This window comes from Trifolium pratense, linkage group LG5 (genome assembly GCF_020283565.1).
Source record: "Trifolium pratense cultivar HEN17-A07 linkage group LG5, ARS_RC_1.1, whole genome shotgun sequence".
Taxonomy (NCBI): domain Eukaryota; kingdom Viridiplantae; phylum Streptophyta; class Magnoliopsida; order Fabales; family Fabaceae; genus Trifolium; species Trifolium pratense.
In genome coordinates, this window is record NC_060063.1 from 57138076 (window position 1) to 57210164 (window position 72089).

Consider the following 72089-nt stretch of genomic DNA (forward strand, 5'->3'; position numbering starts at 1 on the left):
CATGTTTGGGAGAGTTAATAGTAATTCTCGATTAAAATTGGTTCTAACTTAAAATTAAGATTGTAACGAAGCTTCCATGTTATGAATGATAATACTAAACATATCAAAAGTGTTGACAACTTTTCACACAACATGGAAGGTTAGTTACAATCTAGTATTAAGTTAGAATCATATTATTGTCATCTAAATCTCATCTCCTAAACCAGTACGTATGAATGAAAAATATGCTTACTTATGTACTAGTTTGAGATAAGTCTATTTTTGCAACGTAAATTGTTTTGGTTAGTGAATATTAAACTCATTCTATAAAGATCTAAGTTCTTATATTACTGCCGATATGAGAATTTTGTTCATTGATAATATTCTCTGAGTCTTAAAAAAAAATCGACTTAAGAAATTAGCTGGAATTCAACTCATCTAAACTTTAATTTATCAACAAGAAAAGTTAATTCTCACGGTAACAACTAATTGACTCCACAATTTGTCGTTTTCTTTCCAAGATTCTTATTTATTTGGGTTTTTTTAAGTACTAATTAACCATATAGTCTTATATATAACATATCATATATGTATAATAATTTTCATATATGAAAAGTTGAAATTATAATCATTGTAGTTTGAATCCCAAAATCAGTTGTTACAATAATAAAATACATTAGCCAATGGCACTACAAGTCGTGTTCAATTATATATATATATATATATATATATATATATATATATATATATATATATATATATATATATATATATATATATATATATATATATATATACATATTCTAGTATTAATATGGAGTCTCAAGACAAGATATGTTACTTCATTGTGATGTCTCTACTTCTCTTTTTCTCATAGTGATTGTGATGTCATTTTGCACTTACTATTTAGTTGCTTGAATAATTATAAATAATTGAAAAACAATTTCTTTAGGGTCAGCTAATTTATACACTATCTTTATACACTTTTTCTTTGGTTATATGATTTTGTCGCCTTCTTTGGGTACCTACATGTGTGTCTATACAGAATGAGAATAACCAATTTTTCTTATGATTAATCATGATGCAAAAAGTGTTGCTTAATTAATTAGAAGCAAATCAAAATTATTCGAGCTGATCCTTCTGAGTATTAATATTCCCACAACATATATTTGATAGATTGATTTTTATTTTTATTTGAATCATGATGCATTTAATCTTACATGTATAACTTTCAAACCAGAACCATTTTTTTTAGAAAAAAAAAGAAAAGAAAAGAAAAAGAGGATGTACTTCTCTTGCGTAGCTTTATTGGAAAAGAAAATGTCAAATCTCAAATGTATATTCCTTTAGCAAAGGGGATCATATTTTAAATTTTAAATATAAGATAATTACCTTAAATGAAAGGCATACATGCAACTAAAACCAAAATAAATAAATAAATAAATAAATAAAAAAGGCATACTACCTAAATTAATTATTGACACATTTTAATTTTTTTATTATATTTTTTTGGTGAGCCAATAAAAATCGAATTTAAGACCTCGTGCATACTACATAAAGCTAGCTAGCTACTTGTGTGACACGTTTAGCCTGTAATTGGTAGTTGTTACATTAGTATATCAAGAGTATATAATTAGGTATAATTAACATTTGAGAAAAGTCAATTTAAATAGGAAGATTTTTAACTTGATTCAAAATTTATTAGCAATTAGCAATAATATACTTTTTTTTTAAAAATAATTAGCAATAATATACTATTAAACATACATCACACATTTTTTTATATAATACACATCGGCTCTGTTTGGTAACACAAATAAGCTAGCTTATAGCTTATTATATGAGCTTATAAGCTTGTTTCTGAAAATTAGAGGTGTTTGGTAACAAGCTTTTTGTACTAGCTTATAGCTTTTTTTCAGATGCTATTTCAAGTAGCATTTGAGCTTATAGCTTATAGCTTTTTACACTTTATTCCATTTTTACCCTTTAATTTTTTTTTTTTTTTTTTTGGTAGAATATGTTGAATGATTCTTTAATTATGTAATTTTATATTTAATAACCACTTTAAAAGCTAATTTTACCAAACACTTTAATTTCAATAAGCTAGCTTTTCAGCTATCAGCTATAAGCTAGCTTTTCAGCTATCAGCTAGCTTATCAGCTATCAGCTAGCTTATAGCTTATTTTTACCAAACAGACCCATCATCACACATGTTAAACATACATGTATAGGTAAGTTAACATTTCTTTATATAGTTACCACATTACTAGTCAATCATTAGAGTAAGGGTGTGTTTGGTAACACAAATAAGCTAGCTTATAGCTTATTATATGAGCTTATAAGCTTGTTTCAAAAAATTAGAGGTGTTTGGTAACAAACTTTTTGTACTATCTTATAGCTTTTTTTCAAATGTTATTTCAAGTAGCATTTGAGCTTATAGCTTATAGCTTTTTACACTTTATTCCATTTTTACCCTTTAATTTAATAACTACCCACTCTAAAAAGTAAACTACCCACTATCAATTATGTAATTTTATATTTAATAATCACTTTAAAAGCTAATTTTACCAAACACTTTAATTTCAATAAGCTAGCTTTTCAGCTATCAGCTATAAGCTAGTTTTTCAGCTATCAGCTAGCTTATAGCTTATTTTTACCAAACAGACCCTAAATTTATGTGTGAAGCATAGTATCATGATGAGAGGATTCATACATCTACCGATATATAACTGAGTCAACATTTTGTATACGTGGAATGATAGAGTCATGCTTACGCAATAAGTGCTTTCATATTTCAATTATAACATTCATAAAAAAGTAATCTCCGTAGTGTAGCTCAAATGATAGCTACCAGAAATATTATTGAGAGTCTAGCCACCTTGCGTAAGTAATAAGGCCTTATCCTTGCATAATCCACGACCTTGAATACTCATCTCTGTAAAAGACTTTTTACTTGTAATAATAGAATATTCAAATATCTATTAACATCTTTACCTTCAAAACATGTCGCAAATAACATTTGGATTTAAATTATCATCATTAACAATGACATTTGAATATGTCATATAACTCTAAGATGAGAGATCTCGAATATATCATCCCTTCAAGAATGAATAAAACACATTTCAGCAAAGAAACTGTATGCAGAAAATTATATATCCCAAAAAGGTAATTTCAAAGTTACTACAGAGATTGTGGCAGGTGAAAAATAATATGACTCAACCATAATCCCTAGTCCTCATCCTCAAATTAATAATATGACTCAATCATAGGTGATGTTGTTAAGTATTAATTCTGCTTCAACATTTTCTGTTTACTCGGTACAGCATGTATATATGTTTTAGTATATAACACAAATTTGGTTGAGAAACAAAGAAAGGAACATGTTACTAAATTTTAATATGTGTATATTTGATATTATGATAATAACGTCAGAATTTCAGTTATCTATAGTAACTTTGCAGAAGCTATAAAATGTAACTTTTAAAATTTTAAGGTGGATCAGCGTGTGATTCTGACATACGGACCGTGATATTAAACATCGAGTATGTAATATCTTTATCCTATTCCCATTTTTCCACTAGTAGTCTAGTACCTACCACATTCTTACTCTGTCTCACTATATATCCTTTTTTTTTTTTCATCCGTTTTATTCGCTTCTCACACCTCAACTTGATGTAATAGGACAATTTTTACCCAAAAGTAGAAAAGAAATGGTTATTCTTCAATATAATATAATCCACTTTTAATGATGGTGTTTAAGTCAACTCCATCACAATGTCAATGCATATGAGTAACAAAATCAAACAAAAGAATTATCTTCCAATTCTCTGTTTCCTCTAAAATTTGTGATAAATTTTCAATCTATCTAAACTAAAAGTAAGATGTGCTATAATGGGCCCAAATCCAGTAAATAACCTTAATTTTACCATAATCATTACCTGACCATGGATTAGAGACTCTTTACTCACTTTAATCACATCATTATTCACCACAAAAGTAAAACAAAAATGTTATCTTTGGGAGTTTCTATGTAATATGTTTCAATCAAATCACAGCAGAATAGTTAAATGGGACAACAGTTTTAATTACATACAAAAATGTATTCTTTGTGTAGATTCTGCAAATGCTGTGACTAAAAAACAAAACAAACTCTGAAAATGTTACATTTTTTTTACCATAATCACTAGTATTTCTCCCAAAAAGATGGTTCCTCAAGCCTAAATCCACTATCAACAGAACATAAATACCAAGAAGAATTTTTTGAAGAATAAGAACAAAGTCCATTGTTTCCATCATCAGGAAAAAGATCTGGCAAATCAAACAATGTAGCATCATCATTAGTAAATGTTGAACTTGAAGAGGAGTCATGTTGATTTTCTTGTCTTGCTTCAACTTGAGCTTCAAATGAAGTGTTATTAGCTGCTTTTGCAGCTGCAGCTTGAATGTCTTTTGGAGAAGTGCTTATTGGCTTTGGAAGTGCTTTTGCTAATTCAGGGAAATTAAGGTATGCTGAATGACCTTTTATAGCTAAAGCAGCTACATCATGTGCTCTAGCTGCCATTTCAGCTGTAGGGTATGTTCCAAGCCATATTCTTGATTTTTTCTTCGGCTCACGAATCTCACAAACAAATTTTCCCCAATTTCTCATCCTAACTCCTCTATAAGTTGGATGTTTGCTATTATTTTCATCACTTTCACTATTTCTCTTCCTCTTCTTGCAATCCTTTGGAGAGGCTTTTGTGTCGTGTCTGGTGCTTGTATCTGAATTTGATGAAGTCGATGATGTTGTTGAGGATGTAGCAAAATTTTCATTAGCATCACTTTCTTCTATATTGATATGTTTTTCCATGGTAGAGAGAGAAGAGGGAGAGAGAGAGAGAGAGATTGATTAGGACTTAGGAGTATACAATGAGTGAAGGGTGCTTAAAAATAAATAGACTTAGGCTTATGGTTTCTTTAAGAAGAAAAGAAATGTGATTTATGTAAAGAGAAAAAAGAAAAAGAAAAGATAAAAAAGAATATTAAAAAAATAAGAAAAGGCATGGGTTGCACAAGGCACATATAATTGGTAATTTTGTTTTCCATGTGGGAATTGAGTAACATGATAATTTTTAATTCTATATAGATCATAATTACTTACCACTAGTCTTTTTCTAGTGTTTATATTCTATATATGTACATAATTTTCATTCTCTTCTATTTTTACATGTGTCTCCACAGTAATATGTTCTCTTTTCAATAACAACAACTACTCTTTCCATTTTTGTGTTATGTAAGTGGTAGGACCTTCAAATTTAGTTTTTCAAGGATGATTTCTAGAGAATGCTTCATACAATGATAAGACATGGGTCACAATCTCGTAAATAGCTAGTAAATCTTTTTAACATCGTTTTATTAAAACTAGACGGTTTAAATTTTAAGTTAATATTTCAAATTTTAAAAAATTAAAAATTTGTATTGAAATATGAATTTCTGACATTAAACAAACAGTTTAGATGTGTCTGACTCAGTCACACAATATAAATTTATTCTGATATTTTTGATTTATCTATGGTATACTTTAGATTATTAATTTATATTTTTATGGACTTTTGTCTTTTCCATCTCTCTTATTTTAGATATTAATTTTTGCATAGACAGCTAGGCCGTTTGCATAAAAGAAAACAAGACCTTGTAAATTCTTTAACACTACCTCAAACTTCTACATAACTTGGTCTTTATTTTCTCTTGGTGACGTATAGAAACTTGTATATAAATTAATAGTTAACTTAGCAAATAGTATCAATGCCTCTAAAAATGAAATTTTTATATAATCAACTAGTTAGTATGTCCCCTTCAACTTGACTTATATGTCTTACTTATAAGCTGATCTGTCCCTCTGCTATAGAGATTGTTCCAATTCATAATTGCTAATACTTCAAAAATATATATAAACAAATTTGTTCCAGTTGTAATCACTTGTTACATAACCAATTGCATTAGGACTATTGTCTCAAAATTGCTGGTACAAATTCTATAACCAAACAGGACTTTAGATAAACCAATCTTTGTGCAACTCAACACCAGTTGAGGATACCCACGTGGGTTTTGGTCACAAAGAAAAAGACAAATGACGCATCACATAGAAACAAACATAGGCCTTGTATATAAAAATCATATTGTTCTAATCAAAGAACATGTATTTCTGAATACTGCTAACAATCAATTGTTGAAATCTGCATTTGGGATTTTCTGCGTTCACACATTTAAGATATTAGCGGAGTTGTTCAATCTAAATAAATGACCCGAAGTTAAATACAATATTCACGGGGTTGCATCTATTTTGATAGTCTGGTCTTAATTGAACGATTACTGACATACGAATTCATCAATGCGGAGAATCTTTATTATCAGGGAATTCAAATTCTCACTTGTTATGTTATATATGCACATATAGTATTTAACTATTCATAATATAACGGGAATTCATTCCATTGCGGTCAATCATGCGGTCAGCAACTCCTAGCTGTAAGATCAAAATTGGATGGCACAAATCTTAATGCAGTTTTAATTTTTTCAAAAAAGTAAAAAAATGGACTTTAAAATCTAAACTGTCCAATTTCAATTGAACGTTTCAAATTTCGCTGACCGTATGCAGGTATGATTTATGACTGCACTCAATGTGAATCTAATACATTGACATAGCAAATTAAAGGTTGGAAATTGAGTCGAAGATTTAACTTAAACACATGGTGCACATGCTTGTGGGCCATTGTTGAGTTCAACTAATGCCTTTATTCAACTATGCAAAATCAACAACCAACCCATTGTGAGCATTTGTGTCATGTTCATCCAAGAATTGTAGGGAGATTAAGTTCAAAAGAAACAAATGCTATAGGCAAAAAATTTAACCCCAAATAAAAAATGAAAAAATTAATATGCTAGGTACAGAAAAGAAAATTGTGGGAATGTACATCAAAAGAAGTTGGAGAATTTTATGAAGCACCAGAAGTTAAGTAACTAGGAAACGGCTTTAACCATTTTATTTATTGAGGGTAGGTTCAACAATTACCCATTCCATAAATAGTTTATTAAATGAGTGTAATAAACTATGGTACTATGTTTCTAGACGTTACTAAAATAAGAACAATAATATATCACTATTTTATGTATAGAATGTGATTTTAGAACATGGAGAGGAAGATGGTTTCAAAAGAAAAAAACATACATGGAGGAAGATTGAACATAAAAACCTTATGTACTAGTACCGATTCATTTTTCATCCATTGATAAAATTATTCTGGTCACGTGATCGAATATAATTTTTTTGTCATACTCACAAAATTTAAATTTTTTATTTTATTTTTTAAATTATTTCGTAAATAATTGCTCCCATTGATAATGTACTTTTATGATAGTAGGTATGCAATATTACTTTTGACAAAGACCTACTCCCTCCGTTCCAAATTATGAAAGAAAGTCATTTTCAAAAATGTTTTTCCTTTATTCTCATAAAATTAAATGCAAATTGCATTTAATTTTATCTCTCTCCCATTTTCTCAATAAACAACGACCAATAAAAATTGCTTTTACAGCTTTCTTTGCAACTTATTCGAGAAAAGCCCACAAAAACATATTTCAAATTATCATGTTTTACTTTTTCGTAATAAGTATGATTTTTTTATTTTCCCTTACAACTTGGGACGGAGGAAGTATGTATAGTCAACAACAAAGATTGCATAGTCTTTTTCTTAACTTTAAGGCATAACAATCTATGAAAGACCCTTTTGGCCTTTAAAAAAAATCTATGAAAGATTGGACTAGCTAGAGGAAATCTCAGATAAAGATGTGGCTTGTTTAATTTCATATTAAAGCATGATGGCAAAAGGATTAGGTGTACAAAAAACTTGGTGATGCAAGCTTGTGGTTAATCTCTAAGCTTACCAACGATGAATTGGTCACGCCAAAATTCATTTTAGAATAATATTTTGTGTGAACTGTGAAGCACATTTTGAGAAATTATATGTCAAAAAAATAAGTCTTATGAAAACATGATATTGGCATCAAAGCCAAGCATTAGCATTTTTTTGGCATCAAGCTCGCCATAATTATTTCCATAAACTCACACTTGCTATATTCTCAACATAGATACTATAGAGTCTGGAACTTTGTTGACTATGTACCCTTCATTTAATCAAAGATGTCATATTTTTATATTAATTTATTTTAAAATAATTTCAAATTTTAAATAAATATTGTCTATAGATTTCAGTACCCACGAAACTTCGAGTTACCTAAAAATTTCCTTTTCTTAATTAGTTACAACTTACAACTTACAAGTACACCAAAAATTAAAGATTTTATTTTACTTCATTGTCCCATAAACTCCCGCAACAAGTAATTTCAAAGCACTGTTTTGGTTTGGTAGAGAAGCAAAAGTGCGATTTTGATGTAAATGTTATAGTTCGGTCAGAACCGAATATAAGTATAATTATATGAGAAATTTACACTTGAGTGATATCGTTGATATTTAAATGTGAATGGTAGTTCTATATCTGTCTAAAATGGGCTGAATATTAGTTAGATTTATAAAAAAGATTACTCATATTTCCAATTTCTTAAGATTTTATGCGTACCCTTTAAATCTTACTAATTTGGTTAAAAAATGATTAAGCTTTTATTAGCAAAAACATGAGTTGGTAAGAAGTGGTTGGTTGGAGTCCTAACCTTAACTTGAGTGCTTACTCTCGTGGCTCAAAGGATATCTTTGTTCAATATTCTATTATGTTGTCTTGCCACAATGTTAACCTTGTTTTTGGAGCACTAGTTAAAAAATTTAAAATGGTAAAATAATATTGGAATTTATGTAATTAACCTTTTAAAAAAATATATATAAAAAACATTATTTTAATACAAAATTTATTTGTTTCGATTTTCTTTTTTTTTTGGTACAAATTTGTTTCGATTTTCTTAACTAGTGCTTGAGAGAAGAAATGTATTAGTACGACCCATCTTTTTATGCCTCAAACGCCGTTTTGAGTTGAGGTGGAAGGTAGTAAAGCATTAAAAAAAAAAAAAAAAAAAAGACTTTCCATACACTAAACTCTTGTTTAGGTAGATTCCTTTAACTATATTCATTTATTTTAATGCTATTTTCAATAAGTAAAATATACTCTATTATAAATGCAACTAATAAAAAACTTGATTCTTTTTGGTTGAAAAAAAAACTTGATATTCTAAACATAAAAAAAAAAAAAAAATCTCATTATTATTGTTCTGGATTAGACTACATGCTAGCAATTGAGTGATGCAGGGACTCTTGTTGAATACCCTTTTCTACCAACCAACTACTAATACTAATAAGACCATATACAATGGTCATGTTGAAACTAATTTCAACTCAAAAAAACCTTACAATGGTGTGTTGAGAGACATGTTGAACATGACATGGAGGGGAGAGGTGATGAAAATGTTCAACATAGTTGAAGCATGCAAGGGGGACCACATGGCTGGTTGTGATTGGTTGATTGGATTTTTATTCATTTAATACTTTGAACTCAATTATTTCGTTGCAAATTAATTTTTTATTTTTTTATTTTTTCACCAAAATTCATGATTTTTTTTGTCTATAAATAGAGGTTTGGTTCATTTGATTTGGACACAGGAAAAAAAATCGATTTTTTCACTATATTAATCTTATTATTATCTTTCTATTAGCGTTAATCTTGAAGTATTTTATTTTTTTTGAAAACTTGGTCTCCGGCCTTAGGACCAACTAATCCAAGGGGACCAATCCCACTGCCTACTTGCGGGGGCCCCATTTAAAGCCAGAGTTTTTTTGCTCTGTATGGACTTAGCCCACCGAAATTGGCACCAGTGAGAATCGAACCTGAGACCTTGATAGGAGCATACTCCAAGAGCCCAAGCCAACACCACTCGGCCAAGCCCAAGTGGGTTTTAATCTTGAAGTATTAGTTTTTTTTTTCTTTAAATGGATTCCAATAATCATTTCGTATAAATTATTTAAATAAATTTTGTTTTTATTAAAAAACTAAAAAATAAATCGTTAAGTGTTAATTATTTTAATTTAATTTTAATCGATAATTGTAATTTTATGTAATCATAAAAACAAAAATATAAATTTAAATAAGAATATGAAATAAAAAAGTGGTGGGGTAGAGTGTTGAATGAAAAAACTATTGGAGAGGATAAAAGTTGAATGTGTGTTGAATGATTAGGTGGAAGAAAGAGAAAATGATGTGGAGTGTTGGGAGTTGAAAAAGTGTGTGTTGAATGTTTAAACCATTGTAGATGGTCTAAGAGAGTTTGACAAGTACATCCCACAGCACTACACTTTTTTAATGTATGATTATTACATTATTGATTTATTGTACACTCAATTGCTTAGGATAGGTGTGTGTATTTGTGTTTATAACTACTATCGTTACAGTTTTACTTTTTCTGCTGAGTAAACACACCAATAAATTCTCACCCTCCAATAAATTCTTACTTTGAGTTTAAGTAGTGTACAAACTTTTTTCTTTGGTGAAACTTTTTTATTCTCTTTAGATCATGACAGGTTCAATTAAAAGATTCATGCATAGCAATTTTATATCTCTTAGGTTTCTAGGATGTAATTTTTAAGGAGATTGGTTTTGTAATCAAAGAGTTAACAGCACAACTTGTTATTCATTTGTCTTTCATTCAAATGTAATTAATTATCCGGAATATATATACAGCTTGCTATTCATTTGTTATTCTCATAATAACCTTTTATGATAAAACAAATTTTCGTAGAAAACTATATGAAACAAAAACTAAATGAAACGAAATCGTGGACCGGCCCTAAACATGTCGGACCGGCCCTGGTTACCTCGAAGCTAAGAACCAAATAGCATAATTGCCATGCAAACTAGGATCAGCAATAATCATTGCACACCTTGTACCAAGAAGCATTTAATTTTCATATACTAATACTAATAAATATAAATAGGAGTATACAGCAAATTTCAAACCAAACAACAATAACTGTTAATAAAGTAACATTACCAAATGAAACCTAAGGTAAACTAAGATGCAGTTATAACTGCATTATGCAAACAGAAGATAATCATAGAGAACATTTTAGTTGAATACTTTCATCATAAATTGCCTTACTGTTGAGCACATTGTACCCGAGGCATTGAATGCTCATCTTCATCATCATCGTCATCATAAGCCTCACGGTATTGTTGCTTCTTTCGACTCATCTCCTCTGCAAAATTGACATCATGTAAGGTGGCCTCCTCACAATCATCTAGCTCCTTTTGTGACAACTTCTTGCTTGTCTTTTGAGGTAATATCTTTTCTAATTCTAGGCTTTGGCTAGGAGAAAGAAATCCCGAATCTGGGAATTCAACATTAAACTTGATGTAAAGGCGTCCCCTCATGAAGGGCCTATTGTGTTGTGGCATTCCCTCATCATTTATAGCTTTATGTTGACCTACACAGCAACATTAAAATTCATAAATCAGAAAATGAAATCATGAATGAGTTGAATTCTATTGAAATGTATGTAGTCCAAAAGAAAAATATAGTACCTGGCTTGACGACTTCCCCAGGGTTTGATTTGACCAATAGTTGCCTTCCATCAAGATGTGTGACATTAAACTGGAATCCACAGAGCGCTTCAGTTAAGCTGAGTGTGTGTTCAATATGGAGGTCATCATGCTCCCTCCTGAACTTCGGATGCCCCTTCACTTGCAAGACAAACACTATGTCTCCCGTGATTGTGTCAGGCTGCAAAATGTACAATTAAATATCGATATTAAGAAGACTAAAATAATCAAATTCTGCCCATCTTTATACCAAGTATTAACGTAGTAATAGTACACAATAAATTATAGTAAACCACAATGCCTAACACAAAAAAGTAATAATTACTACTTACGGCTTCATCAGCTTGTCCTTCGAATACAATCTTTTGACCCTGCTGCATCCCCTTTTCCACGTGCACTTCCAGCACCTTCTTTTCTTGAGAAATCTTGTTTCCCTTGCATTGAGGGCATCTATCTCTCTCACTGATGACCTCACCTGCATCAACGATGCATGAGCCAGACGACAACACAGAAGCAATCTAACAAATATGAAAAATGATATTTCCATTACCAGTTCCTTTGCATTCAGGACAAACATGTTGCATTTGCTGAATCATGCCCAGACCAATCTGCCTTCTGGTAATCTTCATACCTGTGCCCTGGCATCCAAAACACCTTCCAGCTGTTCCACTTTTTGAACCTTTCCTGATACATCAAAAATTGCAAGCAAACTATTCTTATTACCAATAAGTTGTAAAATTTTGACAATTAGTCCCTATAAAGTTACGGCTTTATAAAATTCAAGTAACAAGTTATTCAAAACATGAAGTAACTAAGCAATTCAAATAAGAATTTGACATGCTTCACCACAAAAAGGATTTGGCTCATCTACGGTGAGCAACTAGATTTAGAGTGTAAATTGAGTATTGTTATATGACTCAACTTTTGGTTCACTCAAACACCTTTGATTTGAGTCCAACATAAGACTTGTTTGACAAACAATAGAAGCTCAAGCCTTATCATGAACTGAACATAATCATCATCCTATTCGGAGAATCTACATTAATAAGGGCAGGAAAAATGATGCACAAGTTAAACAAGAAATCAAGTTTAATTTAAAAAATATGGTGACGGACAAATTTTCTGATTAATTCTGAAGTGTAATAAACAGTATTTCTTAGCTCCTCCTATTACAATATGAGGTCTTGCACAGTATTTCTTAGCTCCTCCTATTACAACATTAGGTCTTGCACATATACTTGTCACGTGAGCGTGTTCACATTTCTTTTTTGTGAAACCACACCCTTAATGTCAATCAAGTCTCCAATTGGTATTCCACACACCATTACAGCAAAATGAATATTGAATGTGGTGAATTATAGTTAAAACCCATCAAATTGATTCAGAGCTGTCTTAGAGAAGTAGCATAAGCCGCAATGCATTCTAAAGAAGTATAGAAGTGATAGTTTCTTTAAAAAGAAATTTAAAGTACAGACGATATAAACATGGATAAGTTCATACCCTTTACATTTTGCGCATAGCACATTTCTAGAAAGAGATAGTTTCTTTGTAGTGCCATTAAACACGTCCTCCAAGGAAACCTTTAAGGAATGCACCACATCTTCTCCTTGCTTCTGTCTTCTTCCCCGTGAAGGACCACCACCTAAGAGAAAAGAGGAATAGTGCAATGATCAATATTGCCTAAATGAAAGATGAAAGATGAAAGATGATTTACAAGTGTAAACAAAATAACATGAATTATAGAAGTGAGAGTCTCACCACCAAAACCTCCTCCACCAAAAAATGATTCGAAAATATCGAATGGATTATGAAATGAGCTTCCTCCGCCTCCTCCCATTCCTTCTTTAAGGGCATCTTCACCATATTGATCATACAGTTCTTTCTTTTCAGGATCACTTAACACTTCATATGCTTGACCCAACTCCTTGAACTGATATAGAAATAAGATATTTGGAGTGAAACAAGAAAACCAAGGTCAGCAACAAAAGCTACATTATGCAATTTTTCAACCACAAAAGTTTGCATAAGAACATCAAAACTGAAAAACATGTTGCATATAAATGAAAAGTCACAAACAAAAACGTAGCAGGCTCAAGTCATCTGCATGCCACAGTAATATAATAAAACTATCCCTATGTAGCTAGCCAGTGGCAGATTGCAACATGTTGCTATTGCCAACCTGCAAAACACTATTACAGAGAAGAAGGTGGTTGTATGACCACTTAACCAAAGCTTAGGGAAACAAAACAAGCAATTTATTTAAACAATACACATATGGGAGGGATGCAGTATTAGGATTTTGTTTTGAGTCACCTTAGTCTTTTATCAATACCCAAAATGTCCAAGAAAATTATGGCTATAAGTGGACGGCATTTTCAGTTTTTCAACACTTCCTTCAAATTGTGGTTGGAACGGAAACAAATTTCCATAATTTGGCCAAAATTGCGGGTGCTACGAATGCAACATCAATACAGAACGGCGCAATTGCGGCCGCAATTGTACATAGAATGTTTTATATTTACAACTATATTCTAACGTTGTTGACTTTGACAGAGTTAACGGAAAACGATGACCATAATGTGTATAATTAAAAAATATAATTCTAGATTACAACCAAACAAGGAGCAAAATAGCAGGGTATTCGCAGTGCATGCATGGTATAATGAAAATGCAAAAAAGTTGTGGAAACCAGGAGGCTTACTTTCTCAGGATCCCCACCCTTATCCGGATGGTTCTTCATCGCTGCTTTTCTATAGGCTTTCTTGATTTCATCTTCACTGGCACTTTTTGAAACACCAAGAATATCATAATATTTCGTGTTATCACTCTTCCTTGCTGGTCCACGCCCAAACATGATTGATGCACCTTAAAACACGCTACACAGAAAAACAAATATAAACTTTCAAATAAAATACAAAAAATTAATAGGGATTTATAAATTTCAAATAAAAGAAATCCACAACGACAATCTTTATAATGGGAATCTGACCGCATAAAACAATGCTGATACAAAGAAAGCATGGACCATAAATCCCTTAATCCTTAGCATGAATCGCAACTACCGGTTAGAGTCTTACCAGCTCAAATCATGTAAAATATACCACATGGTCAACAATTTTCATAGAACAAAATGTACCCAATTTAAATACAACAAGACAATCATCATAGCCTCTAACTATCATAGGTGTGAATAAGACTGCATTCTCAAATACTTATTATTTGCAATTGTATACATAAATTGAATCTATAAAAAACCTTCAACCCACAATTAAGTGATAATTACTATTCCTTCACCAGATACAAAGATTACAACTTTTGCATCAAAATACTATTTTTATCATCTAAAATTCCATACAAAAACTTAAACAGCTGAAAATCGAGCTATACCAGAAACCAAAATAAAAACAACAATAAAATTAAACATAACATCTAACATGAACTAAAAACAGTGTCACAACTCACAAACCCCAACAAAATTAACACTATGAGTAAAAAAATTACAAGCAAAATTAAAAAATTGATCGAAACCCTAACTTAGCAACTGAATTGAAAACAAAAATCATAAATTTTGGAAAAGGGGGAAAATTGGATGATAAAATTTGCGATCTAAGGAAGTTTATGGAGATTGAAAAGATCTGAACCCTAGAAATCAAATTGAAAAGATGAGAGGGAGAGAAAAAGCATACATATAAATACCTAAGTGGCGATTGTTGTTGTTTCTTCTTCTTCTTCTTCTTCTTCAAGGGGGAAAAACGAAACCCTCGAAGAGAGAGAGAAAAAGAAAGAAAGAGAAGAAAGTAATAGTGAGTGTGAATTGGTTTTGTATGTAGCCAAATTGCTATTTGCACTCCCCTTTTAAACAGCAATATTAGTAGTAGTATTATTATGTTATGTGTGTGTGTGAGTAAGAGTAACAAAGATTCCTTAACTGAGAGGGACTTAGATTGGTTGTTGTTTGGGTTTATTTGCGGCCTGCTGGATTGGATGACGTATACTTATATGTTTGGCGGCTTTCCTAACAAATCATCCTATCATTGTTTTTTTTTTAAAAGAAAAATTATTTTTTTAATAATAATCAGAATCTAAAACAAATAAAAAAACTGATAAAATTGAGAAGCTGATATTACTAAATTTTAAAAAATAATTTTTTTTTTAAAGAAAAGAGAAAATAAGTGTCAAATGACTAAAATTCAGAAGCTGTATTTTGTTATTCGACTTTTATTATTCAATAAAACAGCAATATTATAATTGTTTCCCTAAGTCCGGACATTCTTTCTCTAATTGTCTCACGGTTGAATGTTATAACTACATAAAAAGAGGTTATATTGCTTCAAATTGTTGTCAATATTGCAAGATAGTCGGAGACTTGATTCATAATTGTTTCATTTGTCATCCAAGATCTGATTAAAATAGGAATAAATCTCTTCCCGACTCTTCTAACTTTGTACTTACAATAATTGTTGGTGTCAATGAATCTCAAAATCCTCTCAACATGTCTTCTCGGTCAAAAATATTCAATCTCTTCTTATACAACTTATTCTTTCTAGTAATACTTCTGCTTCTCTTCCTACCACACCAGGTAATTCTAGATAGTATTTTGAAAAGTAGATTTAGTCAAATGTAACTCAAAGTATTATTCTTGTTCCATGTGTTTATGCTTAAAATGTATCTGGGCGGGAGATACTAATGTCAAGAAAGTGGTTGTCGTTAATTAAAGCATTGTTGAGATACAAGTGTTGAGATATATTACTGAGTTAAGTCTCATATTAGTTGAAAGAGTTGAAATTGAACAACATATAAATAAGAGGATCTATCAACCAAATAACAATATGATAAAATGGTATCGGTACTTCAATTACCTTCTAACTTGATAAGTAATTGAATAATCAATTTTTCAAGTTTGCAATGATAATTGGCGTACTCGAGTTCAAGTTGTTGTTTTAACAACAATTATCAATATTCTCTGGTTAATTTAATTTGGACCCGTCGATTATCAACCTTCTAGTTTTCAACAAAAAAAAAATTCTGATAATAGTTCGACCGTAAAGTAAGTGAAACCTAATTAAAAATTATTTTCACCAGGAATGGATCCAGCAAAATTTTGTTAGTATAACAAATATTTCTTTTCGATTAGATTTGCAATTGATATGATCTCTACTTCTACTTTTTTGAGTGGCAATCTAACAAAAAAAACAAATCTTTCCTACTATTCACGAACTCTCAGTTTTAAAATATTTTTCAATATCTTGTCATCCTTGTAAATTAAGCTTCATCCTTGCAGGTGGCTCAAAATCAACACTGATGGTGCAGTCGCAAGTTGGTTTAATTTTTATCCGTGTATTTTTTATAATTTTTTTGGGTTACCATGATATTAATATCAAGTTTCCACTATCATTAACGATTATTAATTTTCGTCGAGGAATCTATGGAACATATGAGGTGATTCTTCCCTTCCAATTCATTGGTGGTTTGTTAAGCTTTTTAATCAAAGTTAGAGGCAATCGTCTACGTAGCTCTAGTTTTTTTTTTTTTTTTACGCATCGTGTAGCTCTAGTTAACAACCCATAATTTGGTTTCATTCCTAATTCGATACAAAATTTAGTATCCAAAACAACTCTTCCAATTTTATTTTATTTTTGTTTAAAACAACCCTTTCAATTTGTATTTAACGAACAAATTACGATAACAACCATTCATGTTGTAGCCTTTCATTTTATATTTCAATGACCTTGATTTGACTCCAATCTAGTCTAATATAATATTTATAACTAGATACATTTTTTAAAAAGAAACATTACTCAAAATGATGACCTTATACATAGCTGAAACTTCAATCGAATATTACACATCATTAGATATGTTCTGGACTAGACTAATGCTAGTCCACCTAGACCCTCACAAAGTCCACATGGCTTGCCCAATCACCTCCATGTCAGCATGGCACAACCTCTCCACCAAGATAGGGTAAAATTACTACTCTACCCACTATCTAAGGGTGATATCTTGGCAGTCCCTCTTAATGGGCCTTGGCTAGTCCAGCCCACTAAGAGGACCTTTGGCCCAGAGCTGGGGGCTATAAATACTCTCCCTCTTGGGAGAGCAAGGTAGACACTATTCATTATCACAATTACTCTCTCTCTCTAACTTCTCTCTAGTATCTCTTTTGCTCTCTATTCCTTGTCTGACTTTGGCATCGGAGCACCTGCAGGTACAACCCCCCCCTCCGTGGATCATCTGCTCGGATTACTGCCTACCACCTGCTCAACGGACTTCCAGCTGGTCTTCTACCTGTTCTGATCAACAGTTAAGATCAGTGGCGCCGACTGTGGGGATCTGAGTTCTCCCCTTCTTTGTTTCGAGCAAGTAAACCAAAGAACAAAACCAATCAATCACTTTTTCATCATGGCCAGTTCATCTCATTTCAACAATGACGTTGAGGACGCTGCTCCTCCATCTTCTCCCCGTCTGTCTCCTGCTCTCATCACTGACCTCCAGGCCCTCCCCGAGTCTGACCCTAGAGACGGGCAGGAAACTTCCTGGACTTCTGAGGACGGCGACTTGGTCGTCTTGACTGAGAAGCAGGCAGGGAAGCGCCCTCAGTCCGAGCAGGGCAAATCAGCAGAAACCGACTTGTCCACTGCTTCAGTTACCAATGCTGAACTAGCAGCACTCATAGCTGCCCTAAAGCAAACCACCGAAGCTCTCCAAGGCCAGAATCGCCGAATGGACGAGCAGAATATGAGACTAGATCGCTTGGAAAGGAATCAGCGACTCTCAAGGAACAACTCTCCCCCGAGGAGAACTCCTACTTCTCAATCCCCTCCTCGTCAGGAAACTGTCAGACAACGACGACCTGCCCTTGAGAGGATCGAGCAACCTGGCAGGAAAAGAGACCATGTCTCCCCTCCCCGCGAGGGTATATCCTCTCCGAATGTGAAGAAAGGAAAAATTGTGGACCGAACACCTCCTCGTCGTCATTCTCCCCAGGGACTCAGCTTGATGACCAAACAAGGGCAGCCAGTAAGCCGCAGCCATCACACTGACCAATTCTCCAGGAGCCCAACTCCTGATCGTGAGGCCTCACCTCCCCTAAACTCACATGAGAGTGACGAGGATGATCCCCGCTGCCCTTTATCTCACGACATACTTCAAGCACCCGTTCCAAAGGGATGTGAGCGACCACCTCCTCTCCCAGCTTACGATGGACTTTCTGACCCAGATGAACACATTGCATCAGTCAATGCTACCCTGAACTTCTTAAGGGTCAGTGGAGCCATTAGATGCAGAATATTTCCAACTACTCTGAGAAAGGGAGCTATGGCTTGGTACCACAGCCTAGCTCCTCGCTCCATAACCTCATGGATGGATCTGTCCGACCAATTCCGCAGGCACTTCACTGCTTCCCGCAAGCAACCAAAAACCGAGGCAGTCCTGGATGCCATCTTCCAAGCTGATAACGAATCTCTCCGCAGTTTCATAGAGAGGTTCAACAAAGAAGCCGTCCAGGTAGAAACAACTGACGATATGAAGAAATACTTGCTCCAAAGGGGCCTTAGGCCAAACTCTGACTTTGCAAAAGCCGTTGGAATCGAAAAACCGCGCACCTTTGGCGACCTCCTCCTCAAATCTCAACCCTATATCCAATATGAAGAGCAACAAGCTGCAGATGCTGCCCGTTATGGGCGAGCAGGAAACAGTCAACCTGCTCCTCGTTCAAATGTTGAACAGTTCAGCCGAGGAGGAGGAAGACGAAGAGGCGAAAGGCCTAGGGAACCCCGTGGACCTCCTAGCACGTTCAGCAATTATACTCCCCTTAGCAAAACCCAAGCCATGGTTATCTCTGTTGGAGGTTTTGACAAACAGACTGTGGGATCCATCAAGAGAAAATTTGAAGAATTGATAGATGGCTCCTCCAACCTGAGTGCAACTTTGGATAAACCGAAAGGGCAATCAAAGCCCTTAGCCTTCTATATGGAAGAGCTGCCCGGTGGAACTGCAAACTCCCAGATACCCCTGCTCATCAGAGTGGACATGGCAAATATGGACGTCCGCAGGGTACTGGTCGACCAAGGAAGCTCCTGTGATATCATGTATTCCCAACTTTTCAAGACTCTGCAACTAGATGAAACCTACCTCACTCCTTATTTTGGATCTGATCTCTCCGGATTTAATGGAGCAACAACCAAGCCATGGGGCTATGTAGACCTGCTAGTCACCGTTGGCTCTGAAGAAACTGCAAAAACTATCAAAGTGAAATTCCTGGTAGTAGACTGCCCTTCTCTCTACCAGTGCATCCTGGGCCGAACAGCTATTGCTGACTTAATGGCTGTCCCTTCAACCGCCCACCTCAAAATGAAATATTATACTCATAAAGGCCAAGTTGCGACACTGCATGGAGACATTGAAGCTGCAAGGAGAGTCTTCAATGCGTCCTCCAAAGGAAATGAGTATATCGGGCAGCTCCCCGAGTCCAAGAAGTCCAAGGCAACAACTTCCCTGCCCTTGCCAGAAATCAGCTCCATTGACCTCGACAGCCGCTTTTCCAAACAAGAAAACAAAGATGAGAAGAAGCTCCGCAAGGAGAAGAAGGAAGACGACGAGGCAAGCCAAGAGCACCGTCGTCCAGTTCCAGACGGCGAGTTCGAGCTGATGCCCTTCGGAGAAGACCCGAACAGGGCAGTGAAGATTGGGACTGGGCTCCCCGAACTTGCTAGGAAGCAACTTGAAGCCTGCTTGAAGGAAAATGCTGATCTGTTCGCCTGGCACGCTTCCGAGATGCCCGGCTTGGACCCCAACATAGCATGTCACCAGCTGACTATTGATCCCACTGCACTTCCCGTTGTACAACGTAGGCGTAGGCAGTCTCCTGAGAAATCGGAGGCTGCAGAAAAATGTGTAAAAGACCTCCTAGAGGCAAATTTTATTTCGGAGGCCAGGTATACAACCTGGCTGTCCAACGTTGTACTCGTCAAAAAATCTAATGGAAAGTGGAGGATGTGTTGCGACTATACCGATCTTAACAGGGCTTGCCCTAAAGACTCTTATCCCTTACCTTGCATTGATAGACTTGTTGATAATTCTTCTGGCTTTAAATTATTGTCTTTTATGGATGCTTATTCAGGTTATAACCAAATTCCAATGGCAGTAGCAGATAGAGAAAAAACAGCTTTCATGACCGAGTCGGGCAACTATTACTACAAGGTAATGCCCTTCGGTCTCAAAAATGCAGGAGCTACATACCAGCGAATGATGAACAAAGTCTTCCGAGGACAAATAGGAGACATGCTCGAGGTATACATGGACGACATGATCGTAAAATCCCCCGAGGAACTCGACCATGTCGTGCACCTTCGTAAGGTGTTCGAGCAGGCCAGGAAACACAACATGAGATTCAACCCAGAGAAGTGCACCTTCGGGGTCCGAGCAGGTAAATTCCTGGGATTTTACCTAACCGAGCGAGGAATTGAAGCCAACCCTGACAAGTGCAGAGCTTTTGCCGAGCTCCCCACTCCGAGCGATAAGAAGTCCATACAAACTCTTAATGGAATGCTAACATCGCTTTCCAGATTTGTATCCAAATCAGCACAACATGCACTCCCCTTTTTCAAACTACTAAAGAAAGAAGCAGTCTTCGAATGGACAGATGAATGCGAGCAAGCTCTCCAACACCTGAAAAAGGCCTTATCAGAGCCACCTGTCCTCTCACGACCAAGTGACGAGGAGGTATTATACCTGTACCTTTCCGTCGCCTCAGAGGCTGTAAGTGCAGCTCTTATTCGCGAGACAAACGAAGGGCAGAAACCAGTATACTTTACGAGTAAAGCCTTGCAGGGTCCTGAACTAAGATACCAACAAATTGAAAAAATAGCCCTGGCACTAGTTTATGCTGCGAGGAGACTAAGACATTATTTCTTGGCCCATACAATTGTGGTCCGAACAGACCAACCAGTCAAGTCTTTGCTTGGCCGACCAGATATGGCGGGCAGGATGCTCAAATGGTCCCTCGAACTCTCAGAATTCGACATTCGTTACGAGAGCAGAAAAGCTCTAAAAGCCCAAGTCCTAGCTGACTTCGTTGCAGAGATGACGAGCTCCTCCCCTACAGTGGACGGAGCAGATAAATGGACAATCTTTGTAGACGGAGCATCAAGCGCTACAGGAGCAGGTGCAGGCATCATTCTTGAAAATGAGAATGGCTTACTAATCGAGGTCTCCCTAGCATTATCCTTCCCGACTTCAAACAACCAAGCAGAGTATGAAGCATTCCTCGCTGGACTACGTTTGGCCGAGGACTTGCAAGCCAAGGAGATAAAAATATACACAGATTCGCAACTGGTCGCCTCACAGGTGCTAGGAGAGTATCAGACCAAGAATGATAACCTCTCTGAATACCTGGTGCTAGTAAAGGAAAAGATCACAAAGTTCAACTCTGTTGAAATATTACATGTTCCCCGCGAACACAACAAAAGGGCAGATATCCTGTCCAAGCTGGCAAGCACAAAAAGGAAGGGCGGAAACAAATCTGTCATCCAAGAGATACTCCCTCGTCCAAGCATAGAAAAATCAAGCAAGGTTGTGGACATAAACGTCATTGGCGACAAAGACTGCTGGATGACTCCAGTATACAACTTCCTCGAGCACGGAACTCTCCCTGACGACCAGAAACAAGCAGCTATAGTCAGACGAAGAGCCTGCTCCTATGTCATCCTTGATGGAAAATTATACAGGAGAGGATTTTCCATTCCTCTCCTAAAATGTGTGGACGAGGACACAGCAGATTACATCCTGCGCGAAGTCCATGAGGGCATTAACGCCCAACACCTGGGAGGAAGGTCACTTGCCAGGAAAGCTCTACGAGCAGGGTACTATTGGCCTACTATGCAACAGGACGCCAAAGACCACGTAAAAAAATGTGACAAATGCCAAAGGCATGGGGACATGCACTTAGCTCCCCCTCGAGAACTAAAATCTTTGTCTTCCCCCTGGCCCTTCGCCTGGTGGGGCATGGACTTACTTGGTCCTTTTACCAAAGGACTTTATCAAAATCGCTACCTAATAGTAGCAGTGGACTACTTCACAAAGTGGGTGGAAGCCGAACCCCTCTCCGACATCACATCACTCAGAGTCCTGCGCTTCTTCAAAAGAAACGTGCTAGCTAGATTCGGAATACCACAGGTGGTAGTCACAGACAACGGAACACAGTTTACAGACAAAGATTTTCAAGCATTCCTTGTTGCCCTGGGCACCAAGCAGCACTTCACATCGGTCGAGCACCCCCAAACCAACGGGCAAGCTGAAGCAGCCAACAGAGTAATCCTGAGAGGGTTACGAAGAAGACTCGACCAAAACAAAAAGAAATGGGTCGAAGAGCTTGACAATGTACTCTGGGCCTATCGAACAACCCCACACTCCACAACCGGAGAGACCCCCTTCCGAATGGTATACGGAACGGAGGCAGTTATCCCCGTAGAGATTGGGGAACCATCTCGTCGGACTGAGCAACCTCTAGACGAGGAGCAAAATGACGAGGCACTTCGAGAGGAGCTTGACCTCGTCGAAGAAATCCGAACGGGAGCTTCCTTAAAAGAGGCCACCCTGAAGCAGAAAATAGCTGCCCGTCATGACACCAAAGTCATCAAAAGAGAATTCGAGGTGGGCAGCCTCGTCCTAAGACGCAATGCAGACTCCCAGGATGGCAAACTTGCACCCAATTGGGAAGGACCATACCGCGTCATTGACAAAACAGAAAATGGTGCATACTATCTCGAGGACCTTCAAGGAAAGAAACTTCCTCGACCTTGGAATGCCCAGAAATTGAAACAATATTACAGCTAAGTTATTGCCACACTAAAAGGCTGCTCGCACTTCAGAACACAACGAATCGAGCACCTTAGACAACGGAGGGCACCATGGCACACGTGCTCATCTAAAACCATAGCAGGGGAACTAATTCACCATAAGGGAAATGGAACTCCTGCTAGACGAGGATAACTCTTGAAACGAGCCCATCGTCCCCGTGCCACGACCTAGCACCCAGCTCGCGATGGGAGGTTCAGGTTGCGAAGAAGGGTACACTAGCGTGCTTGTATTCGCGTAACTTAGAAACAACTCTAAGTGCTTATACAGTTCCCTAAACTGTTTAAGTCAAAACAGAGGAGACTACCCTCAATAAAACATGCTCAGTATCAAGCAGGGGAGACCTCCCCGGCAAAATAACAACGAGCGCAGCATTCATACATGCAAAAATATGATAAGTATACAAAACAGGCATAAAAATAAACAGGCAAAACTTAGCACACCAACTTGCTCGAATGAGCATACCAGCATGCCCAGACGAGCACCTTAATAACGGGGAGATAACCTCCCCGGCACGAAATTTAAACAACAAATTTCGTTAAGTTAAAATGGGGACAAGCTCCCCGGCTCAGATTTTGAGCAATAAATTAGCATAAAATTAGTTTAAGTTAAAAGTAGGGACCAGACCTCCCCGGTTGAAATTTTTAACAACAAATTTCATGAAAAATTTTCTAAGTTATGAGACGGGGAGGCTCCCCGGTTGAAATTTTTAACAACAAATTTCATGAAAAATTTTCTAAGTTATGAGACGGGGAGGCTCCCCGGTTGAAATTTTTAACAACAAATTTCATGAAAAATTTTCTAAGTTATGAGACGGGGAGGCTCCCCGAATGAAATTTTAAACAACAAAATTTTGTAAAATTTTCTAAGTTAAAAAAGGAGGAAACATACACGCGAGCAGAAAATGTAAACATACATGCGAGCAGGTATAGACGAGCAGTTATAAACAAGCATAGATAAATAAAACGGGCACCTGCCCGGAATTGTCATAAAAATCATACGGGGACAAAAGCCCACTTGTTCCAAAATTACAAACCATGGCTCAAAGGCCCCAAAAATTCAAAAAGACAAAATAAATTACAATAAGAAGGTCGGGGACATCTACTCCTCGCACCTATCTTCCTGCTCATGCACGTCATCTTGCTCATCTTCACGACCCTCCTCAAACACCCCCTCAGCGTCTTCCTCCTCTTCATCAGAGTCGGCCAGGCCAGCCGGGATAACAATTTGGCCATCCTTGACCTGCCCGTTCACATGCATTCCCCGGGTCACCAACTCCACGTCAGGATTAAGGCACTTAATTTGCTGCACGGCATTCTCAAAGGCGTACTCAGTGCCCTCTACAAAGTCATGGGACAGCTGAGCAATCACCTTGACCAAGTCTGCTCGGGTGGTCAACCCCTCGGCAGCCCTGTGCTCGTTCTCGCCCGGCGCCATGGCGGCATTAAGCCTTTCAATTTCAGCCCGAGCAGCATCCAAATCCTCTCCCCTTTTACGGTGCTCGTCCAGCTGGTCGCCCCAATGTTTTTGCTTCTCCTTTAGGTCTTCCACAGCAATTTTGAGCTGGTTGATCCGACCTTTGGACCGCTCGTGCCTGGCCTGGGCAGTGTTCAGCTGCTCGACTAAGGACTCCCGCTCGTCACCAAGGACAAGGGAGCTCGAGACCATCCGCACCATAGCAGCCATGTCACGAGCATGCTGCTGCCTACGGGCCTCTGGTTCCTGGTCAAGAATAGCAGCCCTTTCAGTTTCAAAGACCTCCGGAGGATACTTCTCAAAAAATTTGTCCACGGTAAAGCACCGAGGAACTGGAAACTTGCTGCATCCTCCCATGCCCGCATCTTCAACCGGGGGATCTTCTTCTCTTGTCCTCTTCGCTGGAGGAGGCCGGGGAGCTGAGGTAGGGGTGCCCGAACCAACACCCGAGGTCCCAATAACCTGCACGGAAGGGGTCCCCGGCCTCACTTCCTGGGAAGCTCTGGTAACAACCTTCTTTTTTCCTCGGCCAGACCTGCTCGCCTTCTCATCCTGCTTGGCCTTCAGCATGCGCTCGGCAATAGTTTCCATTTCGTCTGCAAACAAATGACGAGCAAGTTAGTAAAAGACGAGGAATACACACAATAATAGCAGAAATTTTTCTAAGTTAAAAAGAAAGGAAGAAATACCCAAACAAAGTTTAACCTCCCCGGCATTTTTGCACTTGAGGAGGGTCCTAGTATTAATAAAGCGGGGAGAGGCCTTAGGCTCCCCGTGTTCATCTCTTATGGTAACTCCCTTACGAGTCGTCCAGACCCCGGGAGTAAAACCGTCCACAAAAGCCTTCAAACTCTCGAAGGCAGCCATGTCCTCGGGAGACAGGTCCGCGTCCCCGGTTGTATATTCCTTAGGCTCCTTCAGGAAATGGGTGTACGACCAGCTTAACGGGAACTTAGGAACTGCCCGAACTATAACTTGCCCGCTGGCATCCTTGCGAGCAACACCTTGCTCGTCCCTATCTTCCGCCAGCTCCAATAAACTCTCCCGGGCAGATGAAGACTCTGGCCGGACGACGAAGTACCTCTCCTTGAAATCCTTAACGGAATCTACAAACATTTTGAATAATTTAACATCCTCGTGATGCTTTAATGAAACCCAATTCTGACGAGGTGTTCGCCCAACCTCCCTCGTCGGCTTACGCTGAATCTTGAAGATTCTAAAGAAAAGGGGAAGAGTGGGAAGAACGCCTTTATACGTACAGAGGTGCTCGAATCCCATAATAAAAGACCACGAGTTTGGATGCAGCTGCGACGGAGCCACCTGCAAGGCTTTAAGCACGCTGGCCGCAAAGGGGCTGAACGGCAGCCTGAGCCCCATCTCCTTAAATACAAATTCGTACATAGCGAAACCATGCCCGTCAAAAGACGAGCACACCCGTTCACCCTCCCCGGGTATACGGGTCGACCAATTTTGAAGCCCGTCTGCTCTCTGCTGCTCGACGGTCATATATAATCTTGGATCCTGGGAACTAAGCGCCGAGGCTATTCCCCGGGGTTCTGGAGCAACCCAATCCAGCGCAGGATCGGTTATGCAGTCGACCAATGTATACTTCTCCGCACCCTGGCTTTCCACAACCTCCTCGGATTCTGACATTTTACAACCTGAAATGCAGCAAAAACAAAGTGAATTCGATGATCAAATCCACCCTTTCACCGCAATTCAAGTGAAAGGGCGCAGGATAGGACGAGGACGCTGTCCCCGACCAAAGCCCTTTTCAAATGGCAATCAAAATCGTTTCCGAGGAGGATAAGGCAAATAAAAAACGGGGAGATAAGCTCCCCGGCATGAAATTTAAACAACAAATTTCGTGAAATTTTCTCTAAGTTAAAAACGGGGAGGTAAGCTCCCCGGCATGAAGTTTAAACAGCAAATTTCATGCAAAATTTCCTAAGTTAAAAAACGGGGAGATAGGCTCCCCGTCACCTAAACAAACTATCCAAAGTTTCAAACGGGGAGATAGGCTCCCCGGCTCTTAATAAACTATCCAAAGTTTGAAACGGGGAGATAGGCTCCCCGTCACTAGTCGTCTAATCTAAAGTTTCAAAAGGGAGGAAAGCTCCCCGGCACTAAATCCATATGGTGCCCGGCATGTTCATCCTAATGTTCATAAATTCATACATTCTTCATGTAAAAAACGCCCAAAACTGGGCAGAAATGACAAAAGATAGATCTAAGCAAGAAAATTTGGAAGAATTACCTTGAATATGAGGGAAATCTGAAGAGCGATTTGACTAGGATGTTTAAACTTCAGAGAAATCCACAAGTGAAGAGAGAGAGTGAAAAGTAAAAATGAAGTTCACTCTCCTCTATTATATAGATCAAGCCAGGAAAGTGAAGAGACGCTTTGATCCAATGGTCCTTACACTCCCTCGTAAAAATCAAAGCAGTAAATGCACCCTTTCACGTCCCCAATGAAAGAGGATGCTCGAATTTCACTCGAGCAAGTCTTCAAGCAAAAGCTGCGCTTCGCAGAAAACCTCCTTGTTGCTAACTTCTTCGTCATAGCAACGAGCAACAATTCCTTTATCTCCTCGTCATAAATACGAGCAACAAATCCCTCTCGTAGTTATCTCCTCGCAGTAAATACGAGCAAAATACTGAAACCACTTCGAGCTAAACATTGCAGATACTCGCTGCGAGCAAGGCCTAGACGAGCAACTTCCTCGTCCACTTTCGTTCAAGAGAGGTTGCAAGGAGATTTCCTTCTGCACTTGGGCACACATCTAAAGTCATCACTCCTATGCCTAGAAGCAACGACTTGGGGGGCTCCTGTTCTGGACTAGACTAATGCTAGTCCACCTAGACCCTCACAAAGTCCACATGGCTTGCCCAATCACCTCCATGTCAGCATGGCACAACCTCTCCACCAAGATAGGGTAAAATTACTACTCTACCCACTATCTAAGGGTGATATCTTGGCAGTCCCTCTTAATGGGCCTTGGCTAGTCCAGCCCACTAAGAGGACCTTTGGCCCAGAGCTGGGGGCTATAAATACTCTCCCTCTTGGGAGAGCAAGGTAGACACTATTCATTATCACAATTACTCTCTCTCTCTAACTTCTCTCTAGTATCTCTTTTGCTCTCTATTCCTTGTCTGACTTTGGCATCGGAGCACCTGCAGGTACAACCCCCCCCTCCGTGGATCATCTGCTCGGATTACTGCCTACCACCTGCTCAACGGACTTCCAGCTGGCCTTCTACCTGTTCTGATCAACAGTTAAGATCAAGATATTTTTTCAACTAAGAATTTGGATGGATTTAAGTCATTAATAACACCCTCAAATTTCCGTTGATTTTATTTACTTAAAGAGTGTATCTCTCCTTCAAATTAAATAATAAACGACATAAAAGTTAAATAAAATATAAATCATGAAGTCTGAATTGAAATTACTAAAATGAATAACACGCACTAGTACAAATATGACATATTACACATCATGTTTACATCTGACGAGCATATGTCAGATGTAAAAGGCTATATGGAGTAGCCTTTTCATCTGGCTTCAATATCCACAGATGTGAAAAATAAATAGAAAAGACTTTTTACATCTGACTTCAATGTACCAGAAGCATAACTAAACGCGGTGGCAATACTGTAATTATCTCGAAAATTGTCTAAAATAAATATATATCTGGGCAAATATATCCTCAGATGTAACAAGTCAGGTTGAGTAAATAAAAAAAAAAAAAAAAATTGGAACCGAATAATTGATTCAAGTGCAAAACACTCTCAGACGCGTACCTACACTCAAATATAACACTCTCTCTCTCGATGTCAAGAACAAAACCGAAGAACAAACCCAAACCCTCGATTCGTCTCGATTCCTCTCTCGATTCGACAATCTCTCACTCTCACTGTCACTCGTCCTCTCTCACTCATTCTCTCGATCTCGATTTCGTCCTCTCTCTCACAGTGGTTCTCTCGATCTGGATCTCGAACCCTAAGCCCCAAATCGAAGCTCAGTGAAACAAATTGAAGCTTCTCTCAGATTGTTATCGTTCCTCTCCCTACAACTGAAAACACAAACAGGTACTGATTCTATTCTCAAATTTTTTAATTTCTTTTTGTTTGGTTAAAGACTGAATTCTAATTATTATCATTATATATCTTTGATGATGATTATTATCATAATAATATGTAATTTTTGGGGTTTTATGTCCTGCTGATGTGCGTATTTTGTTTGGTTTTATGTGCGTTTTTTTGGGGTTTTTATCTTTTTGTTCTGCTTTTGGTTTGTGGGCGTGTTGCCCTGGTAGTCTCTTTTTTATGTTTCTCTTTTTTATTGACATTAAAAACCTAAATGTTGTGTTTTGGGATCATTTATAATTTTCTAAAACCCTACTAATTACTACTTTTGTTTTGCAGGTAAAAATACACAAGTTACTTTTAGAATCAAGATTCAGGACGAAAAAGAAGGAGGAAGCAGATCTGTTTTTTGTTCCATCTTATGTTAAATGTGCACGTATGATGGGTGGACTTAACGACAAAGAAATTAATAACACTTTTGTTAAAGTAAAAAACTCTTTCGTTTCAATTTAAAGTGTATTGCTAATGTTCTAAATGAATCTTAGGAATTACTTAGCTGAAATTATGTTTATGTGATGATTAGGTTATTAGCCAAATGCCTTATTTTCGGTTATCTGGAGGCAGGAACCACATATTTGTTTTCCCAAGGTAATAATGCTGGTGATGGTTTTATTTTTTGCATTGTGAAAAGCATGTGGCATTTGTGTTTAATAGGTTAATACGAGTATCGATGTTATGTTTCTTTATATGAATTTAGACATTGCTAAGGTTTCCTATTAGCTAATATACATGCTTTGTTAATTGCTTTGTTTTTAGTGGAGCTGGTGCTCACTTGTTCAAGTCTTGGGCAACATATATAAATCGCTCCATTATTCTTACACCTGAGGTGAACTTTTACTTTTCCTCATAGTTTTATAGGTTTTATCAAAGGTTTTAAGTTATGGTTGCTTGCTTTATGAAGTCTTGTGTGTTACTGTTTGGTGTAATAATGTCTTTAGTAATTAGGAGATGGAATTATGTGAAGTTTGGAACAAGCTGAGGAAAGAAGTACCAAATGTAATGTATGTGATGTGAAACAGCAGGGAATAACAATGAGGCAAAACTTGAACATATCTCAACCTTCATTTTTACAGTGTTGGTTTTCATTTTGATTTTTCCTTTCTTTTTGTTGATCACTGGCCAACTAGGGGTAAAAGTTAAAAGTTTCCGTGAACTGAGTAGTGATTACTCACCTTTGATTAAAAGAATTTAACATTCCTCTGTCCTGTAGTCATTCACCTTTGATTAAATGAATTTAACAATCCTCTGTCCTGGCCATGAACGTGAAAGCCCTGGAGGATTTCATTCTAGAATATTGTATTGATATTTTGTTAGCAATGTTACATTTATAAAAAAATAAGCATTGGAGCAATGTTACGTTTTTTTGGTATGTTTCCTATACTTTTTTTAGTAAATACTAGTAAATTTGGTACTTAAATGTGTGAGAGATTTTCATTTCACTATAGGAACTGAATGTATTGAAATTACAAACAAATCCCCAAATTTTCTTTTCCTTTTTCAGGTGTGAGGGTCTGCAGCTTTTTTCTGTTTTTTTAGTTAGTTTTAGACTCTCTTTTTTTTTTTTTACAAAAGAGTTAGTTTTAGACTTTTAGTAGTCACAATTTGTTGAATTCTGTTTTTGGTGAGTTTATCATGAAATTCTGTTTGCATGTTCTTTGTTGAATTCATATGAGAATTCCATTCCAATATCAATTTCTACAGCTTCCTCATTGCTTATATTTTTCCTCTTTGATTGCTTCCTAGACAGTATATGGACTATGTATATCTTAAATGATGTTTCAGGCAACTACAAGATACTGTTTTTATTTTACAAAATGAATTTATATGGACTTTCATTGATGTTGTTTTCAGGATTTTTAAACCTTGTTGAAGGAGAAAAACAAATTCAAACCTGGATGTTTTCAAGAAGGAGAAAGACAAATTCAAACCTGGATCTAAGGTAGAAGAAAATTAAGGGTTGTTTAAGAACAAGTGGAGTGGCAGCAAAAGCTGCGTTTCTGTTACTAAACAGCTCGTCTAGTGAGAAGCATCATCGCCTAGCGACGACAGCAGCGTGCTCTGCCTCTGTATGTTGTTCTTTCCCCTATCCAACCATTCTTGATCGTAGGTAAGCAAACTCAAGCTCTTTTCCTTCTCTCTAGGATTATTCTATTCTTTTGGTGTTACAAATATCACTAATCTCATTCTTGGTAATTATATGTGGCTTGTTTGGAGAAAGAGGCTGTGATTGAAGTATTTGGAGCTGAGAATTGAATGAAAATGGAAGGACATGGCCATTTGGAGAAAGGTATGAAATTGGAGATTGGTGATTGTTAGAGGAGTTTCATGGAAACTCGTAAGTACGAGTTTTGCTACCTTAGTTTCCCATAATTAATAAATGCACGACAACAATAGGATTTTATGGAATTTAGAGTGAGTTAAATTAAAAACCCAAATTTAACTCTACTGTAATTATAGTATATGATATAATGTCTATAGCTAATGAAATGGGACTGTAGGTGGTTAAATTATCAATTTTTGCAGAAAAACGCAGATTATGATGTTGCCGATGATGAGGCTTAGGAGCTAGCTAGGTTATGAATTGCGAAACAGCTGGGTAACTTGTTTTCTTGACCTATACAATCCCGAGGTAGATTATGATGTTGCCGATGATGAGGCTTAGGAGCTAGCTAGGTTAATTTGTGTGATGTTACAATGGATTCACATTAATTATGATGTTTTGAATTGTAATGACTTGTATTTTGCTTGAAAGTTATAACATTTTGGATGAATGAGTTGGTATTTTGCTTGAATTGTAATGACTTGGTATTTTATTTGAATTGTAATGACTTGGTTGAATGTAATTGTATTTTGGTTGAATGTTGAATTGTAATGCTATTTTGGTTTTTTTTAGTTACAAAATAGGATTTAAAATATAAAAAAAAACGCAGGATTTTGGAAAAAAAATAAATAAATAAAGTTACTATTTCACATCTGGTGACTTGGTCAGATGTAAAAGGTCCAATTTAATTAAAAAAAACAAAATTGGTCAGCTGAAACACGAGAACAGAGGTAAAAGGGGATACTTTTACATCTGGCGAATGTCAGATGTAAAAAGCATAAACTTACTACTTCTCGTACGTCTACCTCTGACTTGGGCCAGATGTAAAAGGGGGTTTTGGCCAGATGTAAAAAGTGTTTTCTGTACTAGTGACGGTTCAATAGTCTTAAATGAAATTGACATCTGGTTAAGCTAAATCTATTCACATGGATCATAAGTTTTTGGTCATTTCTTTAATTAAAAGCTTTTTTCTTTGACAAAGTCTTTGGAAAATATTAAAGTCTATGGGAAATCATAATTAGAATATAGTCATTCTCTAATTCAAGTTGTTGGTCATTCGATAATTAAAATCTCTTAGTCATTTTTTAATAATTAAAATCTCTTAGTCATTATGTACCAAAAAAAAATCTCTTAGTCATTTTTTAATCAGGTTTTTGCTCAATATTTTGTCGGAAAATTTCTATATATTGGGCCTCTCATCTCATTCCAATTCCACACCTTTAACTTTAACATATCAATCTAAGAAAATGCCTTTGTCTGATTTGGAACCTAAGCCAACCTCAAGTGCTCACCATGGAGTTGGTAAGCATTCTTCTTCATTTCAAGATTTCTTGTTTGCTTTTGTTTTTTCATATATATATATATATATATATATATATATATATATATATATATATATATATATATATATATATATATATATATATATATATATATATATATATTATTTAATCCATTTGACTCATTTTAATGGAGTTTCAATAATTTCAAAATTATACTATCATCAATTAAAAACAATTCTTATAAATGTTTTTATAGCTTACGAGTTTACTCCTTTTTTATATATAAAAAATACTTATTTGATGGCGAGGGTTTGAGTAGTATGCTAAAGGTCTTGGGTTCGATCATCAGTTTCATTCTAAAAAAAATAAAAAATACATGTTTGATAATAGTAGATTTTTCGTGTCGTGACGTTGCTCAATTAAAATACACTTTTTATGGTTATAACAAATTAAGTTTGAGAAAATTATGAATTTGAAGAAATTGTGGGCAATTATGAATAATATAGATAAAGAACATCACAATTAATATATAGAACAATTAGCGTCTAATTCCATTTTATTGAACATGAGTATTAATACTATTTTAAATGGTTAAAGTTTTCGTAAAATTTTATAGATGTTATCTATAGAATATAAATTTTCAATTTACTAGTAAATTTTATAAAGTTTATATTTGTTAAAATGTTATTAAATGATGTAATTTGAACTCTCCCTATAAATACATACTTGTATTTGAGATTGTAATTAGTATTATATGGACTCTGAAAATCAATATTGATGTAGGTATTTCTAAATCCGTGAGAGATCTACCTCCGGCCGATTATTTGTTCAAGATTCATTCATATTCCTTGTTAATGGACACAAAGGTTGAGAAGTACGAGTCCAATGATTTTCAAGTTGGTGGACACAAATGGTTATTTCTATTTTCACCCTCTACCTTTCCAAAATTGTTTGGTCAATTAATTAATTAATTAATGTCTATTGCTGGATAATTTGAAAGTTGAAATAATTGGAGGATATTTACTGGATTATTTTCAATTTTTTTAAAAGTTTTTTTTTTACACTATTTCTTAATAATTTAAGGATATTTACTCAACAAATTTATCTTTCACCAAATATTTAAAACAATGGTATAAATCTCCTTGGGACATTTGTAACAATTTTGATGCTATCTTTGCTCTAGGAAATTGATACTTTATCCAAGTGGTAATTCGAAAAGCAATGGAAAAGGCCATGTCTCCTTATACTTGGCATTAGCAGATACAGAGAATCTTATTGATGGTTGGGAGGTTAATGTAAACTTTAAATTGTTCGTGTTTGATCAGAAAAATAACAATTATTTGACTGTCCAAGGTATATACATAAATACAACTTCTCTTTTATTTTTTTACAGAAAGCAAATTCTTCTTAGTACTTGCATGACTCCATCTAATATGATAGCCTCTTACAATTTATTGTAAATTTTTATAAAATATTACATGCATCTCATTTTTGATAAATTTTAATACTTTGCTTACTGTAGATGGTGATGGCACTGTACGAAAATTTCATGAAATGAAAAGTGAATGGGGTTTTGAGCAATTAATTTCATTGGAGGAACTATTTGACTCATCTCATGGATACCTTATTTAAGATTCATGTGTGTTTGGAGCTGAAATTTTTGTGATTGGTCATTCTGTCAAATGGGAAAGTTTATCTCTTGTTAAGGATCCTCCTCATGCCTCCATCACTTGGAAACTTGAGAAATTCTCAACATTGGATAAGACCTTTTACACTTCCAATTCCATCACTGTTGGTGAAAGAGATTGGTATAATATATCAACCACCTATTATTTTTAATTAATTTCTAACAAATTGTTAATTAATGTTTATTGTTTGCATCAAATGTCCTTCTTTCTACTTTTATTTGTACTTAATTATAAAATAAAAATTTATTTGTTAGATCAAATATAATTGCTATTGAATAAATTTTAAAAATATATATTGTATAATTTGCTTATAATGAAGACAGGAGAGGGAGTATTCCATTACGAATATGTGCCAAAAAATAATGTACCATTAATTATATGTGCAGGAGGATAAAGGTTTTTCCTAATGGAGAAGCAGATGAAAAAGGGAAAAGTCTAACTGTTCATCTGGAGCTAACAAATTGTGAAAGGTTCCCACCAAACAGAACATTGTATGCAAAATTCAAGTTGAGAATTTTAGACCAACTTCATAATAAATATTATGAGAAAACAGGTGATAACATTATTTATTTATTTTTCAAAGCTTCTTATTTTGTGAACTTTTAAAGAATTATAAATATACTTTTTATCATTTACTTACAATTTTCTGATAAGTTATATATATTTTTTCTGCTGCAGCAAGCAACGGTTGGTTTAATTCTTCCAGTCGTATATGGGGGTATGGAAAGTTCATATCTCTAAGTGAACTCAATGAAGCAGAAAATGGATATCTTAAAGATGATACCATAATCATAGAGGCTCAAATCCTTACAGTATCCATTGTTAAGATTTCCTTCTAGATTAATTTTTAAGAATAAAGATCGACTCTTGTGATTATGGTCGACATTTATCTTGTTGTAGTAGAATGTTTTCTTGTGTTTCATTTTGGTGTAACGTAAATCAGATGTGTTTCAATAACATATCAAATATCAAATAAAGTTTGGTTGTGAAAATTTTTCTTGTATTTTATTTACTTTTAGAAATTCTATTATTTAAATTTAAGCAAGTTTTCTTTTCTTATAAATTGGATATTCTCTACACGGAAATTAATCCTCAAGTCTTGTGCGATACAAATGGGTGGTAAACTCCCCTTAATAGTTTTAATAGTGTTGTATGTCCAAGTCGGAAATCGAATCCAAAATCTTAATTAAGTTAAAAGATATTGACGCCAAGTGTTCTTGGATAATTTAAGCAAGTTTGTACTAGATATATATAGAACACTAATAATCAGTTCATTGGACCATCTAATCTGGCTCGAACGTCAGTTCTGACATCGAGTGGTTCCAGCCCCTTCCGATCACAAATTTAAGCAAGTTTAATACTAGATATAGGAACAAGTTGTTTTGTAAAAAAAAAAAAAAAATACTAGATATAGAAACAAGTTTTTTTTTTTTATAGATCAAGGTCATTGTTTAATTCAAGTCGTTGGGAAATATTAACTAAAATATAGTCATTATTTAAGTTACTAGCTGGTACGTTATTCATTCTTTAATGAAAGTCATTAGTCATTTTTAAATCAAGTTTTTGGTCAATCTATAATTTAATTTTTTAATCACATAATTTCTATATATTGTGGCATCTCAATCTCATTCAAAGTGGTCATCACTTTTAATACATTTGAGATAATGCCGTTGTCTGATCTGGAGACTATCCGCAAGCCATCTTCAAGTGCTCATAATGAAGTTGGTATGCATTCTTCTTCAACTTTATTTTGTTTCTTATAATAGTTCGATTGGATTTTGCTATCAAAAAATATTTAGCAGCGCAGCTTGTTGTCCGTCTACCTTTTGTTCATGTGTAATTATTTTCTATATACAAATTCGACTTGTTTCTCAAAATCTTAACGATCCATATAATTTTTATATGCAGGTATATCAAGAACGGTGAGAGATCTGCCACCAGCCGATTACTTGTTCAAGATCCAATCATATTCCCTATTAATGGACACAGGGTTGGAGAAGTATGAGTCCAATGTTTTTCTTGCTGCTGGATACAAGTGGTCAGTTCTATTTTTTACATCCCTCGCTCGTTTCTACTTGTATAATACTATTTTTGGTAGTTATTAACTGAATTATATTTACGGAACTGCCTCTTTTCTATTTTACAAGGCCGAAAATATATACGTAACATCGAATTAGACTTTTTTTTTCTTTCAAAAACAACCAAATATATATTTAGGACAACTAAAATTTAAGTACAAAGCATACCCGAAATATATATTTGGTTGTATACTCTATCCAAGTGGTAATAAGAAAAGCAATGGCAATGGTCACGTCTCCTTATACCTAACAATTGCAGATACAGAGAAGCTTCCTCATGGTTGGGAAATTAATGTAAATTTTAAGTTGTTCGTGTTTGATGAGAAAAACAACAATTATTTGACTATCCAAGGTATATATATACTATTTATATTTGACCTGAAAATGAGTCGAGTCGATTCAAGCAGCCTAATATATATATATATATATGAACTTGGCTCAATAAAAATTAGTTTAGTTCGAAATTTTATTCAAGTTCGACAGAACTATTTTTTCAACTCAAGTTGGGCTCTAATTTTTTTTCAAATACGCTCAAATAGACAAATACTAAATATTTCATTCTCTTTTATTCATCTATGTGTTTATTGTAGATGCTGATGGTGCTGTAAGAAAATTTAATGAAATGAAAACTGAATGGGGTTTTGAGCAATTAATTTCATTGGAGATTCTTTTGGATAAATGTAATGGATACCTTGTTGAAGATTCATGTGTTTTTGGAGTCGAAGTTGTTGTGATTGGTCATTCTGGCAAATGGGAAAGTCTATCTATGGTCAAGGATCCTCCTCAAGCTTCACTCAAGTGGAAACTTGAAAACTTCTCAAAATTGGTTAACAACTATTACCTCTCCAAATCCTTCCATGTTGGTGAGAGAGACTGGTATATATAATCAAACCTCCATCATCACACTTAATTATTATTTCTAACAATTCTTTGGTTTAATTAGTAGAAAAATATTAACATATGCGTCTTATGACACATGTTAATTAAAGAGTTAAAGTGAAAATTTTGTCTTATAAAATATACTATTTTTAAAATTCTGAACATGTGTCCTTAGGACATATGTTAATATGATTCTAATTATTATTGTTTTCATAATTAAAAATTAATTATTTTGTGCAATTTATTATTATGTAAATGTAGGAAGTTAAGGGTTTATCCTAAAGGAAATGCAGATGAGAGAGGTAAAAATCTATGTATTTTTTTGGAGCTAACAAATTGTGAAAGGTTCCCATCCAACAGAACAGTGTATGCAAGATTCAAGATAGGATTATTGGACCAACTTCATGATAAATATTATGAGAAAACAGGTAATAATGTTGGTTATCATGTTCTTCTAATTTTGGAGACAAAATAATTATAATTTTTTTTTTTTTGTTATTTAAAAGGTTAGGCTCAATTGTATTTTTTTTTTTGTGCTGCAGCAAATCACTGGTTTTGTACCTCAAGTGATGAATGGGGATTTCCAAAGTTCTTATCTCTAAGTGAACTTCATGAAGCTGCAAAAGGATATATTAAGGATGATGCAATAATCATGGAGGTTGAAATCCTTAAGATATCCATTGTTAAGATTTCCACCTAGAATGATGCTATAATTTCAAAACAAAGATTAATCCCTTTGTGGTGGACATGTATCTAGTATTTTATGCCCTTCAAATTAAGTTGGTTGTGGACAGTTTTCTAGTATTTTATTTCGGTGTACTTCGTCAAATAAAGTTGGTTGTGGACGTTCTTTGTATTTCAAATAATGTTTTTTTTTTTTTTACAAATATTTCAAATAATGTTGGTTGTGCACATTTATCTGGTATTTTATATTTTGGAATTTATAATGATTAAATTCAAATAGGTTGTTGTGTAAAAAAAATAAATTCAAATAGGTTGTTTGGGTTGTTAAAGCAAAGTGCGATCCTTTAGTCTATTCACAACAAGAGATTTATTTTTGTCACCCTACTGATTCTGGGACGCGCCCTACAAAATTATCAAAATATTTCCGTTCGCTAAGTAACGGATTCTACGTAAGAGAGTGTTTTTTTCTCAAAAATATCATTTTTATAACATCCGCTACTTAAGTAGTGGGCGTAATAAAAATGAGATATTTGAGGAAAAAAATACCCTACCAAGATTTTTATAACGTCAGTTACTTAAGTAGTGGACGTTATAAAAATGAGAAATTTTGAGGAAAAAACACTCTCCTAAATTAAGTAACCGACGTTATAAAAATCTTAGTAGGGTGTTTTTTCCACTACTTTTATTCAGATCTTGGAACAGAAGTTGTTATGATTGCTTTTTAGTCATATAAAAAAATTTCCTCAAATATTTCTGATCATATTTTTGGGCCTTACATTTCAGTCAGCTTGCGTATATTATTCAAAATTTTAGAATTTTTAAAATAAGACAAATTAAATATGATATAATTCACACCTTAACTAAATTTTTACGTACGGTATTAAATTTTATATACAATATATTTGTCATTTTAAAAAATTTTAAACTTAGCAATTTTTTTATTTTTTTTTAAATTTGGTATCCAACTTAAGAATTGACTAATTCGAGGGTATTTTTTTTTTTTTTTATAATATAATGTTAGTTGTTAGTATTACAATATTATGTTAATTTAGTTTTTTCACTACAAGAAAACATGACATTCTTGACCAAACTTATTGAGGGTTAAAAGCCCTCAGTAATGTATTTGTGGGTTATTGAAGACTCCCAACCGTCAGTAATGTATTTGGGCCTTCTTGAACAACGAAAAAAATAAAATAATAGATGAAAAGCTGGCGAGCGGTCATAGTATCCCATAGCTCAATTACCTTAATCAGCTTAGCTACCCATGCCACCCCACTAATTCGAGAAAATTAATCTCACCGCCCATTTGCGGGGCCATTTAAAGGTAGAGCTTTTGATATTTTTTTTAATGACAAATAATATTATACTCCCTCCGATCTCATATATAAGCAAAAATTATTTTTTTAAATTCATTGAAAAAATAATGTATCTAGTCCAAATTATAGACAAGATACATAACTTTTTCAATAAATCTAAAAAAGTAACTTTTGCTTATATATATGAGAGCAGGAGAAGCATATAATCAGACCGCTAAAAAAGACAATGAACGTACCCTACGAGAAAGTACATCAAAAACTAAAGACTTGTAACACACTACTATAAGAGGATTCAGGGAACCTATATGAGAAAGAGGCAATAATAAACCACGAAGAAGGAAGTTAGAGCTTTTGAATAATAGTAACTCAATAACAACATTTAAACTTAGCAAATAATAATAACTCAATAACGTACAACGCTGCAAGGTATGAATTAGGATCTTGGTTGTTGATGAAGAAAACATGTGCAAGCCAAGCCGTGTGTATGAGTCAATGCATGAGGATGATCCAAAGTCTCCCCATTCACACACTGACTGACACTACGTATAGGGGAAGGAAGATGTTAAAATGCATTGTCATACCAGGACAGGACGTGTATTGGTGGAAACACATTTATAGATTTTGGAAGTTAGCATTCAGTTTCAGTGTAAAACAATTATTGCATTCAACAAACCTTATCCTGTCCTATACAATACAATTCTAAGAAGTAATAGTGACTTTCGTTTATTTAAGCTTTTGGTCATTGTTTAATGTACTATTGCGAAACAACTTATATAAATAAATTAATTTGTATACAATATTATAAGTTTTTAAAGTTAGTTTATGAGAAAACAACTTATAAATATATACTACTTTTGTAAGTGAAAACTTATGAATTAACATAAAACTTTATTTATTTACATAAGCTATTTTCATAAGCTCAAAAATAAGTCAAATCCAAACGTACCCTAATTCATTAGAGCCTTTAGGAAATATTATTAATTGAAATTAAAATATATAGCAATTATTATTTAATTCAAGTTGTTTGTCATTTTCTAATGAAAATCTGTATATATATTGGAATCTCATACTCATTCCAATTTAACACAGCAATTTTCTCTCTTGTAGAAAAAAAAAGAAAAAAACAGCAATCAGTCAATTTGAGAAAATGCCGTTGTCTATATCTGTAAGAGATGTGCCACCAGCAGATTACTTGTTTAAAATCCAATCATATTCCTTGTTAGTAGAATCAAAGGTGGAGATGTTTGACTCCAATTATTTTCAAGCTGGTGGATACACTTGGTCAGTTCTATTTTCTTTTTTTATTCTTTAATTTATAAATTCTTAATTGATCTCGTTAACATTGAGGAATTGAATTTTCTTTTAATGTTATATTGATACGAAATTTTCACTCGCAGTGTCAATAATAATATCTGAAATTTATAAAATTATATATTCTATAAGCTTATTGTTGTTTCTATCTTTACTCTAGGAAGTTGATACTTTATCCAAATGGAAATTCAAATAGCAATGGCAAGGATCATGTCTCCTTATACCTAGCGATTGTAGATCCGGAGAATTTTACCGGTGGTTGGGAGATTAATGTAAACTTTAAGTTGTTTGTGTTTGATGCGATAAATAACAACTATTTGACCATGCAAGGTAGGTATATATATTCGTCAAAAATTTAAAAATATTTAAAAATAAAAGAAAGAGAATAATAATTTACTAAATTAATTAATCTTGTGTATTCACTCACTATTACTATAGATGGTGATGGTGCTGTACGAAAATTCCATGAACTGAAAACCGAATGGGGTTTTGACCAATTAATTTCATTGAAAGACCTCAAAGTTAAATCCAATGGATACCTTGTTAAAGATTCTTGTGTCTTTGGAGCTGAAGTTTTTGTGATTGGCCACTCTGGCAATTGGGAAACTCTTTCTATGGTCAAGGATCCTCCTTTTGCTACACTCACTTGGAAACTTGAGAAATTCTCAACATTGGATAAGACCTCTTATTATTCCACCAAATCCATCACTGTTGGTGAGAGAGACTGGTATAACCCATCACACTTATATCTAACACATTCTTAATTTGGTTTCATAACTAAAAATTTATTAATTAATTAATTTCATGCAATTTATTATAGGAAGGTAAAGGTTTTTCCTAAAGGAGTAGAAAGCATCAGAGGCAAATATCTATCTCTTTACTTGAACCTAACAGATTGTGAAAAATTCCCATCAAACAGAACAGTGTATGCACGTTACAAGTTCAAAATTATAGATCAGCTTAATGGAAAAGATCTTGAGAAAACAGGTACCAATTAAATTAATGTTGTTTATCAATTTTTTTTGTTTATTTTTAAATTTTAATACGAAGTTGTATTCTGATGCTACAGCCGGCAAGAACTTCAGCTTTGGTGTCTCAAATGATTTATTGGGATTTAATAAGTTCATATCACTAAGTGAACTTAATGAAGCAGCAAAAGGATATATTAAAGACGATGTTATGATTATAGAGCTTCAAATCATTAACATATCTATGATTAAGATCAATCCCTCTGTGGACAATGGTTGTGGTGTGGTGGACAATTAATTATCTGCTACTCCAAATAAAGTTGGTTATGTAACTGCCGTAAGCATAGTTCATTTGGTATTTTTTTTTCGAATAAATAAAGTCTTTGTACTTTGAAATTTTAGACTACTATTTTGTTTTTGTTTTTGAAGGAAGCAATTTTATCGAATAAATAACATTAAATAAGTTGAAACAATATTGTTTTTAATCCATGGCAAAACAGTAAATAATTTCAAAATCATTTGCCCATACAAATACAAAATGTAGGTATTTCAAGATCTAAGCGGATTGTGCCACCAGCCAATTACTTGTTTAAGATCAAATCATATTCCTCGTTGGTGGAAACAAAATTGAAGATGGTTGAATCCAATTATTTTAAAGTCGGTGGATATAAATGGTCAGGTCAGTTCTATTTATCTTCAAACTATAAGGATATATATAATATAAATTCAGGGCTTATAACGTAAGAAAAAATAATAGATCAAATTAGTCTAAAAATCAAAGTATTATTATAAACAATTTTTTTCCCTAATTTGAAAAACTTACAAATTGGTGACTGGATCAATTTGCCCTTAGAATAACCATTTGATCCCCAAGCCCAGTGGTGCGATGCATATCAATGATGGCAGTTTTATAATTGTAAGGTGATCGACTATTTTAAGAATGGTTACAATGGGCCAAAAAAATATAATTTATAGTCTTGATGTGCAAGTACGGTACAAAATTGTCTTGATGCTTAGCCATAGTTCATAGCCATAGTTCATGGTCCGTTCTGCTCATGATTTACAACCTATCTTCTTGGTTGTGCATGAAGCGTAAATATATTATGTTATCGATGATGATTTCGGGCCCAAGACAACCCGGAAATGACATAGATGTTTATCTAAGCAATTAGGAGAAATGAATACCAAATAACATGGGATAAATGAATTAGTAGTATTATTATAAACAATTTTTTGGATTCAGAAAACATTACACTCAATTGGGCAAAAAGTAATGAGACAACCTCTATGAATCTTGGATGTTTTTAAGGATAAACGTAATCCAAAATCACTCATCTTATTCTTTTTTAATTACGTTTTTACTTAAATAAGTGATTTTCACATCACATATTTAGGATATTTTCCATTTTAAATTATTTTGATTGATTTGTCTAGTGTTGATTTTCACATCTTATCATACCAAGACGGGACTCAAAACAAACACCAACCACCAACAACAATGTTCACATAATTCAAAATAATTTAGAATTGTTCAAAATATTAGCAAAAAATTTAGAATGAACATTATGAAACGAATACGTTAAGGTATAATATATAATGAATATTGTATTCAAAATAATTTAAACTATTCCAATTATTTTTTGAATTGTTCGCTACGAAAATATTATTGTCACGTTTCAATTACTATCTTTCTATTATTGACACATTTGTATTTTCATATTTAATGTCCTTTATTTTCAGAAGTTAATTGATACGTCAATTATTGTCACATTTCAATTAATATTTTTCTATTATTGACACATTTGTATTTTAAATTAATACGTCAGTTGTCTTTTAATTTCAATTAGTATCTTTCTATTATCGACACATTTGTATTTTAAATTAATACGTCGGTTGTCATTTAATACGCCAGACCCTAGACTTTTTTAACCAAACGAATCAAGTAAAAAAAATCGTAAAAAATTGTATTAATTTAAACCAAATTTTCATTAAAAAATTATCAAGGTTTTGTCTTTGTCTGTAAAAAATAATATATACTATTATATATTGAAACGAATAACAACCATTGTCATACTATTATATATGTCTTTATAAGCTATTCTTTCTCCTTCACCAATAAGTTTTAATTTAGTCATTTCCGTTAATTTTGTCACTAACACCTCTTGGACTATACATGTGTCAGTGTGTCCAAGTGTCCACGTGTCTCTCCACATTGCAAACTGGCTGCCACATGTGACAAAATTGACGGAAAACACTAACTAATGCAAACGATAAAAACGTAACGGACCAAATAGATACTTTTTAAACGTAATGGACCAAATTGAAGCATAAAATAAACGTAAGGGACCAAATGTGTAATGAAACCCATATATTAGTACATATTATGCTAATTAGACCTGTACCGTCTACTTTGTAAAAAAGAAGAAGGTAAGTGTACGGTGAAAACCACCCGTCGTATTAATCAAATTTATTTTGAGTGGAAATAAATGAGCTGAGAGGTTTATTTTTTAAGAATGGATGCCGAAAACCCCCAACGGGATCAATCAAATTTTATCATTGTGACCACTGCGCCAAGAGAAGAAAAAAAAAAGCAAGAGAAATGAAAGACAAAGAAAAACATACAAATGAAATATCAATTAATTGAGATAATGTACCAAAAGAAAAATATTTTTCATTTAAGATACCGATCCTCTTTATACCAATTTTTTTGAGGTTTTTTTTTCCGATCTTAAATGAAGTGGTAATCCATTGAAATTAAACTCACATAATTATGAGATTCCGGTTTCGAATTCGGATCACGACGTCCGACCTAACAATTTCGAGCACCACGATACCAAGCATACACTAAACTTTTTACATCTCATAACATAAACTAAAATAAAATACCACACAAAGACAACAAAAGCTAATCTATAATATTATCTTCGATCATTAATCCTTCTAATTAAATAAGACCACGTTTACGGTAACCATCACATTCATGATAATCTGCCAAATCAATCTCAACAACCTTAACATCAAAAACAATCTTAAACTCCTTGTCTTCATTCCTTTGTCCCATTTGAATGGCATTGCGAACAATAAATGGTTCAATATAAGAAGCCAAACTAGTGCTTATGGGTAATGTTGCCAATTTTTGAGACACGCAAAAAGGAAACAAGTGAGGATTTTTACTTACCAAGAAAAGAGGAAACTTTAACTTGTATTCATATTTTGGTGACACAATAAATTCCCTTTCTGTTGCTAAAGGTTTAAAACCATAAAAAGGTTGAACAAAAAGCTTATAGAATCCTTGAACATAAAGTTCTATTGTTGCTACTTTTTCTTCAATGTTGTTTGTTGAAATATCTAGGGTTTCTGGGGTCATTGTGTGGCTATAATTTTTGCTTGGGATGTTGAAGTTTGATTGAGGGAAGATTGTGGGGTTGGTTGAAGAAGACATTGTTGGAAGATTGAAAGGGAAAGAAGAAAAGGACTAGAGTATATATGAAGAGTATAGTGAATGTGGATCATCTTACTTTGGGAATTTGATTAAATATATATAATATTACCTCGTTCAATTCTATTGGAACAAAAACTTGGTGTCCAAGTTATTTTAAAAGATTTTGTGAGATTATATTTGAATCTTTTATTAAAAAAAAAAAGAAGATTATATTTGAATATGATGTATTCTTTATTTATTTTTTTTAAAAAATAAATCTTTATCCTTTGAAAGCGATGTATTTTTATTGATAAATCAAACGTTTTTTTAAAAAACTTGGTGTCCAAGTTATTTTAAAAGATTTTATGAGATTATATTTGAATCTTTTATTAAAAAAAAAGATTATATTTGAATCTGATATATTTTTTATCTTTTTTTTTTTAAAAATATAAATAAATCTTTATCCTTTGAATGTGATGTATTTTTTATTGACAAATCAAACGTTCTTTTTAAAAATTAGAAAAATCTAAGAGTTAAATTATTTTTTTTGTGTAAAAAGAAAAAATTGTCAATGTCCATTTAAAAAAATATAAAAATCTATGAGTTAAAAATCTAAGAGTTAAATATTGCCAGTTTTATTGTCAAATCAAACGTCCTTTTTAAAAAGAGTGGTTCTATTCAGTGCGACATATTTTTTCACGACAGACAATAAAATTGCATTTTGTACGGAAATTACGATAGGATGATCACTTTAACACATTCATTGGTTTGATGGAGCGGCGGAGGAAGAGACAAAGGAAGGGTTATAAAGCCAAGTAGAAAATCTAACATTAAAGTTAACAATTTTATTTTTCAAATAAGAGGAAAATAGGAAAAATATATGGTCAGGTAGCTGATTCGCATTTTTTTTTTTTGTGAAAATCAATTTCGCACTATTAAGCAATTTCTTTTTAAAAAATATAATTTTTTTATACAAAGCACTAATTTGGTATCATTTTGAAGAGTTGGCAACAAATATATGTATCATTGAGCTTAACTCAGTGATCGCCTAATGGCTTAACTCAGTGATTGCACTAATCTGGCTCCATTTTTTTATACAAAGCACTAATTTGGTATCATTTTGTACAAAGCACTAATTTAACTTACAATTTTTTTACATATATTTAACACACACTTAGGTATCGTTTGACCCAACTTAATTTTAACTTTTTACTCCATAAAAGGAGAAATCGGGCCAAACAGTTTTTTCTAAAAGTACTTGATAAAAAAAATTGCTTATTTTTTATGTGTAAAATAAATCAATAATGAGCTTTTGGAAAAGTTAATATAATGAACTTTTTTTACTCAAAACTAGCTTTTCGGTCCATAGCCACCTTCGAATCCCACTAAAGGCAATTTATATATTTAAGTGATATTTGCTTCGGCCCTCATTTCATGTGCAATAATGTTATTTTTACTTTTTTTTTTCTTTCAAGTCATGCGTATTATTGTTATTATGAATTACTATTATTTTGAAAAATGCATTATTAATTTCTATCTTTACAACAAAAACAAAAAAAAACACAAAAGTGCATACTGCTATTAAATAAAATAATAAAATAATATAAAGTACCATGCACAGTAATGTTTTTCTCCTTCTTAGAACTATGAAATTATTCATTTCAATAACTTTATATATGACGAATAAAATTACACAGATAATGTTATGGCTACGTAATAACATTTTAAAAAATATAAATTTTATAAAATATTTAATGGAGTTAAAATTTATATCATTTAGATTATTTATTTAAAATTTTACACAAAATTAGAATTATTTTATATGTTATCGAGACCCACTAAAATTAAGAATTTATGCATTTTTATTGAACATTTTTAATTTTTATGAATATCAAAAACGTTTTAAATTGTTTTAGATTCGTGTAAAAATTTACATAAATAATCTATAATATATAGTGTACTTCTAATCAAATGGTAGATTTTATAAAATACTATTAGTTAAAATATTAATTATATATAGACTCATAAATTGAAGATAAAATATTGCACACAAAACATTAATATTTGTTTATTATTTTTTTTTATCATATGGAAACAAAAATAATTGGTCTAAAAAATTTTAAATTAGAATTCATTTTAAGTTTTTTAAAAACGAAATCACCAAATAACTTTAACTTTATTTTTAAAGCACTTATTTTGAACTTTGTTTTAAAGTAGTTTTTTTATCATAAAAAAGTCAGGTCAAACGGTACCTAAGTGTGTTCAACACTTCAACCGGACGTAATATAGCTGGAACCGGATCGTTGACTAACCCTAGGCCCCTAGCTACTACATACTATACTTATAGTACTATACTATAATAACATAAACGAACTTCTAAGTATCAACAAAAGTTAATACTCTCAGAACAATAATTATCCACGTTATCTTTTAGTTTACTAATGACTCATGATACCAATAAAGACCATTAATGAAGCTTTAAACAATAGGATCCATCGCACCATATAGACCATTAATCCTAAAGAAATATTCCATCGCATCACAATAGGATCCATCATGATCACGATGAGGCAAAAATACACACCATCGTGGCCACGATGGGTGCGATGGATGCGCAGAAAAAGCCCAAACTCAACTGTAAAACTATAAATAGAGCCTTCTTCCTCCACTATTATTCATTCAAAAACATTCCAAAATATTCAATACTTTGAATATTCACTCCAGAGTAGGATAACTCTAAGGAGGAGGCAAGGAGACCAAGGAACTCCAAGGCCAATAAGGTTCTTTTCTTTCTATCTTTGTAATTTATTTTTCCTAGGTTAGGTGAAGTCGAGAAACTTCCTTACGAATGCTTGGTTGTATTATTTATAATATTTATAAATTTCAGTTATTTCTATTTCAAACTCTTTTGTTGTCTGATTTTAGTTATTTTAATATTGATCACATTAGAATAAAATCTAAGGACCTAGTGGATATCGAGTAAGAAACGAAGCTAGCAATCTCGACCGAAGGACAGCATACTAGGGCCTATATGAGACCATTAAATTCAGTATCTGACGTCTTAGTATAGGATTGGAAAGTACGATAATTTCTACCTTGCAGAGTATGTCTGTGGGTAGGTGACTAGTTCTAGGCACACGTGACAGCTTATAATTTAGGGGTCCCCAGGGTGATGAGATCAAAGTTTAAACGAAAAAGTGGAGCTCTGGATAATGGTGTCTAAATAAAGTAAGGGTAACCTTTAACTAGGCTTTGTAATAGCTTGTAATAGAAATAGGAACAAATATTGCTTCAAACCTATTTTCAACAGTCTAAATCCTTATAGAGGGGAATAATTGAGAAACCAAGCAGGAGTAAGGGAGGGATCCGACCACACTTTAACCACTCCGTGTAGTCGCAAACACACCATTTATTTTTCGCAATTTACTTTTCCGCACATTTATTTTCTGCATTTACTAAAGTACCCGCAAAGATACATTCTTAAACAAACAAAGCGAATGCAACTATCCATATTCCTAAGCGAAACTGTAACCTTGGCACAATCCTATGGAGAACGATAAACTTACTACTTTATTACTTGGTAGCGATTCTGTGCACTTGCAGAACCACCGTCAATATGCTTAAAACTAGAAACAAAACAGATTATAGATTGGAACAAAATAGAACAATCTATACTCATAAAAATATCAACAAACCAGATTAATATGATCAACTCAATAAACTTTTTTTTGTTTTGTTAAGTAGCCTAGTGGCTAGAAAATCTACCTTAAAGGTAAATAAGTGGAGTGTCCGGAGTTCGAACCTCTGCTCATACACATATAGTACGATATCCCTACCAATTGAGCTAAATTCACTGAGATGATCAACTCAATAATCTATTAAAAGATAAAGAGAATAAAATAGCCAATAAAAAAATAGAAAAAATAAGATGAACATTAGGAATATAGAAATAAAAATATAAACAATACTTTTCATAAAAAAAATACTATTAACTATAATAATATAATGATAATACTATAAAGTTAATAACTATCAAATTTATTAAATTATCCTAAATATTCCTAATCAAATTTCTAACTTTTTATTAAAAAAATATACATTGGACTATTATTTGTGACAAATACATAAAAAATTGGATAATTTATCATTGTTAATTATAATCAAATTTATTTATTTAATAAGTCTTACAAAAATAGTACAATAGTTTCACTTATAATAAAAAACGGATAAAAGAACAATTATTTGACGATCCATGGTATAAATAAAGAGTGGTGCTATATGGCACGACACCCTCTTGACATGAAGTTGCACACCCACGCAAAAACTCCATGCAATATACTCATTTGATGGGTTTAATGCTAATTTATCTGATTAAAAATAAGCATAATCTAAACATTGTTGCTATACCACCTCACCGTCATTAGCTATAGTCCAAAACAATTTTTCTGCAAATCTTCAATTGAATAAAGGTCAAATATACCAAACTCTTACAAGATGCTACACGTATCAAAGCATCACTTACTACCAAAATAAATCATGAATTAGGATTAATTATAGTAGAACTATTATAAAATAATCATTTTTAATTCAAATCAAATAAGAGAAACAAATAGAAATGGTAGAAATCATTTATCGTGCAATTTGGACGATAAATCTTGTCGTGCACTTTATCATTTCCCATAAATAAATACTACCATTCTCTTCGTCGATCTCATAATAATGTCATATCTTAATATCTTCTAAGTTCTAAAGAGAATAATGATTTTACTAAATTAATTAATCTCGTGTTTTAATTTTTACCATTAGATGCTGATGGGGCCGTACGAAAATTCCATGAAATGAAAACCGAATGGGGTTTTGACCAATTAATTTCATTAAAAGACCTCAAACATGAATCTAAGGGATACATTGATAATGATACATGTGTGTTTGGAGCCGAAGTTTTGGTGATTGGCCATTCTGGAAAATGGGAAAGTCTTACTATAGTCAAGCATCCTCCTCATTCCACACTAACATGGAAAATTGAGAACTTCTCAAAATTGGATAAGCACTTTTACCTCTCCAAATCCATCCTTGTTGGTGGGAGAGAATGGTAAAGTAAAGCTTCCATCACACTTATAACTAACAAATTCTTAATTTTGTTTGGTTATTATTGTTTCCTTAACCATTGTTCTAGAGACACTGTTTAACAAAACTTTTAGGGCCGTTTGGTGCGCAGGATAAAAGACATGATAGTATAACTGTATCATATCTTGTCTCAATCCAGTATTTGGTGAGACAGTATGATATGATAAGTTATACCCTATCTTGTCACTAACATATCCCGCGCATCAAACCGGTCCTTATTGTTTTCATAACTAAAAGTTAATTAATCCTTTGCATGCACATCTATTTGCCTTTGTTTTTATATTGGAATAAGAAGTCTATGCATGTTTATCGTCATATGAGATGTGTGTCCATGTGTCATTAGGAGGAGCCATAGATCGAGTGTGCAATGTTGCAACTTTGATATTTGCTAGTATGTACAATGAATATGAAGTGACTTATTTATAAAGCTACTTGGAGTAACTAACTTCCTAACTAACTTTCTAATCTCCTAACCAACTTGATAATCTATCAACTAACTCTAGTTGATTAACGAACTATTTATATTCTTATCAGTTTCTAAGCAACATATTTTTTCTTTAGATTACTGATTGATACAACTTATTATCTATGTATATTTAGGAAGTTAAAGCTTTTTCCTAAAGGAACCAAAAGAAGATGGGGTCAGAGGCAAATATCTATCTCTTTTCTTGAAGCTAACAGATTGTGATAAATTTCCATCAATCAGAACAGTGTATGCAAGTTCGAAGTTGAAAATTTTAGACCAGCTTAATGAAAATGATTATGTGGAAAAGGGTACAGTAATTAATGTTGTTTTTCAATGCATTTTAATTAATTTTGTTATTTCTTTAATTTTAATTAATGTATTTATTTCTGGTGCTACAGGAAACACCAAGCCCGACAGTTTTAATGCCCCAGGTGATGAATGGGGATATGATGAGTTCATATCTCTAAGTGAACTTAATGAAGCAAGAAAAGGATATATTAAAGACAATGTTATAATCATAGAGCTTCAAATCTACAACATATCCATAGTTAAGATATCCTCCTAGTTTGTTAACTAATTAATGGTTAAGTTAAAAATAAAATAAAGATCAATCTCTATATGTGGTTGTGTTGTTTGTGGATTTTTTTTTTTTTTATTTGTGTTACATATTAGTGTACATCAAATAAAGTTGGTTATGTATGTATTTTTTAGAATTCCTATTTTAATTTAAGCAAGTCTTAAATTGTCTCTGTTTTAAAATAGACAATCAGTTACAAATGAAACTAGCATAACAAAAAAACAGTTAACTTGTTACACAAGTTACTGTGTGAACACTTGAATTTCACTATTGTCAACAATCCCTCTCGAGTTGGAATAAATGTCTAAGGTTTCAAGCTTGGTTTGTAGTGTGTGAAAAGGTTTTGGACGAAGAGATTTATGAATTTTTATTGAATACTATTAATTTTATTGAATCTTAATAACATATCAAATAATTTTTAATTTTTCTAGAAAAAAATTATGAATGATCTATATGATATAATTTTTCAATCCAACGATAAATTTTGTAAAATTCGTATTCTTTATAATGTTATTCGAAACTTGTGCACCATACATCATTTCCTTCACTCTTTCATGTTAGACTTGACACCTTCTTTACATGCATAACATCTTCGTTATAATAAACTTTCAATCCAATGGTAAATAAAACCTTCACTCTATATAATATAAACTTTCAATCCAACGATAAGTTTTGTAAAATTCGTATTCGTTATAATAAAATCGACGACTTGTGCACCATGCACCATATCATGCACTTGTGCATGTTAGCCAAAGTCACCCTTACATGCGTAACATCCTCGTGAAAATATTTAGCATGTGACAAACTGTTTTTTTTTTTTTTTTTAATAAAAAGTATGTGAAAAGTCTGTTGGTTTTAAGTTATTTATGCACATATGGCCTGATTTAAGTGTTTTGGTCATTGTTTAATTTAAGTCTTTGGGAAATAATATTAATTAACTAAAATATATATTGTTGGTCAATGAGAATCTCTAGTGATTTTTAAAATCAGATGGTTGGTAATATTGACATTTAGTATGTATTTTCGGTCTAAAAAATCAAAATTTTGGGACGAGGAAAATAAATTTTAGTAAAATATTACATCTATTTTTTATTTTTTACTGTTATAAAATTTATTCTTTATTAAAAATGGTAAACTCTCTAATTTTAGATATTTTTAAGAGGTCCATGTAAAACCAGTCCATTTCTTTAATTCAATAATTTCTATAAATTGACATCTCATGGTCATCCAAATTGCTCCCCTTTAACTACGGACATACTCAACCAAGTTGTGGCCTTTTTTTAATGGCAAGTGTGTCTATGTAAGTTATATGAAGTAATATCTCAAAAATTCTATTAATAAACTGAACCATCTGCTATCAAATTTTTACTATAACCACTCCCATAACCTTATAAGTCAATCATGTAAATTGTTGAATTATGTCAAACTTAAATTCTAATAATGATCGATCTCTACCAAAAAATATTCTAATAAAGATGAGACAGATATTAATTTTGAGTAAATAATAAATAAATTATTTTAGGATTTTAGGTAGCTTATATCATATACAAAAAACTGCCATATAATTTTATGAGGAATAATAATTCGTGTTTTTGTTTAATCTTTTGTTCCATTTTTTATATCAATCTCATAATCTATTGCTCCCTTATTATGTGTTTAAAGTCAACGAGTTGTCATTATCAAAAAATAAAGGTGACCAGAGGTGTAAATTATACGACTGAAAAATACTTATATGAGCACAAACCCAAATAAATATTTCTTAGACACACTCACATTAAACTAAAAAAAATAAATAGAAAAGAAATAAAGTAAAATTAATTGACGTGACAGTTTTAATTTTTTTAATTTATGAGTGATTGTCTGGATTTTGTGCTCAAGCACTCGTGCCTTGGTAAGATTATCTCTAAACGCCTAGATAAGAAAGGAAAATAATAAAAGTTACGTGAGGCTTCATAATTTGAGAGTATTTAATATAGTATCCACAACTAATTTATATCCAAATTTTATGTAATATATGTATATGACTTCTTTTCTTTGAATGGATAAATACCTACAAATTATAAAGGGGTAATTTAAAAAAGGGAAAAGCTAAAATGTGCCCTAAGATCATCTCCAATTAAGGTATTTAAGAGATTTTCATAGACTAATGATACGGTACATTACCTTTTTTATCATTGGAGTTCCATGACGTGGCACAGAGGGTATCAAAATTGACGATACCGATACCTTAAATAAGGTACCGTACATCATCAATTTAATGTTATTATTATTTTTATTTTTGGTATATTAATCCAATTTAATACGGGGTTGGCATGGGCTTCACGTGGTGGGACAAGAGAGAAACCCAGCCAACGTGCCACCGAATACCAGACCACCGAATACCAGACAGCCCCGAAGAAAGAACAATCAAAGAACAAATGTGAGAGAGATTCCTCCTTACCACAAGCACCCGAACATAAGGTGGAATCCCCGTCTAGAATCTCATGTCTAATTAAATTGTCTTTAGTAGGCAGTCTATTATTGAGCAGGCGCCACATGAAGAGAGAAACTTTGAGCGGGACAAACTTATTCCAAACAACATCCTTTTGAGAAGAATGATCCATCGGAACCTGATACGTCAGCAAATAGTAAGCTCTACTAACAGAATAAGCGCCATCAGAATTCAGTAACCATCGCCACTTATCCAACTCTTGTAATTGTAAAACAACATTAGCAAACAACATACAATACTCCGCCAACAACCCCTCCTCCCACACAAAGAGCAGTATATGCCATCAACCCTCACCACCCCTAGTCCAGCCCAATCTACAGATCCCGGCCACCGAAATCTCCTGAACCAAAGCTAAGCCAAATAGTCTAGGGAATCTAGATGCTAGAGATCCTCCTCCCCAACCAATTTTCCTTCCAAAACAACACCCTTTCACTATTTTCGATAACTCTAATTGTATTCTCGTCAATCCAACTCTCCTCGCTAACCCCTCCCTTCCCTAACAACATTCAAATCCTTCCACCAAGTTGACGCATTACATTCCCCTCCCCTGAGGCCACCCTCCTCTCCATACTAAGCTACAAAAACCTTAAACCACAAACCCTCTGTCTCCCCAAACACCCTCCACACCACTTGTTAGTAACGACTGATTATACATTACATCTGAAGAATTGTTGGTAATTTATTTAACTTTTATTTCACTTATAAATTTGTTTATGTAACTAATTGCTGGGTAAATGGTTACAATTTTTTAAAAGATAAGGTAAACAAACTAATTATATTGTGCATATTAAAAAATTGTGACATCTGACACAAATGCCGAAATTACTAGGTCAAACGTCAGGATCAAATATCGAATTCCGATTTCTTCACTTTATGTCTGAGTTTTCACTGACTTGTTTTTTCGTCTATCTAATATAAAAAAATGTCATAGTCGATTGACTTTGAGATGATTATTAGAATTTGGAAGGCCTATATTAAACCACAAAAGCTAGCTTGAGGGGGTTATCTTTGTCATATCTCTAGCCAATGTGAGACTTCTAACAATGGTGACCATATATTTAATCATTTCTCGTATTTAAATTTTTTGTCAATGTTAATTTATTTCAATAAGTCATTTGGAAATACTATTAATTAATTAAAATATAATCATTCTTTAATTCCAAGTTGCTGGTCGTTCTATAATTAAAATCTCTTAGTCATTTTTAAATCAGGTCAATCTTTAATTCATTTTTTAATCACATAATTTCTATATAATTGGATCTCATACTCATCCTAATTGCTCATCACCTTTAACACATGATGTCGTCTGATCTGGAGACTACCAGCAATAAGGCAATTTCAAGTGCTCACAATGGTGTTGGTATGCATTCTTTTTAGGCTAACATTAATTTGATTAAGGCATTTTTATATGAAACAATATTCATTTATTTTTGTTCTATATGTAAGAAGCATGGGACTAGTTTAATTAATTAGCAAACCTGTAAATTACATAACAACGTAATATTTGGTGTTGGTGATCAATTGATCACGGCAGTAACAAAATATTTTACTTTTTATTTCATAACTTAAAAGATCAAGCTTAAATATGAAGTATACATTCTTAATCGAACGACCATTGATATCTTAAATGTGTGAATGTATAAAAGGCTAACTGCACGGAAGTCTAATCTCAAAATATTATATTTTGGACGGACAAATAAAAAATTGTCGAATAACTTATAAGAAATTGTATTTTTTTTTAAATGGCAATTATATATAAATAATATATGCAGGTATTTCCATATCAAAGAGGGATCTACCACCCGCCGACTACTTGTTTAAGATCGACCCATATCCCTCGTCGATGGACAAATTGGGGGAGAAGTATGAGTCTGATGCTTTTCAAGTTGGTGATTACACATGGTCAGTTGTTTTTTTTTTTAAACCCCTCATTTTTCCTTTCAGACTCATCTAATGTATCTTTAATCATTACCCTTCTGATAAACATTTTGCTATTTATAATATAAATTAATTTGGAAAATATATCTTTTAGTACAAGTGAGGCAAAACTGTATTTTCGGTAATTTATTATGAAAACATGCATCTAATGTATTAGTATAAGTCGCCAAGTCTAACATGCACAAGTTATTCATGTGGTGCATGATGAACAAGTCTCGAATAACATTATAACGAATACGAATTTTACAAAATCGGCCGTTGGATTGAAATATTATATCATATAGATCGTCCATTGAAATTTTTAGAAAAATTGAAAATTATTTGATATGTTATTGAGACACATAATATAGATACAAAATTTAAGATAAACACATCAATCAAAAAAGTTAAAAGAAAAAATAATCACATCAATTATTATATTTTGAATCATTTTTTTCTTTATTTTTTTTCTGCTTATATGAGTGGGCCTAAAAATAATTTATTTAGGCTTTTGTCCATGTTATATATAATTTTGCCAATTTATTATATGACTTTTCCAATATGTTGTTTCTATCTTTTTCTCTAGGAAGTTGGTACTCTATCCAAGTGGAAAATCGAAAAGAAGTAGCAAAGACCACGTCTCTTTATACTTGGCAATTGTAAATACAGAGAACCTTTCTCGTGGTTGGGAAGTTAATGTTAACTTTAAGCTGTTTGTGCTGGATCAATATAATAACAATTATTTGACCATCCAAGGTATATACACTATACTATTATTTATAAAGTTTGCTATTTCAAAAGTAAAAATGAAAAGATAAAACTAATTTAAATATCACCTGAAAAAAATCTATGTATATATGTCATTTCAATTTATTTTTAATGAAATACTATATATTAAAATGTGAAGGCTTATACAACATTTTTTCTATCTGGTTTCGTGCACGTACGTGAGTTCGTTGTGTAGTTTTTGTGGTGTATGCGTGTTTGTTTCAGTTTTATTTAGATCACTTTTGCTGTGTTTATCCGATTTGTATGTACGTTTGGGTTGTTTATGTGATTTGATTGTGTTTGATTTATGTCGCCCCAATATTTTGTATTATTTTATTTTAATCTTTAAAGAGAATGTTGAGGTAGTTTTAATCTTTAAAAAAAAAACATTATAATAAGTAATTTGATTATTGTAGATGGTGATGGTGCTGTACGAAAGTTTAGTGAAATGAAAAGTGAATGGGGTTTTGAGAAATTAATTTCATTGGATGAACTCTTTGATTCATCTAATGGATACTTTGTTGAAGATACATGTGTGTTTGGAGCTGAAGTTTTTGTGATTCGCCATTGTGACAAATGGGAAACTCTTTATTTAGTCAATGATCCTCCACAAGTCTCACTCACTTGGAAACTTGACAAATTTTCATTTTGGACAGCAGAGGGCACTTCCAAACCCTTCACCGTTGGTGAGAGAGAATGGTAATGCCATATTTAGATTTTGTACTATCTTATCCTTGAAAAAATATTATTATTTGTGAGTAATTTTTTTTTTGTTTTGACTTTTTTTTTTAACCAAAAGGATGTTAAAGGTTCTTCCTCGCGGATATGATGCAGAGGGATTCAGAGGCTATCTAGCATTAATCTTGCAGCTAACAGATTGGAAAAAGTTCCCATCAAAAAAAGCAGTGAATGCAAGTGTCAAGATAAAAATTTTAGACCAGCTTAACAATAAAAATTATGAGAAAACAGGTAATGTTGCTTATCATTAGTAATGCTTATTATAATTTTGAAGACATTTTTAATTTTTTTATATTATATTGGTATGAAATTTTCACCGCCATTAGCAATGACTAATCTTCGTTGGGGAATCTGTGCGGCATACAAGGTGGATTATTTCCTCTCAACCGAATTTCTCCATATGCATAAGTTAGGAATGGAATCTCTGACCGTATGCTTAAGGAGACCAAAACCCTTATCACTCTGGTCAATTCATTGTTGGTTTTTGGGGGATCATAAGAAATTAATTATAATATTATTTATTTTTTAATTAAAATTTTCTTCTAAGTTGTATGCATTTCTCTGCTGCAGAAAACTTCTCGTTTAGTGCCTCACAAACAGACCAGGGAGATTACAAATTCATATATCTTAGTGATCTCAAGCAAGAAGCAAACGGATATATTAAAGACGATGTTGTAATCTTGGAAGTTGAAATCTTTAAGATTTCAATAATTTAGATTCCCCTTCTAGATTATTTACTAATTTAAAAATAGAATAAAATACAATCCCTTTGTGGTTATTGTGTGGTTGTGGTGCACAATTTCTTGTATTCTTGTATTTTACAAACTTTCGGTGAATGCGGAGCCAGTCTTTATAATAAGTGGGCGTTAAATGTAACGAGTCTAAAGTTACAGAAGCATTCGCCAACTTTGATGTGGAAACACTTTTGTTTGTATTTCATTTGGCCATCCTTTAAATAATGTTGTTTGTGGACTGTTTTCTCTAAATTTCATTTTTCTTGTATTTTATTAATTTTTAGTATTTTTATTTTAATTAAACTAAGTGTTGTGTACAATATAAAATACAGTTGGTTACGTATTTTTCAGATTTCTATTTTAGTTCATGTAAGTTTTAATTGTCTCTCTTTTAAAATGTGTAAGAATCAAATTAATTGAAAATAAACATGTTGAAACAACATATAACTAGACTTAGATATTTAATACTACTTGAAGAGATATATAATCTATTTATTGAAGTAACAAAGAAAGTGGATGGGGTTTTTTTATTGTTGGGAAAATTGGCTGTTTTTGGCTCCATGGAGATTGGGAGCAGGGAATGTGTTTTGTTGGGGATGAGGTGGTCAATAGTGGATTAGGTGGAGAACTGTTTAACTTTAGCCTTTAGGATTAAATTAAAGTTTATTGTACTAATTAATACTCCCTCCGGTCCTTTTTATAAGGAACACTTAGGGTAAAATATTTGGTCCTTTTTATAAGAAACTTTGACCAATTTTCAAATGTTTTAAATGTTCAATTTCACTTATGCCCTTATTTATTATGAGAGAGAATTTAAAAATAAGTAAGTTAGTTGAATAAAGAGTAATTAAATAAGGGTATACATGGAATAAATTAAAATTTATAAGAGTATTAAATGAAAATAACTATGTTAAATGTGCTTCATTGGTCTGTGTGATTTTTTCAAAGTGTTCCTTATAATAAGGACCGGAGGGAGTAATGAAGTTATCTTATGTATTATTGGCCCCTGCATTAATTCTTGGTGCCTTGGATTGGATTTCTATTTATAAGTTTTCTTTTTCTCTTTGCTTTTTTTTTTTATTATTTAAAAAAACTAATGCTTTTAAGATTTGGAGTAAATGTGGTGGCATTTAATTTGTAATTGTATCAAGTTCAGTGGATTTTATTTCCATTGAAGTCATATAGGTTTGATTTCTCCTAATCGAATGTGATGATGTTTTGATGCTTTAAAACATATCTAAAGACCCAATATAATATTAAAATCGATGGTTTGATTTTTATAACCAAAAAAGGCCAATGATTTGACTAAATGGGCTACTCTTCTTGTATTAAAAAATTTTGTTTTTTAATCTATTGCACGAAGATAATATTTATTGAAATGATTTTTGTTTTTTATAATTGAGGGTGGATTGAATTCAAAATCTCAAACATACTACATAAATCTCTCATTACTAGACTAAACATAATGTATTTTACTGAAAGGATTTTGTGTCGAGGAGCATAATTGCTGAAATTATTTTTTTGACAGAATTTTTGTTGGAACTATTAGTAATTAGTAATGGAAATTATTTTTACTCTTATTTAACCGATATATAGATATATAGTTTGTCAAAAAAACCCCTATATTTGTAGACAAAACTATCCTTGGCCAAGTTATAACAAAAGTCTAATACATATAAGACTAATTAAATATCTTCTAGTATCTTCTCTCAAATTCATATTGCATTAACAAAGAAGTATCGAGAGTTTGTCAAACAATTAACAAGGGAGCGAATCATTAGGAAGAAGAACAATCAAGAAAAGGATTACCATTCGAAAGAACCAAATCAATGGAGATCGGACCGAACGAAATAAACATAGAGGACCAAACAAAATCAGTTCAATTTTTGTTCTCAATATTTAAAACATCTTATTCCTTCATCACTCTCACCGGCTGTCACCAACATAGACGGTATTGAGATTGCCTACAGTAAAAAATTATACAGTTTCACGGTATTTTACATCTTAGTCATTGATTATTAGACTGAACAAATAAAATTAACTCATTTACAAAATTATTGATATTAGTGATCAGACGACTTTCATTTGTTACAACGCCATACCGTAACAACGTCAAATCGTTTTCCCCATAAAAAAAAAAATATATTTCCAACATAAACCTAGCCCATTACAATATTATTTATTTATCTATCGCTATATCTATTTTTCTTTTATTTTTGTTTAACCTTGTGGGTCCCATTTGGGAGAGAACCCAACAAACAACAATGCATAAGTCTAAAAAACACAACGATGCAAATGCAATGATCATTCGATTTAATTCTTCTTCGGTCATTATTTAATTCAAGTCTTTGGAAAATATTAATCAACTATAAAATAGAGTTATAGTTTTGGGTGTTTGCGAACTGTTGTTATGCACAGCACCAAGATGCTATGATCAGGATTGTATTACATTTATGTTTAATTGGCCTCCTTGGCCACTTGTGCTAAGAATTTGCTTATTATTTTCATAATATTTTTGGTCTTTTAAAAACAAAATTTGGTAGTCATTCTTTAATTCAAGTTTCTTGGTCATATTCTTTAATGAAAATCTCTAGTCAATTTTTAATAATTTTTGTTAGAATTTTAATTCTAGTTTTTGGTCACAAAATGTCTATAAATTACTTATCCCAATTACTCACCTTAATTAACACATCAGTTAGAGAAAATATAGTGTTGTTTGAAATGGATACTATCTGCATCTGCAAGCCATATTCAAGTTCTCATAGTGGTGTTGGTATGTATTTTTCTTGGTCTCAAGATTAATTTGTTTTTCTTTATAGTTATTCATTCCATTCAGTCACTTTTATAAGAAATTTTTCTTCATATTGCTATTGTTATATATAATTATTTTCTTTCTATAATTCTTGAATTCAAAGAAATTATCTACACATATAAATGCAGGTATTTTTAGATCAAAGAGAACGCAGCCACCAGCTAGTTAATGAATACAAAGTACGTCTCCAATGATTTTCAATTTGGTGGACACAAATGGTTAGTTTTTTTTCTTCTCATTTTTCCTTCCTGATTGATTTTTAACAAATGATATGCACGAGTTGAATGAAAAGTATGCACCAAAATTCATGATAGAAAATACCTCAAGGACCAAAAAGTGCGAAAAAAATCCATATGGACTAAAAACAAAATTCTGATAAACTATAGGGATCATTTACTTATCTAGCCCCCTTTTTTTAATGGCAAATATATTATATTAAAATATTTTTAAAAAAATAACAAAAAATATACGAGAGAAAGTTCAGAAAAATAAAGAGATACCAAAAATACACTCTACTATGACCTAACAATCTCTAACATAAGACAAGAAAACAAACAGAAAAATAAAAGTGCAAGGAAAATATGGAGGCACACCTTTGTGACTCATTTGATAAATTCTTTTAGAGGGGGAGTGCCAAAATATACTTCTAAAATTCTAATTTATCATTTTTATAAATTCTTCGAGTGTTTTCCTTAATATTTTTTGCTAATTAAAATTATGATTATGTATGTTAAGCTAATTGGTGTTGCTATGTGTACTCTAGGAAGTTGGTACTCCATCCAGGTGATAATTCGCAAAGAAATGACAAAGGTTATGTATCCTTATACCTACAAATTGCAGATACAGAGAAGTATGCTAATGGTTGGAAGGTTAATGTAAATTTTAAGTTGTTCGTGTATGATCAGATGCACAAAAACTATTTGACCATCCAAGGTATATATATACTACTTACATATATAAAAATTATGTTACTGAAAATATTAATTTACATACTAAAATTTACAAAAAAAAAGCATATTAAATAATTACCATAAAAAGAATTAGGCACATATTGTGCAAGAGTGTTGTTCAAGATGGGGAAGGGGTTTGTTTGCCGGGGAGCACGATTTGGCCACTTATTTAACCACGCAAATAAAACCCCTCCCCCATAAGATTAGGGGAAGTCTATCCTTTTCGGGAGGGGGGGTGGGGTGGGGGTGTTTGGTTGTGGAAGTTAAACTTTTGGAGTGGGTTTGGAAGAATCAGGCTCCTTCTATAAGGTTATAATTTTCAATCTCTTGGCAGTTACTTCGGTACAATATTCCCATCCGTCAAAATATGTTTAGACGTACGATGATTGTTGACCTTTATGGTACTTCGTGTGTTTTTTGTGGGAATCTCATGGAGTCGGTCAGCCTTGTTTGTTACGCGCGACTTTTTTCTTTTTGTAATTCAATTCACTTACATGTAAAATTGTGGCAATTTGATTAATGTAGATGCTGGCGGCGCGGTGCGGACATTTAGTGAAAAGAACACTGAATTGGGTTTTGAGGAATTAATTTCATTGAAGGAGTTAAAAGATAAATCAAATGGATACCTTGTTAATGATTCATGTGAGTTTGGAGCTGAAGTTTTTGTATATGGCGGCCATTCTGCCAAATCAGAAATTCTTTCTATGATCAAGAATCCTACTAATGACTCCTTCACATGGAAATTTGGGAAATTTTCAACATTGCAAGACACTAGTTACGAATCTAATATCCAACATGTTGGTGAGAGAGACTGGTACGTATAATCAACTTCTTATCATCACATTTAATTATTACTACTATATATATCTAACAAATTCATCTTTTTAATTTTAGTTATAATTGTTTTCATAACAAAATTAATTTTGTGCAATTTATTATACATGCAGGAGTTTGTTGATTTATCCTAAAGGAAATAAAACAAGTGAATATGTATCTTTATATCTTGATCTAAAAAATTGTGCTGCAAACAGAACAGTGTATGCAACTTACACGATAAAAATTTTAGATCAACTTCATAATAGACATCATAAAAAAACAGGTATTAATGTTGTTTAATTTATTAATGCTTTTAAAATTAGTGGATTTTTTTTTTACACTGATTTTGAGGATATAAGAAATTAAGAATTATATTTTAAAAATTTATGCTAATTAGTATTTATTTTTTCCTGCCGCAGCAAGTGACTGGTTTCGTCCCTCATCAGGTATATTAATTGGTTTTTTGTGATTATTTTTTTTTTAACGGCAAAAGAATATGTGTAAAGAGATAACACATTCTAATTTTCTAAATGCATCGGGCATAACACATAAAAAGAGTTGTATCCATGATCAACAATTTTCTGTTTGGCGAGATTAACCCTTATTGGTAAGCAACGAAGTAAGAGTTGCCAAGAGAACACAATGACTTTTGATGGTGCAAGACTTTCCCATAAGATCCCCAAGTCCCTAATCAACTCCGGATCCCTTGCAATCGGGGGGATGATCCTTCCGGATAGATATTTGTAAAGTGAACTAACCAAGAACATACCTCCATTTACATAGTGACATCTCCATTCATCCTCGTCCTTGGATAATTGGATGGGGGTCAACACTTCCAACAATGCATCTCGAATCTCCTTCTCCCACACAAAGAGGTTGCGCCTCCACCTAACCTCCCACTCCCAACCTCTAGCACACTACTCTCTTTTTGAACCGAAATTATAAAAATGCATGAAAAAACCTCCTTCAACGGTTGAGGTCCCAACCAATAATTGTGCCAAAAGCTAGTGGTACCACCATTACCAATTTTTTTGAAAAAAATTCCATGGATATGATCCGCCCCGCCAACCACCCCAATATTCATAAGATCATTCCACCATGTGAACCTTTGGCCGATGGCAACGTCCTAGACATGCAAACCATCCCACTCCCCAGCCTCATACTTGTCACAGAGAACATTATGACAAATTGATTCACCTTTCGAAAGTAGTCTCCATTTCCATTTGGCTAGAAGTGAAATATTCATAATGCGCAAATCTTTAACCCCAAGACCGCCCTCCTTCTTTGTTCTACATACATCGCCTTTATAGTCCAAAGATTCTCAACACATGCCTCCCCAACAAAGAGAGTATCATCGGCGTATTGTAGATGAGACATTGTTACACCCGAATTACTAATTTGAATACCCTTAAAGTATCCAAGATTAACTGCATTCTTCATAAGAGCTCCAAGACCTTCCGCCACAAGGTTAAACAAGAATGGTGCAAGAGGATCTCCTTGCTTAAGTCCCTTGGAAATATCGATTTGCTCCGTTGGGCTTCCGTTAACCAACACCGATAAACTTCCTGCAAACACAGATGCTCTAATCCAACTCCTCCATTTATCATCAAACCCAAACCTCCGTAGTATGTAGTCCAAGAAGCTCCAACTTACCGAGTCATAAGCCTTCTCAAAGTCCACTTTGAAAATCCAACACTCTTTCTTTTTTTTTTTTTCACCCAATCAACTACCTCATTGATCGCAAGTATCTCATCCACAAGGATACGACCTTTAAGAAAAGCGGATTGGTTCTTCGAAATAAGCGACTCCATGACAAAACTAAGTCTCTTTGTCAACACCTTATAACCACAATCTTGTACATGCAACCAAGAAGGGAAATCGGACGAAAATCACCCAATGATTGAGGATTAAAGATTTTTGGGAACAAGGGTAATAAAATATGAGGAGAAAGCTTTAAGAAGAATTGCATTCGCATGGAACTCATGCATAAAAGTCATGACATCACCACTAACAACCTCCAATCCACCTTTTAGAAATGTGAAATTAAACCCGTCCGATCCCGGGCTCTTGTTCCCATATCCGAATCGTCCACCACACATTTGACTTTCTCCGCTGAGAAGGATACATTTGGTTTTTTGTGATTATTTCTTTAAATCACACAACTTTTATGTTCAAATAATAATTTGTAGTCTTTCTCCAATATTATATATTTGAGTAACACTTAAAACATTTTACACGATTTTTTCCTTCAATTCTAGAATGAGGAAATTGAGTGCCCATCCTCTTAGCAATGCCAAAAAAATTATCTGCAAATTCTTGAATTGTATTATCCTCCTTCTCCTTTTTTTAACTCGTTAATCAACACCTGGATTCGTGATATATATACTATTGATTTACTGTATTGTGTTTGTATTCATCTTCTATATATTGAGCTAAGTTAAATTGCAGTACAAATCATATTTTTAAATTATACCCTTATACTAAATATAATTTTAAATACAAATTTAATCCTATATTTTTGCCAAACATATAAATTGCATCCCAATAATATCTGTATCATGAATTTATTTTATTATATATCTTTAATTATACAGAAACTAATGATATATTTATTAATAGTACTTCTTATTTTGAGGATTTATTTTCTGACACAATGATTATGGTTTTTTATTTATTTAAATATTTATGCTAAGATGTATATGGTTTTTTCAGCTGTAGCAGGCAACTGGATGAAAGCTGCAGGTAATAGTTTCGTACAATAACTTATTTAAGAAAATATAAAATATTGGAAAATTAATTTAAAATATAATTAAGTAATTTTTAATTTGAATTGTTTAAATGTCTTCTAGAGAAATGTATGCTACATTACCAATTTTTACTTTGAAAATAGATGTTTACTTTGAAAATAGTATGCCAAATAATTTTTACTTTGAAAATAGATGTTTAACTTTCTCTTGTTGTTGTGGTGAGACTTCCAACATTTTTTTTTCATATTTTTTTCATACACATTCGTAACATTTTGCAATAGACCTCCACCAACATATTTTTTATGGGTGATTAGTTTTCCCGCAATAAGGACATGGTGGAAAAGATCAATGATTTTGGCCATCAATTTTAAAATCTTAGAGTAGAGAATCAAATCTAAAACTTCATGCATACTATTCAAATTTCTCTCCATTAGACCAAACATAATGACTTCATCATTGACGTTATTCCATTTAGCTAAATATATATTTTTCACCATTCTTTCTTGTCTCATATATTTTTTACTGATTTTAAGGACATAAGAATTAAAATATGATATTTTTATTTATTTAAAAATATATGCTAAGTTGATTTTGTTGTTTCCGCTGCAGTAAACAACTGGTTGGGTTCTTCGAGTAGTAATGCTATAGGATATTCAAAGTTCATATCTCTAAGTGAACTCAATAAAGCAACAAATGGATTTATTGTAAAGGATGTTATAAGCATGGAGGTTGAAATCCAAGTATCCATGACTAAGTTTTCCTCTAATTAGATCATTAACTTGTGATTAATTTAAAAATAAAATGAGAATCAATGTCGTTTGTTGTAAGATTGTTTCCTTGTATTTCATCTAGGTGTCCTTCATTTAAAGTTGTTTGTGGACATTTTTCTTTCTTTGTATTTCATTTTGATGTATTTCAAATATAATTAAGGTTGGTTGTATTCACCAAAAAAATAAGGTTGGTTGTGCGTGCACATTATATTCATCTCGTATTTTATTTATTTTTAAGAATTTATAATATCAAAATTCAAATAATTTTTTTCTGTTTGAAAATAAATAAATGCTAATTGTTTTTTATAAGTCAAATGAACATACTTATAAGTTTCTATAAAACCAGACATTGAACACATTAAACTTTTGCTAACAATATTAGTAGAGTTTGTTGAGGTGTCATGTTGAATTTCGATGGGTCAAAGGGATTTGAGGCCCTCTTGTTATTTTGTTCTACATGTGGTTGACCTTTGTCTCTCTCTTCCTTAGTGCTTTTGAGGGGTTTTAGACCATCTTCAATGATGTAGTACTTATTAGGTCCTCATGGTACTTATTAGGTACTACCATTAGAGCAATACCCATTTGAGTACTTAATAGGTAATGGTTCTACGATAAGCATTAATATCTATTTTGTTTTTGTGGATCTCATTTATAATGATGTATAGTTATTGGTGAAATGTGTTATTGGTAGGGCATATTTAAAACTTTTTAAGAGATGTTGGGTTGGAGTGATTGAGTACTTATTATATGTACTATTATTAAAAAATTATAAATGAGTGATGTGTACATGTGGGGTCCAGTTAAGTTCTCAAAAATGAGTATCTCCATTGTGGATGCTATTAATTTATTTGTCTGTTTGTTTTCTTGTCTACCATAGAGAATGTTGGGTTCTGATTGAGTGTCCTTGTACCTCTTTATTTTTTGAACAATCTTTTGTACTTTTTCTGTTTTTTTTTATATTAATACATATTATACTTGCCATTAAAAAAACCTAATAGTAATTATTATAATAATGATAATAATAATAATAATTATTATATTATTATTATTTATGAATTTGACTACATAGATTAAAATAACAAAACCTTCGCAATTTTCCTTTTTATCATCAAAGGCTAAATAATATATTAATTTCTACTGATGCATTTCTTAAATCATAGAGAACAATTCTTTGAACTTGGTTCTGAATTTTCCCCATCTTTAACACCAAATGCGTTTTATTGGATTAATTAATTCTTTAATTAATCAATTATAAATTAACAATAATTAATTTTCTTTGAATTAAAATGTAGTATTATCATCATCTATAAAAGAGCTCAAAAGTTTCTCTTGCAATATCATCCCAAACCCTAATGGATTCTTCCCAACACCAAAAGTTCAAGCTAAACCCACATGCCAAAGAGTGGACTCGAGCTAAACAGGAAGATAGGTCTCTCTATCTAACATTTTCCAGATTTTATAACCCATTTTCAAGAATCACAAAAAACGACATAACTACGTACTTTAATAGGTATTTTCAAGTTTACAATGTTATCTTGCTTCAACTTATTACATTATAGTTTTTATTTTACTGATCAGCATATGTTTAAGCTTAATTCCATGCAATCCTAGTAATTACCAAAGCCAATTTAACTCTTAATTAATTAGTTTATTTTTTTCATTATATATGTAATTTTTATTTCAATTAATATATGTCGTTTCTTCTAATGCTTTCATGAATATTTTTATTTTTCAGTACATATGGTGACTGCGTGCAATCAGTTGTCATGTTACCATATGGTCAAGAGCCACCACATAGTGCTAAAGTGATTTTCAATTCAACTATATTACCATCGGTGATTTTAGGAACATCAAGTGAAAGTTACTTATCTATTAATGGAAAATCAATACGGTGCAAAAAGTATCAACGAGATAAGAAACAACAAAAAGACAATGGTTTGGAACAAAATGAGGAGTAATTATCAGATGAATAATTCTCACAAGAGTATGTTTGGTAGCACTCCTATATGTAACATTTTTATGGATCTAGTCTAAATGTTTGTCATTTTGTATTTTTGACATTTCCTTCTTCAAGGATTTTTGAAATGGAACATCTCTTTTATTTAAAACCTTCCCGTTACCAATTGCATAATTTGGTGTGCTTTAATTTTGGAGTTTAATTTTTTATGTATTATCGGTGTACAAAGTTTTACGATGTCAATACATCACAGTCAATTATGTATGTGGCTTTAAAAATGATTTTGATAAAAGTCAAACAATTCTAGTCATATACTAGTCCGTTGCTATAATTAATTAATAGTGTAAAATCTATTTACACCGGAATAAATTAAATGCTTAATACTATTATATTTCATGTTGATCCATAATACGATTGATAGACTGTTGAGTTCAACGTAAGTATTAAATGCGCATTTTTGAGTTATATAAAATTAAATAAACAATAAAAATATTTTAATGATTACTTTTAAAATTATTCTATTTTATTATATATATTATTTGAGAATAGTAAATTAACCGATTTGCATACATTTCTCTCTCTCCAAAACAATTGTCGACCCTGTTCCATCCAATTCAAACTCTGTCGTTGTGATGTAGCTACACTAAGTGGTAGTGCGACGATAGCTTTCTCCGCACAACCATCGCACGTTTGTGGTCATTTTAACCCTCTTCTCTTGTGTTCATTATTTGCCTATAAGTTGCCACCATCGTTCTCTGCCTTTCGTTGTCGTCGGTTTGCTGCTGGTGAGGTTTGTTTATGGTTTCTAGTTTTTTCTAGGTGAGTCGGTTCACATGAGTTCTACCGGAGGGGAGGGCCGAGTAGGCATAAGATGCATCGTTGACGTTTTTTCTTGTCTGCTTAACCCGTTCGGGTTTGGGTTGTCTAAGTTCATCCAGGTCAGTCTCAAACGCATTCCTTTTTAAGTGTTGTTTTAGATCATTGTACACATGCCAATGTACAACTTTGATCACTAATATCTTTAATTATTTATTATAAAATATTATGAAAATTTTATATTTTCAAAATACTCGTCGGAACAAATTGAACAACATCTTATATGTTAATATTTATTTTTATATATTAATAAAAAAATTACGATCAAAGTAGATTATATGAATAATGCGCACGATTCTCAAACGATACTTAAAAAAAACGGAGTGGGTAACAAATACTCCAATCAAATCCGAGTTTAATTTATTGAAGGAAAATTCTTCGACAGAGTTTACTAACTTCAAACAAAACTTCGCATTATCAACACCCCATCTCTAAAAATCGGATGGATAACACACCAAACTAAAAATTTATTTATTTTATTTTTGAAATTTGAGAATGAAAATTAAATTGAAATTTATATCATTTATTGAGCAATATTATTTATAAATTTAATTCATTTTCAAATTTATTGCATTTTAATATGTTTTTTAAGAATGTAGTCAAATTACTAATATAATAAATGCTCGCTAATTTTATATTTGAAAAAAAATTAAATATTAATTTGTTAGGGAAAAAAATTATTGATAACTTAGTAATTTCAAATATTTTATAAAAAGTTTTATATTTAGGGACAATTATTTTATAAAATAATCCTATAATTAGGAACAGAGTGAGTATAGATACACACACGAAATTCAATATATACAAAGAATTTTTAATAATATTTTTTATCAATAATATCTATTTTATATATATATATATATATATATATATATATATATATATATATATATATATATATATATATATATATATATATATATATATAGTCAAGATAAATACACATAGATAAAAAAAAAACTTAATTAGTAAAATGGTCCCTTAAAGACATTTTTGATTTTACGTTGGTCCCTTAAAGAAAAAAGGAACGAATAAGTCCCTTAAAGGAAAAAAAAAGGTTTGAATAGGTCCCTTAAAGACATATCCGTTAATCAGTTTGGTCCTCGAAAAAATGGACCTATTCGGATATTTTTTCTTTAAGGGACCTATTCAGACATTTTTTCTTTAAGGAACCTATTCAAACCATTTTTTTTAAGGGACCAATGTAAAACCAAAAATATCCTTAAGGAAAAAATACAAATTTTATTAAGATAGCATATCCCATAAAGCAAGAAGTAAAAGGAAAATCCAAGAAAGTACAAAAGGTGGGTGGATTGATTCCAAAACCACCAAGCAATACAAAAAAAACAAGAATAAAACAAAATGGGTCCTCTAAATTCTACAAAGATGTTATGGGGAGTAATTATAATTAGAATGAGTTACTTCAAGTTGATCCAAATTTGGGCATGTTTGTTTGAAATTTAAAAAAGAAATGATTTTTTTTTTTTTTTGAAAAAAATCATTTTCAAGAAAATCAGAAAATTTAAAGCTATTTTCCGTTTGTTTACAATCATAATTTTTTTTTAAGATGGTAAGGGATAATGAGTGATAAAAAAAATGAATTTTAATAAAAGCTATTGAAAATAGATTCTCATTTTGATGAAAAAAAATGATTTTTTTACTAAAATCAATTTTTGAAAAAATCTAAAACAAACACAAGTAAGATAAAAAAAAATAGATTTTTTTTTTGGGAAAAAATAGATTTTTTTAGGCTATGTTTGGATTGGTGGTACAAAATGGAATGAAGCGGAATGGAACATAATGGAATGAAGTGGAACAGAGCGGAATGGAGTAAAGATATCATTCCATTGTTTGGATATATTTTATAAATATTCATTCCATTGCATACACCCCAATTTGGAGGGGAAAGAAAATTAGAAGATTGGATGGTATGGGATGGAATGAGTTCCATTGTGTTCCATTCCACTCCATTCGTTTTTTGCAAATCCAAACAATGGAACTTAGTTAGTTACCACTCCATTCTATTCCATTCCATTCCATCCTTTACCACCAATCCAAACATAGTCTTGGTGAAAAATCTGAAACAAACGACCTCTTTATTACTTTTATCAATATAACTCTGATTATTACTACGCCCTAGCAAGAGAACCGATGACTTACGTACCCTAAAAAATGACGAATGTACTAAAAAAAATAAAATAAACCGATGACTTCAACTTTTTCTCCCCAAATGCCCAGGAAGCTAGAGAACCAATAATCTCTAAGCACGGATTTGGATCCTCTCCTTTTATTCCTCTCCAATTTCCTCTTTTTTTTTATGTGTCTATCTTTCTCATCATTTTTTCTCTCTCATCATCACTTATTTATTTATTTTATTTTAATTTCTCTCTTTTCACACTCACAAAACAAGCAAAAGGAGAGAGAAAGAAAGAGGAATAAAAGGAGAGAATCCAAATCCCTCTTATCAAAGTTCTAATGAAAGCAGAATTCCAATTAAATAAATTTCCTCCCATTCATATTTGTTAACTTTATTATAAATTTAATACCTTTCATTTTTGTTATTTTTATTTCGGTTAATGTAGTTTGGTTTCATCTTAAACAATGAGATGGAGTAAAATGGGGAGAGTTGACATTGACAGTGTTGTGAGGTTTATGTGAGTCATTGCCGAATGTCGTAATATGCTCCTCCGCTCGTAAGCGACTACAGTTGGACGAAGGTGGTTGGTGGTGGACATCGTGGGTGCATATATAGCGAGAGAGAAAACATTGATGAGGTTATAGAAAAGAACCGAAATAACTCACATACTTCACACTTATGTTTAAAATTCCCCCAATATTTACTATTTGTGTTACGAAAATGTTTGTGACAAAAAAAAGTTACGAAATTGTTCTTCTATGCATATAATCTATATACATATATGTGTCCAAATCATGTGTTTAGTTATCATTTTATAAAAAAAAAACTTGAGAAGTGACCATTTTTTTTAATGAGGTTTAAATTTAAAACTTCATGCATAATAATATCCAAACTTCATATCACTGGACTTAGTGACCATGGAATTTTTTTGAGTATCAAACATTGAAATTATATTTTTGTTGAAGAAAGTGTGAAACTTTGATGAATAATCAATTATTAATATAATATTACATGCAAAATACTTAAACTAATTCATGTGCAGAAAATATTTCAATTTATGAGTTATTACCCTTTCCTCCAATTTGAGCACTAAATTAGATAGTGCCCTTCTAGAGGAACCATCTTCACTCACAGCAGCAGCAGCTCCAACACTCAAATCTTCGATTCTTCACCTTAATTGCAAACCTTCGGTATCCCTTAAATTTTGATCCATTATAATCTT

The 72089-nt window shown here is 32.8% G+C and overlaps 6 protein-coding genes, 1 long non-coding RNA gene and 2 pseudogenes across 10 annotated transcripts; 5 read left to right on the plus strand and 4 right to left on the minus strand.

The window, feature by feature from the left end:
* Positions 1–3822: 3822 nt before the first annotated feature.
* LOC123885113 (ethylene-responsive transcription factor ERF034-like) lies at positions 3823–4901 on the minus strand. Its single transcript, XM_045934366.1, has one exon. It carries the CDS (start codon positions 4829–4831, stop codon positions 4166–4168), a length of 666 nt encoding a protein of 221 aa, XP_045790322.1. The 5' UTR covers positions 4832–4901; the 3' UTR covers positions 3823–4165.
* Positions 4902–10904: 6003 nt separating this feature from the next.
* On the minus strand, positions 10905–15525 carry LOC123884090 (chaperone protein dnaJ 3-like). Of its 2 annotated transcripts, none has more exons than XM_045933100.1 (8): positions 15255–15525; positions 14260–14434; positions 13317–13488; positions 13059–13200; positions 12109–12242; positions 11891–12033; positions 11541–11739; positions 10905–11443 (listed from the first exon to the last, which is right to left on the minus strand). In XM_045933100.1, exons 2-8 carry the CDS (start codon positions 14410–14412, stop codon positions 11115–11117), a joined length of 1272 nt encoding a protein of 423 aa, XP_045789056.1. In that variant the 5' UTR covers positions 14413–14434; positions 15255–15525; the 3' UTR covers positions 10905–11114. The 2 variants fall into 2 exon arrangements, with proteins under 2 accessions (XP_045789056.1, XP_045789055.1); XM_045933099.1 differs by having other exon boundaries at positions 15245–15525.
* A 12842-nt stretch (positions 15526–28367) lies between these two features.
* LOC123885853 lies at positions 28368–31879 on the plus strand. Of its 3 annotated transcripts, none has more exons than XR_006801273.1 (6): positions 28368–28979; positions 29316–29462; positions 29560–29624; positions 29793–29862; positions 30888–31448; positions 31560–31879. It is a non-coding gene; the product is annotated as an uncharacterized LOC123885853 (long non-coding RNA). The 3 variants fall into 3 exon arrangements; XR_006801271.1 differs by having other exon boundaries at positions 28371–28979; positions 30888–31323; XR_006801272.1 differs by lacking the exon at positions 29793–29862 and having other exon boundaries at positions 28371–28979; positions 30888–31323.
* A 682-nt stretch (positions 31880–32561) lies between these two features.
* Positions 32562–38140, plus strand: LOC123886966 (annotated as a pseudogene).
* A 1900-nt stretch (positions 38141–40040) lies between these two features.
* Positions 40041–42237, plus strand: LOC123884202. Its single transcript, XM_045933249.1, has 5 exons — positions 40041–40565; positions 40756–40925; positions 41034–41322; positions 41416–41582; positions 41665–42237. The coding sequence occupies exons 1-5, from the start codon at positions 40432–40434 to the stop codon at positions 41859–41861; spliced, it is 957 nt and encodes a 318-aa protein (XP_045789205.1). The 5' UTR covers positions 40041–40431; the 3' UTR covers positions 41862–42237.
* A 2270-nt stretch (positions 42238–44507) lies between these two features.
* LOC123884204 lies at positions 44508–45005 on the minus strand. Its single transcript, XM_045933252.1, has one exon. The coding sequence runs from the start codon at positions 45003–45005 to the stop codon at positions 44508–44510; it is 498 nt and encodes a 165-aa protein (XP_045789208.1).
* Positions 45006–54916: 9911 nt separating this feature from the next.
* LOC123884201 (BTB/POZ and MATH domain-containing protein 1-like) lies at positions 54917–58059 on the plus strand. The gene is made up of 6 exons (XM_045933248.1): positions 54917–55005; positions 55418–55547; positions 56149–56318; positions 56747–57029; positions 57130–57299; positions 57639–58059. Exons 1-6 carry the CDS (start codon positions 54942–54944, stop codon positions 57782–57784), a joined length of 963 nt encoding a protein of 320 aa, XP_045789204.1. The 5' UTR covers positions 54917–54941; the 3' UTR covers positions 57785–58059.
* Positions 58060–60460: 2401 nt separating this feature from the next.
* Positions 60461–66105, plus strand: LOC123884203 (probable inactive serine/threonine-protein kinase fnkC). The gene is made up of 8 exons (XM_045933250.1): positions 60461–60575; positions 60743–60832; positions 61378–61547; positions 62090–62378; positions 62512–62663; positions 62800–62826; positions 65093–65122; positions 65737–66105. The coding sequence occupies exons 2-8, from the start codon at positions 60783–60785 to the stop codon at positions 65895–65897; spliced, it is 879 nt and encodes a 292-aa protein (XP_045789206.1). The 5' UTR covers positions 60461–60575; positions 60743–60782; the 3' UTR covers positions 65898–66105.
* Positions 66106–71392: 5287 nt separating this feature from the next.
* The window catches only part of LOC123885034, a 2019-nt pseudogene continuing 1322 nt past the window's right edge, over positions 71393–72089 (minus strand).

What these genes read in the sequence shown, in the direction of transcription:
- LOC123884204 (XM_045933252.1), bottom strand. Translation starts at nt 45,005, where the DNA reads ATGTCTTCTTCAACCAACCCCACAATCTTCCCTCAATCAAACTTCAAC.
- LOC123885113 (XM_045934366.1), bottom strand. Translation starts at nt 4,831, where the DNA reads ATGGAAAAACATATCAATATAGAAGAAAGTGATGCTAATGAAAATTTT.
- LOC123884203 (XM_045933250.1), top strand. Translation starts at nt 60,783, where the DNA reads ATGAATACAAAGTACGTCTCCAATGATTTTCAATTTGGTGGACACAAA. An exon ending in CAATTTGGTGGACACAAATG is followed by an intron (nt 60,833 to 61,377) that starts GTTAGTTTTTTT and finishes TGTGTACTCTAG; the next exon opens with GAAGTTGGTACTCCATCCAG. An exon ending in AAACTATTTGACCATCCAAG is followed by an intron (nt 61,548 to 62,089) that starts GTATATATATAC and finishes TGATTAATGTAG; the next exon opens with ATGCTGGCGGCGCGGTGCGG.
- LOC123884202 (XM_045933249.1), top strand. Translation starts at nt 40,432, where the DNA reads ATGCCGTTGTCTATATCTGTAAGAGATGTGCCACCAGCAGATTACTTG. An exon ending in CAAGCTGGTGGATACACTTG is followed by an intron (nt 40,566 to 40,755) that starts GTCAGTTCTATT and finishes TCTTTACTCTAG; the next exon opens with GAAGTTGATACTTTATCCAA. An exon ending in AAAAGATCTTGAGAAAACAG is followed by an intron (nt 41,583 to 41,664) that starts GTACCAATTAAA and finishes CTGATGCTACAG; the next exon opens with CCGGCAAGAACTTCAGCTTT.
- LOC123884201 (XM_045933248.1), top strand. Translation starts at nt 54,942, where the DNA reads ATGATGTCGTCTGATCTGGAGACTACCAGCAATAAGGCAATTTCAAGT. An exon ending in CAATTATTTGACCATCCAAG is followed by an intron (nt 56,319 to 56,746) that starts GTATATACACTA and finishes TGATTATTGTAG; the next exon opens with ATGGTGATGGTGCTGTACGA. An exon ending in ACCGTTGGTGAGAGAGAATG is followed by an intron (nt 57,030 to 57,129) that starts GTAATGCCATAT and finishes TTTAACCAAAAG; the next exon opens with GATGTTAAAGGTTCTTCCTC.
- LOC123884090 (XM_045933100.1), bottom strand. Translation starts at nt 14,412, where the DNA reads ATGTTTGGGCGTGGACCAGCAAGGAAGAGTGATAACACGAAATATTAT. An exon ending in CTATGCGCAAAATGTAAAGG is followed by an intron (nt 12,243 to 13,058) that starts GTATGAACTTAT and finishes TTGATGTATCAG; the next exon opens with GAAAGGTTCAAAAAGTGGAA. An exon ending in TGGGGAAGTCGTCAAGCCAG is followed by an intron (nt 11,444 to 11,540) that starts GTACTATATTTT and finishes GTTGCTGTGTAG; the next exon opens with GTCAACATAAAGCTATAAAT.